General features: G+C 32.9%; 6 protein-coding genes across 6 annotated transcripts; 4 read left to right on the top strand and 2 right to left on the bottom strand.

The window, feature by feature from the left end:
- Window positions 1–11065: 11065 nt before the first annotated feature.
- LOC130814196 (acetylajmalan esterase-like) lies at window positions 11066–14925 on the top strand. Its single transcript, XM_057680265.1, has 5 exons — window positions 11066–11390; window positions 12240–12419; window positions 12936–13084; window positions 13478–13751; window positions 14499–14925. The coding sequence occupies exons 1-5, from the start codon at window positions 11141–11143 to the stop codon at window positions 14744–14746; spliced, it is 1101 nt and encodes a 366-aa protein (XP_057536248.1). The 5' UTR covers window positions 11066–11140; the 3' UTR covers window positions 14747–14925.
- Window positions 14926–30805: 15880 nt separating this feature from the next.
- LOC130813677 (uncharacterized) lies at window positions 30806–32189 on the top strand. The gene is made up of 4 exons (XM_057679518.1): window positions 30806–30810; window positions 30872–30959; window positions 31056–31299; window positions 31377–32189. Exons 1-4 carry the CDS (start codon window positions 30806–30808, stop codon window positions 32048–32050), a joined length of 1011 nt encoding a protein of 336 aa, XP_057535501.1. The 3' UTR covers window positions 32051–32189.
- Window positions 32049–34251, bottom strand: LOC130814197 (protein MAIN-LIKE 1-like). The gene is made up of 3 exons (XM_057680267.1): window positions 32891–34251; window positions 32384–32803; window positions 32049–32307 (listed from the first exon to the last, which is right to left on the bottom strand). The coding sequence occupies exons 1-3, from the start codon at window positions 33629–33631 to the stop codon at window positions 32149–32151; spliced, it is 1320 nt and encodes a 439-aa protein (XP_057536250.1). The 5' UTR covers window positions 33632–34251; the 3' UTR covers window positions 32049–32148.
- A 5860-nt stretch (window positions 34252–40111) lies between these two features.
- Window positions 40112–46168, top strand: LOC130814198 (acetylajmalan esterase-like). The gene is made up of 5 exons (XM_057680268.1): window positions 40112–40534; window positions 42449–42661; window positions 43396–43544; window positions 44043–44316; window positions 45747–46168. Exons 1-5 carry the CDS (start codon window positions 40234–40236, stop codon window positions 45971–45973), a joined length of 1164 nt encoding a protein of 387 aa, XP_057536251.1. The 5' UTR covers window positions 40112–40233; the 3' UTR covers window positions 45974–46168.
- Window positions 46169–51282: 5114 nt separating this feature from the next.
- On the bottom strand, window positions 51283–52536 carry LOC130813678 (uncharacterized). Its single transcript, XM_057679519.1, has 3 exons — window positions 51799–52536; window positions 51465–51707; window positions 51283–51366 (listed from the first exon to the last, which is right to left on the bottom strand). The coding sequence occupies exons 1-3, from the start codon at window positions 52534–52536 to the stop codon at window positions 51283–51285; spliced, it is 1065 nt and encodes a 354-aa protein (XP_057535502.1).
- Window positions 52537–55423: 2887 nt separating this feature from the next.
- On the top strand, window positions 55424–57883 carry LOC130814199 (U-box domain-containing protein 16-like). Its single transcript, XM_057680269.1, has one exon. The coding sequence runs from the start codon at window positions 55624–55626 to the stop codon at window positions 57658–57660; it is 2037 nt and encodes a 678-aa protein (XP_057536252.1). The 5' UTR covers window positions 55424–55623; the 3' UTR covers window positions 57661–57883.
- Window positions 57884–66463: the final 8580 nt, after the last annotated feature.

The raw sequence follows: 66463 nt of genomic DNA on the forward strand, positions 1-66463 counted from the left end.
GTGTACCTTTTTATCTTGTTCAAGGCACTTTTCATGCATTTTTATATTCCCAATTCTTAAAGTTCGCCACTATTTTCATTTTATCGCCACCCTCCATAATGAAATTACAAATTTGCCCATAAAATTTAAAAAATTACGAAATTGTCACTGCAGTTAAAACCTCTATAAAACACTTCAAATTCATTCAACAACTCTCCTATCACTTCCAAAAACTGTAAATCTTTACATAAAATTAATCGGTGCTAAAGCTTTGAAATCGAAGTCGTTAACAAGAACTCGACGTAATTTCTAAACAAATTCATTCGAAAATTAAAAAAAAAATTAAAAATGTTTATACCAGGTGCGACTGTACCTAGGTACAGTCGCACTTTTTGTGCGAATGGTATGAACAATTTATTTATTTATTTATTTTTTTGTTTTAAATTTCGAATAAATTTGTTTTGTGTAATTAATTTATTTTTTTAGTAATTTTTATTTAATAAATCTTGTAATATATTATACTATGATAATTTTTTTGTAAGTGGCATTTTCGAATTTAAATTAAAAAAAAGAAAAAAAAATTTAAACCAGTCGCACTTTTTGTGCGACTGGTTTGAATTTATTTATTTTTTTTTCTTTTTTTTTAAAATTTCGTATCAATTTGTTGTGTTTAATTAATTTAATTTATAAATTATTGTTATCTAATAAATGTTGTAATGTATTGTATTTTGATAATGATGTTGTAATTAGTGGTATTTAATTTGAATTTGAGAAAAAAAATAAAAATAAAATAAAATTCAATCGCAGAAAAAGTGTGACTGTACCTAGCTACAGTCGCACGTTTTGTGCGACTGGATTTTATTTTATTTTATTTTTTTTTATTTCGTATGATTTTTTTTATTTTAAATTATGACTAAAAATTTATTTATTTTTTTATTTTCGAATGAATTTATTTTGTTTAATCAATTTATTAAATTTTAGTTGTTAAAATATTTATGAATATAATAATTGTTGATTTGTTTGTAATTGTGAATTATTTTGGTTGTTAATAATTTATGTGATTGTAAGTGTTTATAATAAATTAACTTAAAGTTTTATTTAATTAATGTTGTTAGTGTAATTAAATAAATATTACCTAGGTACAGTCGCACTTTGGATTTAAATTTTTTTTTCTTAATGTCGAATCAATTTTTTTTTATTTTTTAATTTTGAATGAATTTATTTATTTTGTTTAATCAATTTATTAAATTTCAGTTGTTTAAATATTTATGAATATAATAATTGTTGATTTGTTTGTAATTGTGAATTATTTTGGTTGTTAATAATTTATATGAGTGTAAGTGTTAGTAGTAAATTAACTTAAATGTTTATTAAATTAATATTGATAGTGTAATTAAAATGAATATAATTTAATTTAATTTTTTTATTAATATTAATAAAATTATGAAAATTGTAGTAAATGGTTGAAAATCAAGGAAAAGGTAAAGAGTTTTTTTTAGAGGGTTATTGAGCGGGAATAGCTCTAGGCCGACTTCACTGAAAGGGGATCCTCATGAGAGAGGGGTTACGGGATCTGCAAGATGATCAAGGCAAGAACAGGCGGCCAGACATAGTCATGTCCAACGTTCAACAAACCTAGACCATGTGCGTAGTCGCTTTCAGCGCTAGAGTAGCCTGCACAGTCATACGGTTGGATCAGGTGACGATGATACTGATTACGACGATTCTGTTAGTCGGGAAGAGTCTGTAGGTCATGATGAGTCTACCGGTCTTCCTGTTGATTGGACGATCGTCAGAGGCCATGCTGGTCAGTTTAGGATTAGAGGGCATAGCGCGGCTGGCACTTTTGATCACGCAGGAGCCAGCCAGGCTGAGGATGCGGCTCCAGGGGGGAGGAGCCGCTCAAAGTCCGCGGACATGGACTGGTTGATCACATCACCCCAGCCCGGGGGCCCTGTTGACACCAGTTTAATACCGAGCTACGGTGGGCACATAGCAAAGATTATATTTGAGGGATCGGAGCGCACCCCTCCGATTTTGGAATGTTGTCCTAGGTTGAGGACGTTGAATGCAATCATCAGACTTCAGGACATGTCTGATGAACTGTAGGGGGTGTTACCTGCCACTCCTCTTGGTCGCCTGCCGTATATAATGTACCAGCACATTGACAGCGCTCTTATTACGACATTTGTGGAAAGGTGGCAGCCTGATACCAACACCTTCCACATGCCGTGAGGGAGATGACCATAATGTCTAAGTTATGCAAATCACCCCTTATATTACCGTAGCGGTAACATCTTAAGTACAAACTTACTCTAGTTAGTCCTTCCTTTTGTTTATATGAAGCACGTGTAAATTGAAAACCAATTGTTATTAGTGCTATCTCATCAGCCCAAGCATGTAAATCATCTACAGAATCAAATTTTCTATCGGTAACAAATCTATCGGAAAAATCTACATCATTCCCTAAGTTTTCAAAGTCCTGCAAATAATAGGGTGTTGTTATAATAACGTTATCGTAATATAATAATATATTAAAGTATATGAGTAATATGAGTAAATAAAATCATTTACTTTAATATGTAATAAATAATAGTAACTTCAAATTAAGAAGAAATAATTTTTTAAAAAAATAGTTAAACAGTTAAATAAATTAATCCCTCCAATTTAAATTTAATTTTTATAATAACATTATCATAATATAATAATACATAAAAATAAAAAAATATATTAAAACATTTATGAAATAAAAATAACTTAAAAATTAATTTAATTAAACAAAATAATAATTCAAAATTTAGAAAAAAAAATTATATTATACCAGTCACACAAAAAGTGCGACTCAACCTAGGTGCAGTCTCACTTTTTGTGCGACTGGTACTATTAATATTTTTTTAAATTTTAAACACAATATTACACTAATTATTAAAATAACATTATCATAATATAATAAATTAATATAAATTAATTTATCACAACATTTTTTAAATAACTACTTAAAAAATATATTAATTACACGAAATAAATTTAATAGTTCGAAATTCAAATAAATTTAATAATTACACCAATTTTTAAATAACTACTTTTTGTGCGACTGGTTCAAATATTATTTTTTTTAAATTTCGAATCGATTAATTACTTACCGAATCGTTATCATGCTCGTTTCGTATGCCATTGTCATTCGATGCAGAGTTCAAGCTTATTCAACTTAACGTAGTGTGTTTAGAGAGTTTTAGAGAGATAATACCGTATTTGAATTCGTATAAAGTACAAGAACGTCTCTGAAAATTCAATATATATAAAGTTCCGATAATATTGTTATTAAGTGATATTAGTGTTCTTAAGTGCGATTTACAATTATTAAACATGTTTTAAGTACAATGGTATTTTTGTAATTTTTAAAACTCTAAAGGCAAACTCGCAATTTCATTATGAAGAGGGGTGGCAATAAAATGAAAAAGATGGCAAAGAATAATAATACCCTTTATCTTCTTGTTATTACTCCATCATCATGGTACATCAAAGACCCTTTTCATTGCTTCCTTGAACCCCTATCATTAAAGCACTCACTTAGCTTGCACCCCATCATTACTCACAACATGATATTACTTAACTGGAGTCATTTAATACACACATCACCTTCATCAAGTGTTTGATTTAACTTGTACTAACAATAATTTCAATTAATTTGCCATATTTGTACCCAATCCTTATATTCCGCCACCCTTTTCATTTTATCACCACCCCCCTGAGTAAATTACCATTTTACCCTTACTTTATAAAAAATTTACAATATTGCCATTAAGGGTGAAATTCCTATATATACCACACTCCACCTAAAATTATTCTCACTACAACTAAATACAACTCACTAAAGCTAAATCTCGGAGCAAAAATTAAGTACAATCCCCAAATTATTAATCGAGGTAAGTTATTTTTAATTTAATTCGTTGCAAAAGAAAAAAAAAAAAAATTTCAAAACGAGGCGCCCAGATCTGGGCGCCTCGTTTTTAATTTTTTTTTTTTCGTGTATTTAGGATTAATTAATATAAATTTTGAATTATTATTGTAAATTTGTATGTTGTAATGTGTAATTTTTATATTTTTTAGTCAACTTTATATATTGTTTTGAATGCAAAAGAAAAAAAAAAAAAATTTCAAAACGAGGCGCCCAGATCTGGGCGCCTCGTTTTAAATTTTTTTTTTTTCGTGTATTTAGGATTAATTAATATAAATTTTGAATTATTATTGTAAATTTGTATGTTGTAATGTGTAATTTTTATATTTTTTAGTAAATTTTATATATTGTTTTGAATGCAAAAGAAAAAAAAAATTGAAAGGGAGGCGCCCAAATCCGTGCGGTTGGACCCCGGTTCAGCCGCCCGGATCTGGGCGCCTCCCTTTTTAATTTTTTTTTTTTTCGTTATATTTAGGAACAATTAATTTAAATTTTGAAATATGTTATTATTGTTGTTAATGTTATTATTATTATTAATTTTATTTTTATTATTATTGTGATTGTATTTTTTTTTTATTAAATATATGTTAATGTTATTATAATTAATTATGTTATTATTAATGTCATTGTTATTTTTTTTATTATTATAAATATGTTCATGTGTTGTTTTATAAATTATTAGTGTAAATTTGTATGTTAATTTTTTTGTTCTTAAATTATTATTTATCTTTGAATAAAACTGTAAAAATTGTAGAAAATGGCTGGTAATCAAGGAAAAGGAAAAGGTTTTTTTAGGCAATTGTTGAGAGGTAATAGTTCAAGGCCTACTTTACTTAGAGGGGACCCGCATGAGAGGGGGGTGACGGGTTCTGCTAGGAGGGCTAGGCATGAAGAGGCTGTCAGACACAATGAGGCCCAAAGGTCGAGTACGCTGAACCAAGTGCGTACTCCTATTGATGACGAGGCTGACAGCCTCCAGAGTAGTTGGGGGGTTTATAGTGATGATGATAATGATGCTGATGATGTTCAGTTCCAAGGTACTGAGTGTCGCCAAGTGGACTGGGCTGTTGTTCGCGGTCCCGACGGCAGATTTGCGCGGGGCGGCCCGAGTTCTTCTGCCGCATCTGAGCGCGCAGGACGTAGTTTTGTCGATAATCAGCCCTCACAGTCCACTAACACGGACTGGTTAGTGACATCACCCCAGCCCGGTGGGCCGACAGATACGCGACTGATCCCTAGCTATGGCGGGCACATAGCTAAACTTATTTATGACGGCTCCGAGCGTACGCCTCCGATTCTAGAATGTCGTATTAGGAAGAGACCGGTGGAGTCTATCATCGGACTGAAGGATATGTCCGATGCGCTAAACGATGTTCTACCTGCCACTTTTCTCGGCTGACTACCGGTCATTATGCACCAGCACATCGATTGTGCTTTGATATCTGCGTTCGTCGAGAGGTGGCAGCCGGATACGAACACCTTCCACATGCCCTTGGGAGAGATGACGATTATGTTGCACGACGTGCAACGCATATTGGGTATTTCTATTGAAGGTTCTCTGCCGGCTGAGCCTTCGGAGGCGGAGTGGGAGGTTGGTATCACCAATCTGTTCGGGGAGCCTCTGTCTGAGCTTCGGCGTAAAGGTTCATTCACCGGCGGATGCATAACCGTTGCTGAATTGATGCGGCTGTGTCATAGGTCGCAGGCCATGGATACCCAGAAGACAACGTACTACATGGCTGTCATCGGCTCTACCTTGTTGGCGGATAAGTCAAGAATTGGCATGCGACCTCACCCGATACTTGCCGTGAACGACGATCAACAGGACGTGGCCTGGGGTGCGGTGACCTTGGCGTTCTTGTACAGGCAGCTCGGAATGGCATCTAGGGCTGGTTGCAAGACCATTGCTGGATGCCTCACATTGCTCCAGACATGGATCTATGAGTACTTTCCCGCTTTCCGCCCTCATGCTCGCCGACAAGATGTGCCAAACATGACTAGGGCGGAGATGTGGAAACCGAAAAAACCATGTCGTGAGCTGGACAGGTTGAGGGACTGCCGCAAGGTTCTTGATTCAATGACGGAGACTCAGGTACTGTACATTACATTTTGTCATGCATGTTGTTTTCAATTTATAGTATTTTTTTGTGAACTTCGCTTGTATGCAGGTTGAATGGACTCCCTACAATTCTGCTGCTGGTGCGTTGCTGAATGATCACCTACGCACCACCGTAATCGGAGGTATCACGTGCTTTGATGTTGTGGAGGTGTATTTGCCGGAGCGGACATTGCGACAGATTGGGTTCGTGCAGGCTATTCCTCCCGCTCCTATTAGACCAGCCAAGGCTGTCCGACCGGCACACGGTACCTACTACGTGACCTTTCCTTCTGCTGCTGTATATTTGGAGGCATGGAGTAGGTTCCCCTATAGTGCTCGCCTTGTTGAGCAGGGACTTCGTCGGGCTTCTGTTCCTTTTGAGGCTGAACCTAATTACGTTGATTGGTTCAAAGTGTGCTCACACCCGTACATAGCCCCGGACGAAGGGCCTACTTCCGGTCCTGGTCCTTCTCAGAGTAGATCTGAATACGTGAGTTTTATTATCATTTTTTTCAGATTATTTTTTTAATGAATTAATAACGAACATTATCCTTTTGTGGTTTCAGTTCCTGAATGAATGGCCCAGTCGATTCGGTCCACTGGCAAGACTACCTGCTAAGGTTGCGGATATGAACCCCCGTCAACGACATGCGTTAGAAATATACCTTAATGATTGTAGAGATTTATTTGAAGAATGGCAACTTTTTAAAGGGGATGACCCTGCATAGTCTGTACTGAAACTATTTTACATTAATTATTGCATTTCTTTTCGTCAATGAATGTCATTCGTATACACAATAGTATAATTATGGATTATATACAATTTATAATGAATGTTGTGTATAAATTCTATGGAGTATCTAAATTTACAGCATCGTCAGCGGTGGTATTAGTTGGTTGTGAACGTGGCCCGCATAGATTATTCCAGAGCATAATCCTCGTACTGAAATGTGTGTCAAGATGTTTGGTGAAATTGTCAGCTGCTTCTTTCCAACTTGGATGGATCGGCGGTAGAGGGGACGAATCGTCGTTCATTAAAAGTTGAACAAAATGATTTCTATTAACCCAACATATATGTATTACTTTATTTACACTATTCACGCCCGATGCTTTCCTTAAACCTTGAACGTAATTAAGACATTATCATTAGATATAACCACAATAATGAATCAGCAAAGCCTTTTTACCTGGGAAGACGTCACGAATAGCTGCAGATAAACCTTCGTCTCGATCGGTTACAATGACGCTAGGAGTCTGAGCAGTGCCGAAAATATCTCTCAATCCCTGCAGCACCCACGAATACGACACAGCCGCCTCATCTCGCATCAAACAAAACGCAACCAAGAAATTGTGATTGGTTGGCGTCATTCCGATCACTTCACATAGTGGCCACTTTTGTTTGTTCGTTTTGTACGTTGTATCTATCAGCACAACATACGACCACGTACGTATCATTTGGATAGAGGTAGGATTTGCAATTAATAGTCTGCTCAATTGCCCTTCGTTATCCAAGTCTGTCCATACCACATAATTAAGTTCTGTGGCCATATGAAGACAGTGTTGAAGGGGAGTCCTACCCTCCATCTCTTCTCTCCTTATTGATTGTCTAATATTATATATCTGATTCATACTAGCATAAAAACCAGGAAAATTATCTCTAATAGAATTCATAATAAAGGCCGGTTGCATTCCGGTTGCACTAAGCTGTCGTATGTGCTCCCGAATGTCTACATTAATCCTATTTGCCCTTACATGACCATCTCTGTACACCAAGAACGGGTGGTTATGTTTTCCCTTTTCACCAGGACACACCCTTACCGTCCAAGGTCTTTCTGGTGGTTTACGACTACTTCCTACAATCATAAATTTACACCCGCAACTTCTACTTTTAGAACCAGGTCGGGCAGTATTATCTAGATTATGTACATCACCCCTAATATTACCATAACACTAACTCTAGAACGTCCTTCTTTCTTTTTATAAGAAGCACGTGTAAATTGAAAACCGATTGTTATTGCTATCGCATCGGCCCAACTACGTAACTCATCTAAGGAGATAAATTCCCTATCCGTAACAAAGCTACCGGAGTAGTCTACATTGTCTCCAAAGTTTTCAAACTCCTGCAAATTTGAAATATAAATAATATAAATTAAGTACATTAATGACTACAATAATAATAATAATAATAATAATAATAATAATGACAACAACAACAACAAATTAAAAACATTACGTAAATAAAAAAATCTTAAAAATTTAAATTTATCAACAATAAAAATTTATACGGAAAATAAAAAAAAATTAATACGGAAAATAAAAAATAGTACTAACAATAATAATAATAATAATTTAAAAATAATTAATACGGAAAAAAAAAAAAAATTCACAGGCGCACAGATCTGTGCGCCTGAACCATGGTTCAGGCGCCCAGATCTGTGCGCCTGAAACAAGGTTCAGCCGCCCAGATTTGTGCGCCTTTTTTTTTTTTTTTTTTAATTTTCCAACGACAACTTTACGTACCGCATCCGACTCATAGTCGCTTTCGTTAGCCATATTTAATCAATTACGGGTTACCACTTCTTTAACACTTTTTAGAGAGATAATACCAGTTTTTAGAGAGATAGTACCGTGTTTGAATTCGTATTTCATACGCATCTCAGAATTCCATATATATAGACAAATCTTACGCATTAAATTCTTATTAGTGTTATTAAGCGTGATTTACATTTATTAATTAATTTTTAAGTATAGTGGCAATTTTGTAATTTTTTTAAATACAGGGGCAAAAATGTAATTTTACAGGAGGGGTGGCGATAAAATGAAAAGGGGTGGCGAAAAATAACATCACCCTATTTGTATTAGAGACATAAGTGGTTCTCCCCTCATTGGCTCATTCATATACTTTTCTATAATATTATTGTCATATACAAAATAAAAAAAACTGTTGTGGACTTGGTGCACTTAAAATAGAGTGGACCAAATTTTAATACTCTTATTCCTATTCTCTTCACTCTCTTAACTCTATTACATACTATAAAATAACTAGAAAAAAAAAACTTTTTTAAAAAAAATAATTTAATTTAATTTAATTTTTTTAATTTTAAATTTTAATTTTAATTTTTTAATTTTAATTTTTTAATTTTTAAAATTTTTCAATTTTTTAATTTTAAAAATTTTAAAATTTTAAAATTTTTTAATTTAATTTTTAATTTTTTAATTTTTAATTTATAATTTTTTTAATTTTAAAAATATTTTAAGAGTGGAGTGTAAAAGTATAAAAGTTGGGTAGGATAGAGTAGAGTGGAGCGGAGTGCGGTAAAGTGTAAGAGTATAAAAGTGGAGTGGAGGAGAGTGTAAATGTTGGTCCACACTAATATTAGTATGGACTAAGTCCATAGTAGACTTTTTCACAAAATAATTATTAATTTTCTCTATTTTGGATAACTAACTTTTAATAAATCTAATAATCATTTAATAAATTAAACTAACTTTTCACAGTTTTTTTTGTATTTATTTCATGAGAATATATATGGGTCATGACCCATCTTGGTCACCCCTCCCCTGCGGCCCTGCCTAACCGATTATTAAGATTATTTTTATCAAATTTTCCTTTATAAAAAGAAATTATAGCTTCTAGATATAACTTATACTATAAGCATGCATTGACTTAATAACTTTTTTCGAAAGAGCTCGAAATGTTTAAAACAAAATATACATGATTTGAAATCTTGTCTTGGATACCATTTTCACCAGAAAAAGGCTTGAAAATCATCTACATATGATATTTTAATTTGCAATATACTAGGAAACCATATACATCTATATCTGTTAACAGTAATACGTATATAACCCTTAAAAATTAAAAAAAAATTTAAAAAATTTGAGGGTCCTTTAGCACCGTATTTATTGTAAATATATTTATTTTATTAATACACTTAACATATTTCTTTTTTTGATTTAATTTTTTCATATGCGGGAGAAATAGGGGTCTTGTGCGGTCGATCACCTCGCACATTCTCAAAGATCCTCTAAAAAAAATTACTTTATATGCTTCCTTTTGTTTTATTATACTTTCTTATTTTTGATGGTTTATATTGAATTATACATAATTAAAAAAATTTAAAAATTATATAAAAGTATATAATTAGACAATTTAAACAAGATTTCACTTAGATATACATTTTTTTACACAATATATAAAATAAACTGAAAAATAAATAGCTTCAATAACCATAATATAATAATAACTGGCTGGTACTATTTTAAAACGAACAAAGTATAGGTTTTGTTTTGTACTCATATAAACTTTGTAGTCAATGCCTTGAAAACCAAGTCAAATTATTGTTAAGAAGGTGAAGTGGATGACTTGCTCGTTGCCACATATGTAGTTAGTTAAACTTCATGAAAACCTGTAATGATAAATATACCAGAAAGTGAAATTCAAGCAGAAGCAATGTCCTTTACTTTTGACTGTATATCAACATGGAGTAATTATAATAATATTCCATTACCATAATTATCAATACTTCTTACAACCACGGTATTAAATCTTAGCAAATAAAAGCAAAACAGAAAAAAAAAAAAAAAAAAAAAAACAGAATTGGGATGAAATCTTTTCCAACAATAACTTAAAATAGCAGCAACCCAAAGCAATCCTCTCTCAGTCTCTCTGGTTGAAACCAATTGTACCATTTTGATTTTTATACTCTGTCTAATGCATTAATTTAATTACAAATATTTTTAATTGTGCATAACTAAAAATTATATAAAATTTATATTAATAAAATTTACATTAGACAAATTAAATAAAATAACATTTAATTATAATGTTTTAACATCTATATTAAGAATAAAATACAAATTTAAAGTGATTGATAAATAGTTTTAAAAAATAAAATAGAAGAATCACTCCGAATGTGAGGGAGTACTTCCTTTTCATCATAAAGATATGTTTTTTTCCAATTAAAATAAAATACTCATGTGAATTAAAAAGTGAAACATATTTTTGGGACGGAGTGGGTAGTTTTTTCTTGGCATTATATAAATACAGATTTCAGGCTAGAGAGCTCGAAAGTGAAATCACTGCACGTACAAGAAAATTAACCATGAGGCAACAAAGACAGTTATTTTTTATGTTGTTTTTGGTATGTTTTCTGTTCAAATGTGGCAGTGCATTTAAAATGTCGATGCAGTTTGAAGCAATCTACCAATTCGGAGACTCTCTCAACGACAATGGCAACTTTATTCGGCTTCCAACCGGGTGGCACTCCGCCTATGGAAGGCTGCCGTATGGTCAAGCCTTGAAAATGCCCACGGGTCGGGCTTCTGATGGCCTTGTCATTGGAGACTTCATCGGTATGCTTCATAAATTTTACTCTATTTACTTAGCTTGTATAATATCAACATGTGGAATCAAGTCCAGTCTTGTCTAGACCATGGTTTAAGTCATTAATTAATATTGAATTTGTTGTCCCTTATCATGTCAATGCCAAGTTTGTTTACGATTGAACATGAAAAATGAAGGTTTATATATGGGATTACGGCATTGGTAAAGTTCATAGAGGATTCTATATACTACTTATTTTAATAAGTAATAAATTAATAATAGTGGGTTATTGGATTATTCAACTTTCCACATTTGACACTAATTTAGTGGTTTAGTTTTTAAAAATTTAGTTATTTGCATCTCTAATCAAGAATTTTTATAGTTTTTTATTAATATGTCGAAATTATAATACAATAGTTTTACATTTTTCACTCTATTATACTTATTTTTTTTAATTTTCCTGAAGAATTTTAATGAGACGATTATTTATTTTCATGCCTAAAATGATTCTCATATCAGTGAAAAAATCTAAGTTCTAGAGTATTATTGAAGAAAACTTGGACTAAATAAAATTATTCTACAATTTAATTAAATAAAGCGCCAATCTCAAAAAAAACAAACAAAAGTAGTGCGGAATACGGCATTCTATATCAAATTCTTAAAATCTTACCACATTGAAATTTGTTCCATTAACTTGTGTTTCAATAGAATGTAATCATTTTTTAAGAAACTTATTTGGGTAATATAAAACATACACCTCATTATCTCAATACTATTAACTTAATACTGTAATTTAAAAAGTCGAATATATGTAATTGCATGTAATTGCCTCGATAATATTTGATGCATAATGAAGTTGTAATGGTGAATGCACGCAGCATCGTACTTCCAGCTACCACAACTGAACCCATATCTTGCCTATGGAAGCGATTTCAGCCATGGAGTCAATTTCGCGGTGGTTGGTGCTACTGCTACTGGTGGAGGACGTACCATTTCCTTGGCGGACCAACTTTCTTGGTTTAAATATTATCTTGCTTCATCTTTCACTTATCCGACGGGTACATCTTTTAAACATTCATAAAGTATATGTAACTATATATTGGGCCGGGCTTCACTTTTGGGTCAATTTGGTTTCTTAATTAAAATATAATTTGGAGTTTCAGTTATTAGCTTATTAAACTTTTATTAGAATTGATTTTTTAAGATGATTTAGAAGCCAACGTGACAGAATATCACAAGTTTAATTGTCATCCACCCTTCATCTCAATTAAACTACTTGCTGTCAGATATGAGAAAGTCTTATGGCCCAAAGAACTCCCGTGTGAGGGATCATTATAAAGTATATAACGTTATTGTTGAAATTTAACCATCAACTTAAGTTTTTAGTTTGTATTTCACATTTATAAACACTACGTTAATACTTTAATACTTGGATTAGTTTGTTTCAATGTTGTATAATTAATTAGTTAGGAAGTACTCACTTTTAAGATATATTTGAGTGCAAGATACTCTTTTTTGTACATATAATTATTGTCATAGAATTACATATACTAATGCATTCTTAATTAATACAGCAATTAAAGAGAAACTCGAAAAGTCATTGGTGATAATGGGAGAAATTGGAGGTAATGACTTCAATGGTCCTTTCTATGCCCACAAAACTATTTCTGAAGTGTCTCTGCTCGTTCCAAAAGTTGTCAAAACCGTCAAAGATGCAATTGAGGTTAGTTTCAAATATTAATTAGGACAAAATATTCTATTATTCTAATTAAATTAATGTTTAATTTATATCATCAACGGAGTAAAAATACACAATAATTAGATGTGCTTGGTTTATTATACATTTTATCAGAATTTTGAAACTTAATTAAAAAATAAGTAATTAAATTAAATTAAATATTCTAGACTTTATTTTTAAATGTCCTATACAGCTATATAGTTAAATATCTTATACACGTCTATTGTCTAGATACACAATTAACATGGTCCCTCTAAAAATGTTACCGCAGAGTTAAGAAGTTTTTTGTTTTGTTTTTTTATTTAAAAGATGAAAAAATTAATATTATTCAAAATATAATGATGTTTCTTTTTAATTTGTTTAATTATTATAATACAGTTTGTGATATCCATTGGGGCTACTAATATAGTGGTGCCGGGGAATTTTGCTATTGGTTGTGTGCCTCTGTATCTTGTTGAATTTGCTACAAATGATACCTCAAAGTATGATGAGTATCATTGCTTGAAAGACTATAATCAATTTGCAAGATTTTACAATCAAGAGTTGATAAAAGTCATCAAAGAATTGCAATATGAGCATCCAAATGTGGCCATTGTCTATGCTGACTATTATTCCGCATTGATATCCGTTGTTAGAAACGCTCAACAATTAGGTAATTAATCTTAAACTCTTTCATAAACGATATATGATCTCTCACATTCATCTCTTTTGATTCGTGTATTCAACCCCGTATTTATCGTTTGTGTTTTGGCTTTTTTATTGTTGTACATTTGTATATATGGACTAATTAAGTTTAGGAAATATTATCACAAATAACACAACATTTTGCTTATTACTTTATAATAATACCAATTTTTGATTAATCAAGTATAATATCAATTTTGGGGTGTTTTCCTAAAATATCACTAACATAATAAAAATCAAACAGTATGAGATTATATGACCAAAAATTAATAAATTAGCTAATAAATTAAGTTGGTGTTATTCTAGGAAAAACCCTATTTAAGTTGGTATTATTCATGTTTAATCAAATTAAAGTTGCTATTTTTTTGGACGGTAATTTTTCCTTAAGTGTATGCCAATAAACATCCATGATTTATTATATTTAGTTAGAATAAGTTTGATTCAACAAACATAATTTAACGTAAGTCATAATAATTAATTATGCATGCTCATCCTTAAAATAGAAATAATTTCAGTATGAATAGATTTAGTTTCGCAAAAATAAGTTTAATTCAATAAAACAAATTAATAGAGTATATATCATATACTCTATTAATGTAAAAGTTTAGGTGTCTGTAAAAGTTTGTGATTGTAAAAGTTTAGGTGTCTGTCACTTAACAATATTAGAGCAATGAAATGTTAATCACCAAAGTTAACGAAAAATAAAATTTGACAGGATTCGAGCAAGATGGTATCGAAAAGGCTTGTTGTGGAGATGGTAATAATCCATACAATTATGGTGAGAAAGGTTGTGGGAGTGTTGGAGCTACAGTTTGTGAAGATCCAAGTAAAAGACTGAATTGGGATGGAGTTCATATGACTCAACATGGATACAAATGTGTTGTTGATTCTTTAGTTAAACAGTTTGTTCCTGCACTTGAAAGACAAATTCGTAGACGACGACGTAACATAAATCATACATAATCTATAGAGTTTTTCACTTACGTACTAATACTATTATTATTTGGGTAAATTAATTAATTAAGGTTAAAAGGGGTCATTTTTTGTGTTAGTTAAATCTTGATGAGTTATTGATATATCAAATTATTGGCATTTACATTACTCATTAAAGTAATAATAATTAGCTACATATTCTTATACAATTATATATTGTTGAACATTTATTTTGATCTATCTTTGCTTAAATTTATCAACTTCAAAATTTATAGATTTATTGAGGGAAATATATAATCAATTTATGTACTTAGAATGTATAGTCGATCGATCAAATCAGTTAGAAAAGATTTATTGAGGGCAATTCATCATATTAACTAATCTATTAATAATTTATATTTACATTGTACAAAAGATTTCATTCATAGCTTCAAATGACATAAGCTACTTTACAAGTAAACGGTTATAAAAGAATTATTCTAAATTTTTATCACTTCAATAAATTTTATGTAAAATATTATAAAATAGGATATAATGAAGCGGAGCGATATGGGGTGGCAAAGGCCTCATACGGTCATACTAATAACCTACCTATTACTCATGGTGAGTTGAAAACCAGAAACTTTCATGCTCAAATCTGTCCATTACCTACTAAAATTATATATCTATATCTATCTAAATTAGAGTGAATATAATTTAAAACCCGTAAAATCATACATGCTTCTCATTCCTAAACATGTAGTATAATGGAATAATAACTTATCACCAATCAAATATTTTAGTATAGACGATGTTGATTCAATTAGGAACGGGAACAGCAACAAGAGGGGGGGTGAATTGTTGTTGTTGCAAGTTTAAGCGATTGTGCCTTGTTTTTGCGGAATTATTCAAAATAAATAAAGCTTAAACTAAGAGCAAAATAATAAGAGAGACACAAGATTTTACGTGGAAACCTTTTGGGCCTAAACAAAAGGAAAAACCACGACCACTTGGGATTTCTAACAACTTCACTATGTTTAAGGCAATTAGTTACAATTACAATAAACACCCTACTTCACTCGAAGCGAAACAACTAGGCCAACTCTTCACTCTCTAATTGCTTTACTCAAAGCAACAAACTTAGCTTTACAATAAGCTAATCCTCTCTAGCTTCACTAAAAGCTATCTAACTTCCCCCTTAGACTCACCCGAGTCTAATTACATAAACTCTCAAAAACCCTTACAAAAAGGATATAAATTCTCTAAAATAAATCAAAGAGTTGCATCAAGAAAATATTATAAATTAATTGGCAATTTTGAGAACAAAATATTTCTTGTAAAATCCAACAAAAACGTATGAAAAATACTTAAGCACAAAACGTTGGATTACTTCTCTCTTTTTTAAAAACCGGAATTAACTTGCAATTTATAGAAAATAATATTCCTAAGAAAATGGAATAATCCAATCCATTATCCCACTATCAAGAGATCATGGGAGTAATGTGGATTAAGCAAACACACGGTTATTTCCATAAGATTTGATTAAGTCAAATCGCACGTGTACACAAACAATAACCGCTGTTCCCTTAATAACCGCTGTTCCCTAAAGTAGCAGTTTCTTCAGTAGTAATTCCTGTTCCCCAAATTAATGGCTGGAACTTCATGCTATATTTAGAAAACGGTTAATCTTAGTGGGAATGATTGCTTGCTAATTTTTAGGAATAAAAACCGGTTAGAAAGATTTGCTAAGACCAATTCAAAGTTAGTTAATTCTATTTTTAACAAATCCAGGATTTACTAAAAATAGATCCTAAAATAAAGGATCTTAACAAATAAAACGTGAATTCATTTTCTTTAACAAAAACGATTTGCCAATTAACTTTAATAAATTATTACTGCAACAATTTAATTTAAAATACATTAACTAAAAATAATAATTAAAATATGATAACCAGAATTTTTAGTCAACGTAGTCAACCTTCAGCTCAGGAACAGTGTGCTGTCTCCAGACTTCAGTTTAGCTAGAACATCCAACTTGGGAACAGTAGATCTGCTGTCTCCATTTTACATCCCAAGCGATATACTTCTCCTAACATCAATTGAAACCTTTTGACATGTACGTTTCCATAAGCTAAGGCATAGGTACTATCAACGATCATTATCACGACCGGATATCGACCTGCACAATCTCTAAAAACATATTTGCTAAAGTGTAGTCATCATCAAAACTCAAGAGGTCCAACAAATTCCCCCTTTTTGATGATGACAAACTTTTCAAACAAACTTAAAAACAAAATAGAGTAAACCAATGTTGAAGAGTATGTTAGAGATCAAAACAACTCTTCTTAACTAAATATCATGAAACCAGTTACTCTAGAAATAATCAAAACAACAACTTTATATAATCAGAGCTTAAAAGAAATTAGCATAAACAAACAACTAACCAAAACCAGAAATATCAGTATTCAGTATCTTAATCCTTAATGCAATGAGAAACCTAGTTTCAGTGTTAATGAGCAACAACTAACAGCTATCAACACAAACATCCGAAACCAAACATCAGAAACAAACCAGCACCTTAATCCATAAGTCCAACATAATAGAGTTAACTAGATCTCAAACATGCTCAAGCATTATTTAAGTTTGTGCCAAATATTCCCCCTTTTGACATCATGCAAAAAGAAGATAAGCAATCAAACCACAGCACTAAACATATAGTTATAGTCAAAGAGAGAATAAGGATGCACAAATTAAAAAGCAATAACAATGAATGCAAGCATGATAAGCAATGACTAATCAAACCTAACAGTTAGTAGCATATGTAAAAAGGTTTAACAAAGTTAACAATGTTTAAGAGGTGTACCCCAGCTGGTACCAAAAGACAAAGAAATTGTTTGGTGACAGAGATAGTAGCAATGAAACATAAAAGATATTAAAGGAGAACTAGGAAGCAGGGGCATCTTCATCAATATATTCTGTTTCCACCTCCACTGTGTCCAATTTAGCACCAAGACGAGCCTCCATTTGAGTCATCTGGTCAGCTAATGAGGCTAGGGAAACACGAATCTCATCTTGAAATTTGAAGAAGCGATCCTGCAAATCATCAAGCTTGAGGAGAATGGAGTATAAGGGGGCAGTAGGAACGGTTGCCTGATCAAAGCTTTGTCTGTGAAATGATGGTGGTGGTGATCTTGGTGTTGGTGATGGTGGTGGTGGAGTGGTTGGCTTTGGTGAGGGAAAACTATTGGGTTCAGCCCTAGAGTCATCATCAAGAGCAACTTCAGGTCCCATCCCCTTGTCTTCTTCCTCCTTATCAGAAGGAACAACCTCCTGTTCCTTAACTCCAGCTCCTTCTTTCTCCTGTTCCTCCTTTTCAACTTCTTTTTCCTGTTCCTCCTTCTCCACTTCTTCCTCTACTTCCTGTTCCTCCTTTTCCTTCCCCTCTTCCTCCTGTTCCTCATCATCAGAATCAATTTCAATCTGTTTCACAGCATTTTCAAGGATCCCTTCCTCATTTAATTTAAGGCGCAAGTTATTCAAACATTTTGCACCTATCATGTTACTGGGACCCATAGGAAAACTGTATTCTCCAAGTGGAACACCAAATTTTGAGAAAATCCAGGACAATAAACCACCATAGCCTACCATACATCTTTTGGCTATACAATCATTTAAATGCGAAATCATCAAGGAAGGAAAGTTAATCTTTATATTGTTCACCATACAGTAAATCAAAGTGGCATCTCGAAGACTTACCTCACTACGTTTTGAATTTCGTGGTAAAATAAACCTTCGAGCAATGTTGTAAAGTAACTTGTGTAAGGGGGACAAAACATTGTGACTCACTTTACCTCTCTTTTGCCTAACACCTAAACATCTCCAAACATCCTTTTCATCAATCCCAGAAAACGCAATTTTTGACCCAACATAATAAACATCAAAACCAGTGGCTGGCACTCCTAGCCACTCTCCTAACGTCAAACTATCAAATTCAATTTCAATTTCTTTAATTGAACTGAAACAGACTCCATCATTAATAGAAAAGTTAGAGATGAACTCACGCATAATTTCTGGGTAAATGGGATTGCAGCAGTAATCGCACATGAGTGATTCCCAATGTTGAGTTTGTAGAATTTTGTGAAATTGAGGAAAGTTTGCAGTCTCATACCACTCTTTGTCAAGGCCAAAGCCAACTGACATTTCTTTGGAAAGTTCCTCAGCGTTTAAGTAGTGGGTTACCTTCATTTTCTTTACAGAACGTGTTGGAGGTTTCTTGGATCCTCTTGATCTCTTACTGCTTGCATGTATTTTCGGGGAGATGGGGGTTCCCTCCTGTTCTTTTGATGAAGACTCAGGCTTAGGAGTGTGAGAAGGTGGGTAGATGACTTGAAGAGGTACAGGTTGCTTCATTTTAGGGTTCTGGTTTTTGATTTTCATGGAAGTTTTGGAAGAGAAGAGAAAGTGTAATGGAGAAAATGACGGTTTGGGGTTGAGTGAAAGGGAAAGGGTAATGATTATGAAGTGAAGGATGGAACGTGAGGGAGTGGGTTTATTTGTGAGAGGTGACGGTTACTAAATGTTCCATTTTCCTTAGTTATGCATTTTGATACAGAGACACGAAATCGAGACAGATGAATTTGATGATCCAACTCCTACTTCCAAAAAAAAATTGCTGGAAAAAAAATTTATATATAATTTTATTTATTTTTTTTATTTTTTATATTTTTATTATATATTTATAATAAGAAAATGATAATATTATGCTACTACCGTTTGATCAAAATAATCATGCAATCATAAGAACATTCAAAGTATATTCCCTTAAAAAAAATGCGTACCTGATCCTATCAATAATTGATCTTTCAATCAAGTTTATTGTGGTTGATTGATCATTTTCAATTTTTATTTTGTCTCTAAGGATCATATATGACACTTCCTTTAATGCAGCTTGATCATGCCAAGTTCCAATCTCATTTTCTCATGCTGTTCCCTTGGAAGCGGTTTGGTCATGATATCTGCTATTTGCTCATTAGTGTTTACATGCTTAACAATAATATTTTTATTTTCAACATTATCCTTAAGAAAATGATGCCTAATATGGATGTGCTTTACTCGTGAGTGATGCACTGGATCTTTGGATATGCATATGGCATTGGTATTATCGCAATAAATAGGAACACATGCATACTTAATACCAAAGTCTCTTAGCTGCTGCTTTATCCATATCATTTGGGAACAGCAAGCTGCTGCTGCTACGTACTCAGCTTCAGCGGTTGATAATGCAACAGTGTTTTGTTTCTTGGAGCTCCACGAAACTAAACATGAGCCAAGAAATTGTACCATACCTGACGTGCTTTTTCTATTAACAAGATCTCCTGCATAATCTGCATCACTAAAGCCTTTCAAATCAAAAACATCACTTTTAGGATAAAATAATGATAAATCATCTGTTCCCTTTAGATATCTCAAAATACGTTTCACTGCAGTTAGATGTGATTCTTTAGGGTTAGATTGAAATCTTGCACATAAACCAACACTAAATGAAATATCGGGTCTACTAGCAGTTAGATATAATAAAGATCCAATCATGCCTCTATACATAGTTTGGTCAATATTTGTTCCATTTGTATCTTCATCTAATCTTACATTAGTAGCCATGGGTGTATGGTTGGTTTTAGCGTTATTCATGCCATATTTCTTAAGAAGTTCTTTTATATATTTTTGTTGATGAATAAAGATACCATTTTCAGTTTGTTTAATTTGCAAACCAAGAAAGAAATTTAATTCTCCCATCATGCTCATTTCAAATTCAGTGCTCATAAGGTTAGCAAATTCTTTACATAGCAATTCATTTGTGGCACCAAAAATAATATCATCAACATATATTTGAACAACTAATATATTGGAACCTTTGTTCTTAAAGAATAAGGTTTTATCAATTTTACCTCTAATAAAGTCATTTTGGATCAAAAACTTTGATAGTCTTTCATACCATTGCCTAGGAGCTTGTTTCAACCCATAAAGAGCTTTATCAAGCTTATAGACATGATCAAGACACGAGGTATTCTCAAAGCCAGGCGGTTGTTCAACAAAAACTTCTTCATCAAGAAAACCATTCAAGAAAGCACATTTCACATCCATTTGATATAATTTAAAGTTCATAAATGCAGCAAAAGAAATTAAAATTCTAATAGCTTCTAACCTTGCTACTGGAGCAAATGTCTCAGTATAATCAATACCTTCTTGTTGATTGTACCCTTTGACCACGAGCCTTGCTTTGTTTCTTACAATTATTCCATGCTCATCTAGTTTGTTCCGAAATACCCATTTCAAACCAATTACCTTCTTGTGTTTCGGTTTGGGTTCTAAATGCCATACTTTGTTCCTTTCAAATTCGTTCAATTCATCTTGCATGGCTACAACCCATTCGGAATCCTTTAGAGCTTCTTCGTGATTTTTGGGTTCAAGTGATGATAGGAACGCAAAATGTGCACAAAAATTTCTCATTTGAGATCGAGTTTGTGTTCCTTTATTCAAATCACTTACAATCAAATCAAGAGGATGGTATTTTTGATATCTCCAAGGTTTTGGCATAAAATCTCTTGTGGGAACAGTAGCATGTTCTGGTTCATCAGCTTGATTAACATTCTGTTCAGCTACTGGGTTGTTCTGCTCATCTGTGGGAACAGCTGGATTGGGAACAGTCTGCTGTTCCTGATGTTCTGGCAGTTCCTGAACTTGACCAGTACTTTCTGCTTCTGCTGGAACCGGCTGTTCACCAGCTGTTTCTTGATCATGCACTTTCAATTCTTCATCATCTTCTTCTAGATTTGCAAGACCTATCTTAAAATTATTTGTATCCTGTTCACTTGACAAAAAGTTAGTTTCATCGAAAATTATGTGAACGGATTCTTCCACACTCATTGTTCTTTTGTTATAGACTCTATATGCCTTACTTTGAGATGAGTAGCCAAGAAATACTGCTTCATCACTTCTTTCATCAAATTTACCTATATTCCGTTTTCCATTAACATGTACAAAACATTTGCATCCAAACACACGAAAATAGGCAATATTTGGTTTAACACCTTTAAACAGTTCATAGGGTGTCTTAGAAGTGATTGGTCTTATCAATACTCTATTTAAAATATAACATGCAGTATTAACAGCCTCGGCCCAAAAATTTCTAGGTAAACCACTAGCAATTAACATAGTTCTAGCCATTTCTTCTAAAGTTCTATTTTTCCTTTCTACAACACCATTTTGTTGTGGTGTTCTAGGGGCGGAAAAATTGTGACTTATTCCATGTTCATTGCAATAACTCATAAAGCTTGAATTTTCAAATTCTTTACCATGATCTGACCTTATGTGAACAATTTGATTATTGGTAGATTTTTGTATTTTGTTAGCGAAAGAAACAAACTCATTAAAGGCTTCATCTTTACTAACTAGAAATAAAGTCCATGTAAATCTACTATAATCATCAATAATAACAAACACATATCTCTTGCCACTACGGCTTTGTATTCTCATAGGTCCACACAAATCCATGTGTAATAATTCAAGCGTTTTTGAGGTGGTCACAACATTCTTTGGTTTAAAAGATGACCTTACTTGTTTTCCTTTGGCACAAGGATCATATATTTCATCTTTAAGGAATTTTATAGATGGTAGTCCTCTAACTAGGTCTTTAGATCTTAATGAATTAATCAATGAATAACTAGCATGACCTAGACGCTTATGCCAAAGAAGTGGGTCGTCTTCTATAACACTTAGACACGTTAGACTGTTTCTGGGAACAGTGTCCAGGTCCACTACATAAGTGTTCCCTTTTCTGTTTCCCTCAAGAATGATGTCTCCAGTGTCATTCCTAGAAATAATGCACTTTTCAGAAGTAAAGTTTACAGAGTTACCCTTATCACAAAATTGAGAAATGCTAAGTAAGTTGTGTTTCAAATTCTCGACTAAAAATACATTATCAATGGCGTGGGAACATGACCTTCCAACCTTTCCTTTGGCGATTATCTCACCCTTCATATTGTCACCGAAGGTTACTGTTCCCCCATCATAGGCTTCAAGTGAGAGAAATTTAGATTTGTCACCCGTCATATGCTTGGAACACCCACTGTCGAGATACCATGAGCTGTTCCCCCTCACTTGGACCTGTAAGATAATTAATTGTTAATTATAGGAACCCAGACTTTCTTGGGTTCCTTGTCGATCTTACATGAATCATATTTATCAATTTGAATGTTATAGATATAGTTTCTGTTAGAGACAGTATACTGTTCCCTTTTGGTGCACTGTTCCTTCAGATGGCCAGCTTTACCACAGAAGGTACAGTACCTGTCTCTAGGAAGATTAACGTAAGCTTTCTTACTTTTGTTATTCTTAAAATAATTTAGGCCTTGTGATTTCTTACTTTTAGCATCTAGAATCCATTTGGGAGTTATTTTGATTTTCCCTTTTTCTCTTGAATTTAATTCAAGATTATTATTGTTGTTACGGTTGGATTCCGAATTCAGTTTTAAATATTGAAAATCATTGCATAAATCTTTAGTAGATGCATCTATCAATTCCTCATTTAAGCCTAATAATTTGTATTGCGATAGCTCAATGTTAAGAATAACATTTTCCTTCTTAAGTCTCTCCATATTTTCCTTTAGGATTATATTTTGGTCCAACAAACCGAAAAATCTGTTTTGGACATCATGTCTAAAGGTGTTTATGTATGAGACATGGTCTTTGCTTACCTTAAGTTCCTTTTCTAACTTGAGACACTTATCATTGCAATTTTCAAGTTTAACTTGTGCCTCTTTTAACAACTCTTTTAATTTATTTTTACTTGGATTGAATGAATGGTCAGAAAATGAATTAGAAATATTTACCTGCTTCTCCTTGCCTTTATGTGTAGCCATGAGACATAGGTTAGCTGTCTCCTCTTCTTCGGGAACAATAGTTTCATTCTCACTTTCAGTTTCTCCCCATGCAGCAATCATGGCCTTACGAAAGTCAGTCTTGTTAAAATTTTCTTTGTTCAACGGTCTTCTTGAATCTCTTGTCTTTCCCTTGCCCTTTTCATTCTTCCATGTTGGGCAATCCTTGATGAAGTGTTCGGTACTTCCACATTTGTGGCATTCAAGATTTTTTGTTCTTCTCTCTCTGTTGTTTCTTTGATTTGCATACCTGCTGTTCCTGAAGAACTTCTTGAATTTTCGTACCAACAAAGCAGCCTCTTCTTCATCACATTCTGATTCGTCCTGTTCCCCCGCTGCCAGAGCCAGTCCCTTGTTCCTGGAACTGTCTGCTGTTCCCAAATGCAATTCATGCGTCATTAGGGAACCAGCCAGCTCCTCTAGATTAAACTTTGTAAAATCTTTTGACTCTTGTATAGCAGTAACCTTGGCCCTCCAGCGCTCATCTTGAGGAAGGCTCCTAAGAATCTTCCTTACTTGTTCATCAGTGGGAATTATTCTTCCAAGAGAGACAAGTTCGTTTGTTATGTTGGTGAACCTAGTGAACATCTCTTGGATACTTTCTCTTGGCTCCATAACAAATCTCTCGTATTTAGACATTAACAAATCAATTTTGGACCGTTTTACTTCACTTGTTCCCTCATGGGTAACAGCAAGCAGGTCCCAAATTTGCTTAGCGGATTTGCACCCCATAATTCTATTATGCTCGTTTGGTCCAAGACCACAATGAAGTAATTTTATAGCAAGAGCATTTAATTCCATTTTCTGAAAATCTTCCTTTTCATATTCGGTTATAGGTTTGGGAACAATTTCATTGTTGGAGTTAGTAGTGGTTACCTCAAAATCTCCGATTTCTATGACTCTCCAAACTTGATAATTTTCCGCTTTAATGAAGATCTCCATCCTATTTTTCCAATATGTATAGAATTTTCCATCGAACATTGGCGTTCTTTGAGTTGAATACCCTTCTTCCATTCGCTCGTTCATAATTGACATTTTTCGGGAACACCAGAATCTGCCCTCAGGGTTTCCTGATCTTCTGGGAACAGGGCTCTGATACCAATTGTTGATTCAATTAGGAACGGGAACAGCAACAAGAGGGGGGGTGAATTGTTGTTGTTGCAAGTTTAAGCGATTGTGCCCTGTTTTTGCGGAATTATTCAAAATAAATAAAGCTTAAACTAAGAGCAAAATAATAAGAGAGACACAAGATTTTACGTGGAAACCTTTTGGGCCTAAACAAAAGGAAAAACCACGACCACTTGGGATTTCTAACAACTTCACTATGTTTAAGGCAATTAGTTACAATTACAATAAACACCCTACTTCACTCGAAGCGAAACAACTAGGCCAACTCTTCACTCTCTAATTGCTTTACTCAAAGCAACAAACTTAGCTTTACAATAAGCTAATCCTCTCTAGCTTCACTAAAAGCTATCTAACTTCCCCCTTAGACTCACCCGAGTCTAATTACATAAACTCTCAAAAACCCTTACAAAAAGGATATAAATTCTCTAAAATAAATCAAAGAGTTGCATCAAGAAAATATTATAAATTAATTGGCAATTTTGAGAACAAAATATTTCTTGTAAAATCCAACAAAAACGTATGAAAAATACTTAAGCACAAAACGTTGGATTACTTCTCTCTTTTTTAAAAACCGGAATTAACTTGCAATTTATAGAAAATAATATTCCTAAGAAAATGGAATAATCCAATCCATTATCCCACTATCAAGAGATCATGGGAGTAATGTGGATTAAGCAAACACACGGTTATTTCCATAAGATTTGATTAAGTCAAATCGCACGTGTACACAAACAATAACCGCTGTTCCCTTAATAACCGCTGTTCCCTAAAGTAGCAGTTTCTTCAGTAGTAATTCCTGTTCCCCAAATTAATGGCTGGAACTTCATGCTATATTTAGAAAACGGTTAATCTTAGTGGGAATGATTGCTTGCTAATTTTTAGGAATAAAAACCGGTTAGAAAGATTTGCTAAGACCAATTCAAAGTTAGTTAATTCTATTTTTAACAAATCCAGGATTTACTAAAAATAGATCCTAAAATAAAGGATCTTAACAAATAAAACGTGAATTCATTTTCTTTAACAAAAACGATTTGCCAATTAACTTTAATAAATTATTACTGCAACAATTTAATTTAAAATACATTAACTAAAAATAATAATTAAAATATGATAACCAGAATTTTTAGTCAACGTAGTCAACCTTCAGCTCAGGAACAGTGTGCTGTCTCCAGACTTCAGTTTAGCTAGAACATCCAACTTGGGAACAGTAGATCTGCTGTCTCCATTTTACATCCCAAGCGATATACTTCTCCTAACATCAATTGAAACCTTTTGACATGTACGTTTCCATAAGCTAAGGCATAGGTACTATCAACGATCATTATCACGACCGGATATCGACCTGCACAATCTCTAAAAACATATTTGCTAAAGTGTAGTCATCATCAAAACTCAAGAGGTCCAACAGACGAAACTCTTGACTTGGACACAACAATAATCAATAATGAATTCGGTAAGCCGTTTTAGTAATAAGTGGTCGTTATTTTTCCTGTGCTTTTAAGAGGATCATTTTAGAAATTGTGTTCCCACAAATTTAGATTTATAGTACATTTAATTATGGACAGGTTTGCCTTTAATTTACTACCAAGGAGTAAGGACAAATAAGTAAAGTTTTTAAATTAAACTTTTCTAAAAGATATAAAATAAAAAGAAAATTGGAATAGCTCGGAAATGTTTAGCATGGAGTAAATTACGGATATGATAGATGGTGCAACATGACTCGCATAAATGAAGACACTTATTACCAAATCCATTATCATTACAAGTTTATTAAAACCATGATTATTATCTCCAAACATATATTAATGTCAATTATATAAATATAATTTTGTGAACATAAATGCAAAAACAAATTGATTAATATTAATTTTTCATAACTAAATTATTAATGTTATTCAAGATATTAATAAACAAAGTTAGTCAAACTAACTACCAACAAAGTCAAAGTAGAATGAAAGGAAAACAATTTTAAAAACTAAAGAAATATACAATTGCTTTAAAAGTAAATCAACCTAATAATCAATTGACATTGAAATGATTGAGAATGAAAATAAAACTTAGACACATTAAACTCCAAGATTGCAAATTCAAAACACCGATACTCTTTTCGTCTCATAAAATTTATTTTAATTTTTTTGTTTTTGTTTGTGTTTATATAGAGTAAGACATAATGTTTAAATGTATGTAAAAGAAATTAAATGTGAATAATTAAAATTAGAATGCAAGTACTTAAGATTTTAGTCGGTTCATGATGTAAGGAAGGAGGTACAAAGTGGGTGCCTTGACCAAGTGCAATAACAACTTCATTGACATGTTTTTCGTTTTTGTTTGATTTTATGGGACACATCTTATTATTTTGTTGAGATCTTTTAGTGATTAGTAAGAGACATATATAAAAAACCTAAATTAGTATTAAATTAAGGTGATTAAAAAAAAAAAAAAAACTTCAAAAATTTGGTTGACTCAAATGACAAGCTCTCTACTTTTTAGTTAATTGTTTAAATAAACAAAGCTCGAGAAGTGAAGACACATGAAAATGTGGTAGTTTCTTTACAAATGATATCGTTTAGTGGAAGAAAAACAATTCCATAAAGCTAATCATGTCTCCCTTTAAAGCTTTAGATGTACCTAAAAGCAGGGACTTTCTATAGTATTTGGAATGCTTTGAAAGACCAGCCAGCCCCTTAAATGATGTATGTTGTAAATCAAATCCAAAATATCCACTTTTTTAATGGAACTAACACTATACCCATTTGTATTTAGTACCTTATTTTTCCTTAATGTTTGACTAATTTACCAAACATGTGATAGTTTATTTTACCATTAATATACTCTTGTATTATATATGTCTCTACTCTCAAGAAACAATATAGTTTATGAAGAACTAATTTTCTCCTCATTTAATTTCAATTGACAATATACAAAACTAATTTCCAAGATTGAAAATTTTTAGTATTTTAAATTAAACGTATTTAGTCATTAAAACTGATTGACATGAATAAACTAATACAAAATTCATTTTCATTTTATATAATCCATATATCATATCGATTTTTTCTTTTAAGAGCTAATTTTAATTCACCAATACTTCATATGTTACTTATATGGAAAGAGCTAATTTTCTCTAATATAAATTTAAAAAGTTTATTTCTCTCTATTAAACATGAACAATTAGTATAACTCATCTCACCTACCATTTATACGTGGAGCTCCACTATAGCACTAACAACTAAGATCTGATAGAGTGTAATATATTTTAACGTCCAAAAAACATATATACCATAATTTATACGTGGAGCTTCGCATTTGTTGTGATATAATATATTTTAGAATTTCAACCATTAGTTTAAGCATTTAGTTGAAGTGAAATGTTATATACTTAATTCATCAATTTTAGTTTAGTTAATTAGTTACAAATTTAATAATTATTTAGATTTAATTAATCAATTTCATTTGAATGATTTGTTATGTGAAAGTAGTTTAGTTTAGTAGGTACTTAACTTAAACAATACTCAATGGCAATGCCCATTCTATTTTACTCTTTAAAAGTAAATCACAGACCAAAAAAGTAGTGGAGTAGCATGTGTACTCATTCTTACTATAAGTCAAACCACCAAATAACACCTGCCTTCCCATAATCCTGAAATCAAAAGTTCAATCATATTTTCCAATTCCAACCATACCCATTTTTATTGGGAATTATTATTTGTCGCCACCTTTTTCATTTTATCGCCACCCCCCCTTCTAACAAAATTACCATATTACCCCTAGATTAAAAAAAATTACAAAAATGCCACTTAAGTTAAAAAATGTTTAAGAAATGTAAATGGCACTTAATAACATTGTTATCGCTTAATGACATTATTATCGGAATTATATATATATTGAATTTTCAGAGGCTTTATGGTAGTATATTCGAATTCAAACACGATACCTTCTCTCTAAAAACTCTCTAGAAACAATAAGTAAAGTTAAACAAGCTAGAACTCTAGATCGAACATCAATGGCATACCAAGACGTGCATGATAACGATCCGGTAAGTAATTAATCGGTTCGATTTTTGCAAAAAAAAAAAAAAAAAAATAGGAACGTAGTCGCACAAACCAGTCGCACAAAACGTGCGACTGGGAGTCGCACGTTTTGTGCGACTGGTTCGTGCGACTGCTTCAATTTTTTTTTTTTTTTTTTTTTTTTTTTTTTTGTATTTGAATAAAAATAAATAAATAGAAGTCGCACAAAACATTTTGTGCGACTTCTATTTATTTTTTTTTTTAACTTCGAATTATAAAATTTATTTTGTTTAATTAAATTAATTTATTTTAATCTATTGTTGTGCTATAATAATGGTATTTTATTATAATTATTTTGTAGAAATAATTATTTTTTAAGTTATTATTATTTTGATATATTATGATAATGTTATTATAATTATTATTTGCAGGACTTTGAAAATTTAGGAGATAATATAGATTATTCTGATAGATTTGTTACCGATAGAGAATTTGATTCTGTAGATGATTTACATACTTGGGCTAATGAGATAGCACTAACAATTGGATTTCAATTTACACGTGCTTCATATAAAAAAAAAGAAGGGCGTTCTAGAGTGAGTCTGTACTTAAGATGTCACCGTTACGATAAAAGAAGTGTTGATTTGCATAACTTAGACAATGCTCCCCGACCAGGTTCCAAAAGTAGGGGTTGTGGGTGTAAATTTATGATTTTAGGAACTAGTCGTAACCCAAAGTAAAGACCTTGGACGGTTAGAGTGTTTCCTGGTGAAAAAGGAATACATAACCATCCGTTCTTCATGTACGTAGATGGTCAAATAAGAGTAAATAGGATGACTGTGGATATCAGGCAGCACATACGAGATCTAAGTGCAACTGGCATGCAACCAGCATTTATAATGTCTTCAATTAGAAGAAATTTTCCTCGTTTTTATGCTAGTATGAATCAAATTTACAATGAGAGACAGTCAATGAGGAGAGAAGAGATGGATGGTAGGACTCCTCTTCAACACTGTCTGTATATGGCCACGGAGCATAATTATGTAGTTTGGAGGGACTTGGATAGTGAGGATCAGTTGACTAGATTATTGATTGCGAATCCAACTTCTATCCAGATGCTACGTTCGTGGCCCCATGTTGTGTTGATAGACACAACGTACAAAACGAATAAGCAAAAGTGGCCCCTTTGCGAAATCATTGGAATGACGCCAACGAATCATAATTTCTTGGTTGCATTATGTTTGATGCGAGATGAGGCGGCTGTGTCTTATTCTTGGGTGTTGGAGAGGTTGAGGGATATTTACGGGACAGTGCAGACGCCGGATGTAATCGTAACGGATCGGGATGAGGGTTTGTCTGCAGCTATTCATGCTGTCTTTCCAGGTAAACATGTTTTAATTATCAATTATCGTCGATCTATGTATTATATATTTCTGAATTAATTTTAAATTTATGTTTAATGCAGATGTACGACATCTATTATGCGTATGGCATATTGGCAATGACGTGGAGAACATGGTCGATAAATTGTGTGGCGGCAAGAAAAATCAACAGGGCCAGTTATTCAGGCAAACAAAATGGAACCCCTTGGTTAACAGTATGACGATCGCCGATTTTGAAAACAGATGGGAAGGGATTGTGTCCACTTGGTCGACTAGGAACCGGAGAGTCGTGCAATATTTGGCAGGAACATGGATTCCTCACAAAGAGAAATATGTGCGTGCGTGGACGAATGATTGTTTGCACTTGGGTAACCAGACTACCAGTCGAGTTGAAAGTCAACACTCTTCCTTCAAGTACTACTTGGGTAGCGGTAATAGCTCATTCGATACGCTGTTTAAAAGGGCGGACGCACAAATTATGAATCAACAATCAAAAATAAGACAAGCTCTTGAGGAATCTAAGAATTCCATTTCAAGAACGTCGCGACTAAATTTTCTACGACCGTTGTATCGTCATGTTTCTATATTTGCCTTGGAACTATTGATGATGGAGCACAACCGGATGCTAACCCTGGGCAGTTGTCTTTTAGAAAAATGCGGTTGTGTCATTCAAAAAACCCACGGATTACCATGCGCGTGTTACTGTTACTTGTCTATCAGGTCTAATGGTGCTCTGTACTTGGACGATATACATCCGTTTTGGAAAACGTTAAAGTATTTAGATGCAGAAGAAGACGCGAACGAAGAAGTACGGCACGCAAACGCCGATGATAAAGAGTACTTTCAATCGTTGGTGGATGAAGTTTTAAAATCCGACCCCTCAGTACTACGACGCGTCTCTCAGGTACTTGAACATGAGTTGCACCCCGATGGTGACGACATACCTGAGCCCGAAGCAAGTCCACCGAGGAAAGGAAGACCAATGACAAGCAGAACCTTGAGGAGAAACAAAAGTGCGTTTGAGTACAGTAGATCGTCCTCAAGGGGTCGCGGATCAAGATCATCATCACGCGGGAGATCCAGTGGTAGATCAAGCAGCCGGTCGCATCAATCGTCAGTTGGAATTAACTTCAGTTTCAACTTATCAGGTACTCTTATTTCTTTTCATTTAATCTTATATGTTTTATATCAATATTGGCGTAATGATATATTGTTACTTATTCAGATGGTGCAGCAGGTCGTGATTTTTCACTTTTTCCGTGGCCAGATCACATTCCATTTATTCTTCCGCCATATCTGTTTGATTGGATTGATGTTATAGGTGACGGTAATTGTGGATTTAGAGCTATTGCCGCCACAGAGTTAGGGGGTGAGGAAGCATGGCCTCTGTTACGACGTGCAATGAGTTTGGAAATGGAAACGCATAGAGAACAATATGCACGCTTATATTTATCAGCAGATTCGGTGGAGGAAGCTATATTCAGAGTTGGTGCCCACAATAAAGGACCTGCTCCGTACGATCACTGGTTGGAAGCGACAACACTGTATTCTGCAGCAACATTTTTAAACATAGCAATTGCGTATTATGGCTCTGCGGATGGTCATCCAATGTACAATTGTTTAGTGCTTCCTTTAAGAAGAACAGGGGGAATGCATGGCGTAAATAAACTTATACATATTCTTTGGGTAAACGGGAATCATTATGTTCAGCTTTTAATGAACGATGATTCATCTCCAGTGCCGCCAGTCCAACAAAATTGGAGAGCAGCTAACAATTCATGTGCAGATTTAGAAAGACAATATCGTAATAGGATATCACTTTGGAGTAGAATGTGCAACATACAACGACAACAGCATAATAACACCGCCGGAGACGCGGTGAATTTAGATTCTCCATAGTGTTTATATATAATTCAATTGTTCAAACGATTAAAAAGTTGTTCATACATAAAGATTAAATACAACAATTGTTCATGCATTACAAAACAGGTAAATGTCTATAAGGGGCTGCGCCCTCTACACTCTTGCCATTCGGAAAACAACTCTCTAAGATCCTCTAAATACATATCAGCAGCATCTCTTTCCCGAGGCGTCATTTGAGCAATAGCTGGCATCCTGAGCAATGGTGCAAGTCGAGTTGGAAATTCAGCAGCAAACTGTAAAACCAGACAATTGCAAAGTCAATACATGTTATGAAACATAAAAATAAAATATATAATTAGGAATACTAACATATTCGACTCTGTTATCAGCAGCACCAAACGCAGCAGCAGGTCCTTCACCTGGGATAAGAAAACAGTGGGAAGACACTCTAAACCAGTCCACGTAATCCGGGGCAGCCTCTGATGGAACCGATGCGCGACGCTGTGCCTGCTCCACTACGCGGGCACAGTAAGGGAACCTACTCCACATCTCCGTAAACATACAGGAAGAAGCGAATGTAACTGAGTAGGAGCCCTGTGCTGGTCGCAGAGCTTGGGTAGGTCTCAGCGGAGCCGGGGGAATCTCCTGTGCAAAACCGAGCTGCCTCACTGTCCTCTCAGGCAAATAGACCTCCACGATATCGAAACAGGTGATACCACCGATATACGAGGTACGTGGGTGCTCGTTCAATAAAGACCTATCATAAGTCAAGTACGGAGTCCACTCCACCTGCTCACAATGAATATAATACATAATCAACATAACATCTCTGCCCTTGACAAGTTAAACAATTAAGTTTGAAGTCATGTACAAAACCTGTGCCTCTGTCATGGCATCCAGTATGCTCCTACAGTCTATCAGTCTGCTCAGCTCGCGGATTGGCTTCGGCGGGGACCACATCTCTGCCCTTGTCTTGTTCGGCATGTCAGCTTGACGCGGATGGGGGCGGAAGGCTGGGAAGTACTCGTAAATCCATGTCTGCAACAGTGTCAGGCAACCAGCAATAGTCTTGCACCCAGTCCTTGTCGCCATACCCAGTTGGCGATACATGTGAGCAAGCGTCACTGCACCCCAAGCAATATCAGCCTCATCAGCGGTAACAGTAACAACAGGGTGAGGACGCATCCCGACTCTAGTCTTATCCACGAGCAACGTGGAACCTACTATAGCCATGTAGTAGGCGGTACGTTGAGTATCCATAGACTGAGAACGGTGGCATAGCTGCAACAGTGCACCAACATTAATGCTGCCGCTTGTGAAGTGCCCCTTCGCACGCAGCTCCGACAATGGCATACCAAAAAGGCCGGCCAGGCCAAGCTGCCATTCATTATCAGACGGTTGCACGGGAAGTGAACCGTCAATGCCAATTCCCAAGATGCGTTGCACGTCGTGCAACATTATGGTCATCTCCCCCCACGGCATGTGGAAGGTGTTCGTGTCAGGCTGCCACCTTTCCACAAATGCCGTAATGAGAGCACTGTCGATGTGCTGGTGCATTATATACGGCAGCCGACCAAGGGGAGTACCAGGTAACACTCTGTACAATTCATCAGACATGTCCTGAAGTCTAATGATTGAATCCAACGTTTTCTTCCGAGCACGACATTCCAAAATCGGAGGGGTGCGCTCCGATCCCTCAAATATAGCCTTTGCTACGTGCCCACCGTAGCTGGGTATTAAAGTAGTATCAACAGGGCCCCCGGGCTGGGCTGATGTGATTAACCAGTCCGTGTCCGCGGACTGCGATCGCCTCCTCCCCCGTGGAGCCGCATCCTCAGCCTGGCTTACTCCTGCCTGATCAGAAGTGCCACTCGAGCCCTGCCCTCTACTCTTGAACTTAACAGCATGGCCTCTTACGATCGTCCAATCAACAGGATGACATGCAGACTCATCCTGACCAAGAGACTCTTCCCGACTAAGAGACTCGTCGTAATCAGTATCATCGTCACCTGAGCCGACCGTATGACTATGTAGGCTACTTTGGCGCTCAAAGCGACTACGCACTTGCTCTAGGGTACTTGAACGTTGGGCCTGACTATGTATGGCCGCTTGTTCTTGCCTTGCTCGCCTTGCAGATCCCGTAACCCCCCTCTCATGGGGATCACCTCTCAGTAAAGTAGGCCTAGATCTATTGCCGCTTAATAAACCTCTAAAAAACCCTTTTCCTTTACCTTGATTTCCAGCCATTTGCTAGAATTTTCATAATTTAAATTAAGACAACATTTTAAATTACTTAAAATCAAATAAATTAAAAACAAGCAACACGTAAAATATTTCACATTTACAAATAATTAAACAATTATTATATTCATAAATATTTAAACAACTCAAATTTAATAAATTAATTACACTAAACAAATTCATTACAATAAAAAAAAAAAAAAAAATTAAAACCGGTCGCACGAACCGGTCGCACAAAATGTGCGACCGGTTCGTGCGACTGGTTTTAATTTTTTTTTTTTTTTTTTTTCTTTTTCGAATACGTAAATCAATAACTACTTCTTACAACAACATTATCATAATACATATTATTACAACATTTACTAAATAACATTAACTAACAACAAACTCTTTCAAAATTTAAAAAAAAATAAAAAATAAAAAAAAAATTTTGGTTTCGGCCCAGTCGCACAAAACGTGCGACTGTACAGTCGCACGTTTTGTGCGACTGGGCCGAATCGAAAATTTTTTTTTTTTTTTTTTTTTGCTTCGATTGATTTAAAAAAAACTTACCTCGAATTTTTGTTGACGATTTCGATTCCAAAGTTTTAGCTCCGCTTAATTTTATGTGAAGAATTTGATTTTATGGAAGTGATGAAAGTGTTATTGAGTGGATTTGAAGTGTTTTTATATAAATTATAAGCTTAGTGGCATTTTCGTAATTTTTTAAGTTTCAGGGGTAAAATCGTAATTTCATTCAAGGGGGGGTGGCGATAAAATGAAATTGGTGGCGACAAATAAGAAATGGGTTTTTATTTCCCAATCCTTAAATATCGCCACCCTTTTTATTTTATCGCCACATCCCTAATAAAATTACGAATTTGCCCCTAAATTTAAAATTTTCTACATATATATTCCAATTTCACTAAACAACTCCTTTATCACACTCAAAAAACAAAATTACAACATAAAATTTTTGGAGCAAAAACTAAGAAATTCAATCCGCAAACAATTAATCGAGGTAATTTTTATTCGAATCGTATTATTTTAAATTATTTTTTTTAAAAAAATATGCAGTCGCAGGAAAACCGCGAGCCAACCGCGGTTCAGTCGCAGGAAAATCGCGGCTGGAGCGCGGTTTTCCTGCGACTGCAATTTTTTTCCCTTTTTTTATGAATAATTATTATTAATTTTATTTATATTATTATTGTTATTATTATTATTATTATTGTTATTATTATTATTATTATTATTATTGTGATTGTTATTATTATTATTATTATTAAATTTTTATTTTTATTTCAATTATTATATTTAATTTATTTTTTAAAATATTATTATTATTATTATTATTATTATTATTATTATTATTATTATTATTATTATTAACTTTTTTATATTCTTTTAAATATTATTTTTTATTATTTTTGTTGGTGATGTTGTTGTTGTTGTTATTGCTATTGTTAGTAAATTTTTCTTTAATTATATTTTTAAATATTGTTTTTGTTATTAGTGTTATGATTATTATTATTGTTTGTGTTATTATTGTTATGATTATTATTAATGTTATTATTTTTGTTAATATTGTTATTATTTTTATGATTATTTTCAATTTGGAAAATTAATTACAATAATAATAATAATAATAATAAATATATTTGTTCATAATGATTAGTTAAATATTGTTGTTCCTAATTAATTATTGTCTTTTGTTCATATGGTTAATTTAGCGTAACGTTTGATTATGTTTATTTATTAATAATAGTTCATTAAATTATCAAAAATTGTAGTAAATGGCTGGTAATTAAGGAAAAGGAAAGGGTTTTTTTTAGACACTTGTTGAGCGATAATAGTTCTAGGCCTACCTTGCTCAGAGGGGACCCTCATGAGAGGGGGGTAACGGGTTCTGAGTGTACGCCTCCGGTTCTAGAATGTCGTAGTAGGAAGAGGCCGTTGGAGGCGATCATCGGACTGCAGGATATGACCGATGCGCTGTACAATGTTCTACCTGCTACTCCCCTCGGCCGTCTACCGTACATTATGCACCAGCACATCGACTGTGCTTTGATATCGGCCTTCGTGGAGAGGTGGCAGCCGGATACGAATACCTTCCACATGCCATGGGGGAGATGACGATTATGTTGCACGACGTGCAACGCATATTGGGCATTGGTATTGAAGGTTCTCTACCGGCTGAGCCTTCTGAGGGGGAGTTGCAGGTCGGTATTACCAATTTGTTTGGGGAGCCCATGCCCGAGCTACGGCAGAAAGGGATATTCACCAGCGGTTGCGTCAACATTGCTGAAGTGATGCAGTTGTGTCATAGGTCCCAGGCCATGGGTACCCAGTCGACAGCCTACTACATGGCTATACATGGCTATTGTCAGCTCTACCCTGTTGGCGGATAAGACCAGAACCGGCATGCGACCTCACCCGATACTTGCCGTGAACGTCGATCAGGATGAGATCGCCTGGGGATGCGATGACCCTGGCCTACATGTATCGGCAGCTGGGAGTGGCATCTAGGGCTAGTTGCAAGACCATTGCGGGTTGCCTGACATTGTTTCAGACATGGATCTACGAGTACTTTCCCACCTTCCGCCCTCATCCTCGCCGAGCCGATGTGCCTAATAAGACTAGGGCGGAGATGTGGTCCACGCCCAAGCCAGGTCGTGAGATCAACAGGCTGAGGGACTGTCGTAGTATACTGGACTCCATGACGGAAATTCAAGTATTGTACATCACATCACACTTTCTTATGCATGTTTTTTTAATTTTAGATTATTTTTATATGTTAACTTGGCTTGTATGCAGGTGGAATGGACTCCGTACATGACTGCTCCAAGGGCATTGCTGAATGAGCACCCATGCACCACCTTCATCGGGGGTATCACTTGCTTTGATATCGTCGAGCTGTATTTGCCGGAGAGGACAGTGCGACAAGTTGGCTTTGTGCAGGCTATTCCCCTCCTCCTCTGAGACCAGCCAAGGCTGTACGACTGGCACACGGTACCTACTCCGTGACCTTTGCTTCTCCGCCTGTGTACTTGGAGGCATGGAGTAGGTTCCCCTATAGTACCCGCCTTGGTGATCAGGCACTTCGTCGGGCATTTGTTCCTTCAGAGTTTTGCTTGTGGTTGGTCTTCCCTTTCTAGGTGGACTTGCGTAAGGCTCAGGTATATCGGCTCCATCAGGGTGTAGTTCATACTCAAGCACCTGATACAAGCGTCGTACAACTGCGGGATTAGATTTTAGGACTTCATCAACCAGAGATTGAAAGTACTCTTTGTCATCGGCGTTCGCGTATCGTACTCCTTCATTGGTGTCATCTCCTACCTCTGTGTACGTCAAAGTACTCCAGAATGGATGAATGCCATCCAAATACAAAGCACCTTGTGAACCGAAGGACATATATAAGTAATAGGCACACGACAATCCGTAGGTGTATTGAAGTACACAATCGCATTTGTTAAGTACATAATCACCCAAATCTAATATACGGTTATGCTCAAGCCGCGGCTGCTCCAAGGCATAGATAGATACGTGGCGATATAAAGATCTAAAGAAATGTTGTCGCAACGACCTTGCTATAGAATTCATGGATTCCTGTAGCGCTTGTCGGATCCTGGCTTGCTGGTTCGTAATCTGTGCGTGTTCCCTTTTGAACAGGGTATCAAATGAGCTATTACCGCTACCAAGATAATACTTGAAAGACGAGTGTTGGCTTTCAATTCTGCTGGTAGTCTGGTTACCCATGTGTAAACATTCATTCGTCCACGCACGCACAAATTTCTCTCTAAGTGGAATCCATGTTCCAGCCAAATACCTAACGACCTTTTTGTTTCTAACTGGCCACGTAGTCACGATCGATTGTCATCTCTGTTCAAATTTGTCGATTGTAGAACTTTCAACCAAGGGGTTCCATCTACTTTTCCTGAATACCTGCCCTTGTTGATTTCTTTTCCCGCCACACAACTTTTCCACCATGTTCTCAATGTCGTTTGCATTATGCCAAATGCATAACAAATGTCGCACATCTACATTAAACACAACATTGAACGTAATTAAGACATACTCAATAGATAGAACGATAATAATTAATCAACAAAACCTTTTTACCTGGGAAGACGTTATGAATAGCTGCAGTTAAACCTTCGTCTCGATCGGTTACAATGACGCTAGGAGTCTGAGCTGTGCCAAAAATATATCTCAATCCCTGCAACACCCACAAATACGACACAACCGCGTCTCTTCGCATCAAACAGATAGCAACCAAGAAGTTGTGATTGGTTGGCAATTTGGCATCATTCCGATCACTTCACACAGTGGCCACTTTTGTTTGTTTGTTTTGTACGTTGTATCTATCAATACAACATACGGCCACGTACGTATCATTTGGATAGAGGTAGGATTTGCAACTAATAATCTGCTTAATTCCTCTTCGCTATCCAAGTCTGTCCAAACCATGTAATTAAATTCTGTGGCCATATACAGACAGTGTTGAAGGGGAGTCCTACCCTCCATCTCTTCTCTCCTTATTGATTGCCTAACATTATATTTCTGATTCATATTAGTAAAAAACCAGGAAAATTATCTCTAATAGAAGTCATAATAAAGGCCGATTGCATGCTGGTTGCACTAAGATGTCGTATGTGCTCCCGAATATCTACATTGATCCTATTTGCCCTTACATGACCATCTCTGTACACTAAGAACGGGTGGTTATGTTTTCCTTTATCACCAGGAAACACCTTTACAGTCCAAGGTCTTTCTCCTAGTTTACGACTACTTGCTACAATCAAAAGTTTACACCCACAACTTCTACTTTTAAAACCCGGTCGGGCAGCATTATCAAGATTATGTAAATCACCCCTAATATTAGCATAGCGATGACATCTTAAATACACACTAACTCTAGAATGTCCTTCTTTTTGTTTATAAGAAGCACGTGTAAATTGAAAATCAATTGTTATTGCTATCGCATCGGCCCAATTATGTAATTCATCTAAGGAAACAAATTCCCTATCCGTAACAAATCTACCAGAGTAATCTACATTGTCTCCTAAATTTTCAAAGTCCTGCAAATTTGAAATATGAAACAAACCATACATTAGGTCATTAAAAAATTATGCATAGAAACATTAATAATAAAAACATTCAGTAATAAATATAAATTATAAATTACTATAATAATTAATATTAAATAATAAGTATTACAAATTTATATTAATTAAAAATTATAATTTACTTAAATAATTGATATTAAAATAATAACAACACAAAAAATATAATAAAATAATTGTAATAATAATAAAACAAATTAATCTTAAATAATAAGAAAATAATAATAATAACATATAATTATAAATTATTTAAATAAATAGTAACAAAATAATAGTAATGTTAATAATATAAATTACTTACATTAATAATAATAATAATAATAATAATAATAATAATAATAATAATAATAATAATAATAATAACAACAATAATAACAAAAATTAATAATAATAATAATAATAATAATAATACTAAAAATAATAATAATAATAATAATAATAATTATAATAAAGTACGTACCGGATCCGATCTATAGTCGCTTTCGTTAGCCATAGTTAATCGATTCCAACTAACAGCTTGTTTAAAATCGAAGAACGTTTTTAGAGAGTTTTTAAAGAGATAGTACCGTGTTTGAATTCGTATATTCTACAAGGACGCCTCTGAAAATTCAATATATATAGAGTCACGATAATAATGTTATTAAGTGATAATAGTGTTACTAGGTGCAATTTACATTTGTTAAACAAGTTTTAAGTCTAGGGGCAAATTCGTAATTTCATTAAATAGTGACAATAAAATGAAAAGAGTGGCGATGAATAATAATACCCTTTTATTTTTTTTTTCTCCTATAAAAACCCAACCCATAATTTCTTTTCCCTCCATAACTTTACTTCATTTGCACAAGTTAATCATTATTCCACTAATTCCAGAAAAAAATGATGAACTTCCTTCTGCATTTTCTGATACTATGTATTTTCATTTCTTCACAATTTGCTACCATTATCATTGCACATCCTCAAGGATTAGAAACTTCCCTTTTAAACAAAAGAACATCAAAAACAACAATGCAATTTGAAGCAATGTACCAATTCGGTGACTCGCTTTCCGACACCGGAAACTTAGTCCGGGAACCTACCGGAGCAAAATCCGCTTTCGCCAGACTTCCTTACGGCCAAACATACTTCCATCGGCCCACCGGTCGGTGCTCCGATGGACTTCTAATGGTGGATTATTTTGGTATGTTTTCATTAATTAACACTTCTGATTGTTATGAATTGGCATATATTCCCATTTTATTAGAAAAAATGGTTAGAATTGTTGAATATTAAGTTATAATTCTGGAACTAAATTCCGTTGGACATTAGGATGATATAAAATAAGGGTATGTTGATGAGCATTTTTCCGTTTAGTGTTATCCGGTGATGTTCTGTTTTTCCTCTGTTTTTTTAGGTTCCATTATAAACATGAATAGTATTTATTATTGTACCTTTGGTATGACAAAAGTTGGCCAGTCATATTTGATGAAGAGGGATTGATTCCTTTGCATCTTTAAAACCTGCAATACTCCTACTAAGTAATTCTGTCTTGAAAACATAAAAACGTGATTAGTGGGTTGCTTTTACTTAGCAAAGTTGTTCGCATAAAACTCTCTCTATCCAAAAAATTGCAACGGTCCACATTTACATATCTTAAATATATAGATAAGATTAATGGTAGAGAATGAGAGAATAGAGGGTATATTTAGAATATTGTTAGACTATTTACAAATTGAATTATAGTAAATTTTAATGAATAAATTAAATTGAAAAGTGCTGCAATCTCTTAATGATTTAAATATTAGAGTATATAATATATTATAGGGCTTAACTATGTCAAAGAATCAACTCAACCAAAAGCTTAATATGTTATACACTCTAACACGACTTTTTGTATGAGAGCCTTTTGGACTTAAAGTGTGGATCCAGCATATACCCTATTTATACATGCCGCTAAGTATTTCACTTCAAATGAGGGGTGGTTGAGATTCGAACCCGCATCCTGTTGTCACACTGGCTTCAAGTGACCAACTCAACTAAAAATTTAAGTTGATGATTAAGAGCACAATATATGTTATATACTCTAACATTTAAGTTATTAACAGAGGAGTATAGAAGTATGTAAGAATTAGATAGAAGAGAAATATTTTAGCAACTTAATACCATGTGCTTTCTTGAGGTTAAAAACCAATGTTTCTTGCAAAGGTGCTTTATTCGTGCACTTAGTCATATTTTAGGTATGATATATTTTAAGTAATTAAGATAGAATGCTGAATGTTATATATAATAAGTTAAGTCATATTCAAATTTGAATTAGTTGTGTGAACTAATCGAACCCAGTTAAAATGACTTAAGTTGTTTTTTCCAATGAAATGGAGATAGTATTGTACTATATTTGTTATTTTTAACAAGAGAGTAATGGTATAAACTCTTTTAATTACAAGATATAGGCTGAGAAAAAGGGAAAAACTAGATGAAATTTAAATTCACAATTTTTATTAAAAATACTAATTTTTATTTTTTAATTGAGACTATAATATCAATTCCCATTTTTGAAAATATAAGTTAGGAAAAAAAAAACCCTAGATCACGCAATAAACCTTCCCTAAGGAACAAAACAAAGCACTAAGTCATAATTTCCAACCATCAAAAGTTGTGAAGATTTAGCACTTTCTCCATTCCTAAATCAAACAATTTTTATCATTCTTTAGTCAATGAGTTAGATAAGCGTGGGACAGAATTTGGACTTCTTCTATAACAAATTCATTCTATGTTATTCCCACTAAACTCATGTGGGGTGTATCTAGGACTTTTTTGTGAAATTTTTAATGGCATAAAACCTAACTTTTTATTTTAGGACAAGACTAAGGGAATTAAAAAGAATTAGAAAAAATTCAAAGTTAAAAATTTATCTTAAAAAATAATAATTATTTTAATTGAGTTAAGATTTGATTCTCAGTCTAAAATTAAACTTAATTAATTAATTATAATGATAATAATAAAATTACATGAAAATATGAAAATGTAAAAAATATATAAAAGTAATAGGGTTGTAAATTGCTCTTTATAATTACGCTTAATTATTTGCTAACATTTTTGTTGTTTTGCATGGTAGCAATGTACTTCAACCTACCATTTCTAAACCCATATCTTGCAAGAGGAAGTGACTTCTCCAAAGGTGCCAACTTCGCGGTGGCCGGCGCGACTGCTCTTGATGCCTCTGCTTTGGGTGCACGAAATGTAACACTTCCTCTTACAAACACCTCCTTGGGTAGACAACTTCAATGGTTTAAGTCTCTACTCCACTCTACTTTCTCTAATACAAAAGGTACATTCTACTTTGGATTATATCAATATAATAATATTGCTTTATTTTAAATACTAAATAAATCTTTCTTGGGAATTATTTTTAAAAAAATTTCTTGGGAAATTAATGCCGCGTTTGATAGGTTATTAGCTAGGTTTCCAAATCTTTGGAAAACTTATGTTTTTATGAAAGTATTACATAAGATAATATATTAACATTTATTCACTTCATAAAATATAAAATGGTTTTTTTACAATTAACACTTATTCTGAATCCTATTTGTAATAACTTTGCATAAATCAAAATATTTCCTAAATGTGGTGATCGATAAGTTAAGTTTCAAAAAAAAAAAAAATCAAACAAATAATATTATCTTCAAGAGAAATGTGTTAGAATAGACACAAAATTTGTGTCTTATAGAGGCCATCATGTCTGTATCAGAGTGAGAAATGACGTGCTATGTATAGTAAAAGGTGCGCAATCAATATTATGTAACACGACATGAGCACACAAACTGTCATGGTCATATCATACTTGTATTAGAGCGATCCATGTCGTGTCAAGTTGCGAGCTATGTTGTGCCCATGAAAGAATATTTCATGCATGCAAAATTGGTTCTTAAGAAATTTTATTGATGAAAATGATCAAAGAATTCTCTTAGTCTTACTCTTATAACCTTAATATATATTTGTTCACTAACATATGTTCAACAATGTCCTTAATACCCTTTGCTTGTATTGCTTGCATGGTTGCAGAAATCAAAAGAAAACTACAAAAGGCTCTGGTTCTGATGGGAGAAATCGGAGGAAATGACTACAATTTTGCTTTCTTTCAAGGCAAAACCTTGGAAGAAGTTTATCAACTTGTACCTCAGGTTGTCAAAACCATCAAAGATGCAGTCCAGGTTAAATCTAAATCCATATTTGCCTAAATATTTATCCTTTTTCAATCAAGCCAAATATTTATTTAGATTATAATGGACTATATATTGTAATTAATAAGTAATAACTTATAATCATTAATATCATAAATTTTTAGTTGAATTGGTCCTTAATATGGTATTAGAGTCGACAGTGATTCTTGGGTATAATGTGGCATACATGTAAGGGGATGTTGGAAGATCTCAATTCCCTCATTACTCAAATTGTGGGTTGTGGACTTGCATATACTGCTTTGTAATTAATCCTCCAAATATCATATGATTTTGAAAAAAAGCGAATCTCATCAAGTGTGTATGCAAGTAAACGCTCATTACTCATGGCTTTGTAGGCTCAAGCCCACAAGGTGATTATGCGATGAACTGTCATGACCTAACAGTTACATACGTCTGACCTCTTAAACCCTGTCTAGATGAGAGTTACTTAATGACATTGACATAGAACTCTTCCTCGTTAAATCTCAGGAAGTGATCAATCTCGGAGCAACTAACATTGTGGTTCCAGGAAATTTCCCCATTGGTTGTGTACCTCTATATCTCGTCAAATTCGAAACTTACGATGAATCAAAGTATGATGAATATCAATGTCTAAAAGACTACAATGAGTTTTCAAAGTACCACAACCAACTTTTGGTAGAAGCAATTCAAGAGTTGCAACAAGAGAATCCAAATGTTGCCATTGTTTATGGAGACTACTACTATGCCTTGACATGGGTCATTAGCCATGCTCCTGTGTTAGGTAAGACATATATTTCATCACAATAATTTCTCTAACAACATTGTCATATTGATCCCAACATGTTATGTCGCAACTTGTAGTGTCTTAAGGTTTTTGTTGTCACTAGTTAACAATGCTATTAATTGCTTGTGGGTCCCAACTTGGATTCTAACATTTTTTTGGTGTGGGTTTTCATTATGTGGCTTGTATCATGTTCCTCATCCTAGGTCATCATCACCCATTTTATTGATATAATTTTATCAACTAAAATCATTAATACAAAATTCAATATTAAATTAATTTAAAAGCGACCTGATAACTCGAATAAATACCTTGATTTATATGTGTAACTAAGTTCTTTTTTCTACATCTCAATTCCAAATTAAATGGTGCATTGGTGCCTAATTTCTTGCTTGTCGGTGCCAGTTAAATAGTTGGTAGGATAAGCTATCCTGATCCATGTGAATAACAAGGATCCGAGATGCGACCCGTGACTCCATAAAAGTGGTCCAATATTGTTTGGAAGGTCCTAAATAATTAGGACCATTCTTCATGTCAAGTCTTTTCTCATTCTAACGACCATGACAACCTGTGACAATATGGGCTAACTCCAATGATCAACGAATTTTTGAAATACTTAAGCAAAAAAAAAATTAATTAAATAAACTAAGCTGTAAACTTATTCCAAAAGTAAGCGTGAAATTTTCAAACCTGTGGTTTGGGTCTGTTCGCAGTTACTAACTGCGAATAGGTCAAAAAAGACAAAAATAGCTGTTCCCACTTAGTAACTAAGAACAACTGTTTTGTCCTGTTGCTGTTCGCAGTTATTAACTGCGAACAGGTCAAAACAGGTCAAATAGTTGTTCGCAGTTAGTGAGTGCGAACAACTATTTTGTCTTTTTTGACCTATTCGCAGTTAGTAACTGCGCACAGCCCCAAACCTCAAGTTTGGAAATTTCACGCTTACTTTTGAAATAAGTTTAAAACTTAGTTTCTTTAATTAATTTTTTTTATTTTTTGCTTAAGTATTTCAAATTTTCAACGATCAACTATGTTATCCAATATTTGAACTTATTTTGTTTTTTTAGATTATTTTGTTTTGTATAACTTCAAAAAAAAAATTATTTTTATAGATGGATCAGTTGACTTGTTTAATCAGCTAGTGATATTGACTTTTTTTATTAACTATTAAGGCAACTATTAAAGAAATGTTTGATAAACATACGTTGTTGACTATTGCTTAATTTATAGTAAAGAAAAAGTATATCAAAAATATAAAAGTCGACAAAAAAAACTACTTTTGTTTTAAAAGATTGTGTTACAACTAGCCTAAAAGACATTTATGGAACATGTAATTTTTATCACCAACCAATAAGTCAAAAATCAAAAGTAAAAAAAAAAAAAAAATCTTTCTATTGATTTACTAACTTTTTTTATAAATAACTTTACAGGCTTTGAACGAGGTGGATCAACTAAGGCTTGTTGTGCAATTGGCAACAATCCATACAATTATGATCTAAAAAAGAGTTGTGGAAGTCCGGGAGTCCCAATATGTGAAGATCCCAGTAAAACGGTAAATTGGGATGGAATTCATATGACTCAAGAGGGAAACAAAAACGTTGCTAGATGGTTATTAACAAATTTCGTTCCTCCTCTTCAAAGACATTTTCATCCTTAAATTTGTAATTATATTAATTACAATGTAACATTTGATGCTACTAATTACATTACTCTCTCTGTCTCTTATAAATTTGTCGCATTAGGCAAATCAAAGTATAGAAATTATATTCCTAGAAAAATGTCAATTGAGACCCTCCTTTTAAGCTCGTAAGACATTATGTCTAATTAAAGCGAAAATCAAAACTTATTTTAATTAAAGGAAATAGTACTTTCTTTAAATAAAACTTTAAATTTAATTTTCATCATACTCAATAATAATATCCATTTAGAGCCGTCAAATTCCCATGTTGAAATGTTTCAATGTTGTGTAATTGTTGATGGGCCTAAAATTGACCCATTATTGAGATATACCCATGCTGAAAGCCTGTTATCTTTGTACCATTATGGATGGGCCAATGTCAGATATGGTATTATGGAAATTTGAGTTTATAGTTTACACAAAAAATTTCATTTATAGACCAATCTTGAATTTGGATGTTTCTTTTTTAATTTGCTATTTCTATTTTTAATTATGGAACTACACTATCTCTTCTAAAATAAAGACAGTCTTTATTAAGACCATTTCATTGTGAGAAGACTTAATGTGACTGGCCCAAATCTAATTCATTTATATAAATAATTTGGCCTGCTTATATGGACTCATCTCACGGTCTTATATAAGACTTGGTGCTAAAAAAATGCTTTGTATGACTGATTCACTACAAAGATTAATGATGATTCTCTTAAGAGGCCGATTAGTATTTTAAGCATAAGGTTGTGCTGAACTTCCTCCATTTAGACCTGAGCAATTGTGAGATTAGTATCTTGGTGCTAAAAATATGCTTTGTATGTTTTACAGTGAGATTCGTTCATACAAGAAGCCTAATTTAAAAGTAAGTATTTAAGTATAAAAGTGGATATTTAATAATTTTAGTTGAACTATTTAGTTCAATTTAAAACTATTTCACATTAAAATCATATTAATTGACAATTTGTGTTTAGACCGTACAGTCAGTAAATTGAACATAAAACAATATCAAAACAAGGGTAGCTTGTAATTGTTAAAATCTGAATTTGCTTTGTAAGTGACTTTACTACATGTTTCTCGATTGGTTAAACAATTAAAAAATTTATTTTGTAATATCTTTTAAGTAAAAACTAAATAGATGCTTTTGGTAGTTTTTTTTATTGACTTTTATCTATTTAGTTTTTTTTCGTTAATAAATTTAAAACTTATAGCCAATAGATAATATTTAACCAAATATCTTTCTTAACAATTGAGCTTCACAATTGGTTTACTAGCAAAAATAAAAACACAATGCTACCGATAGAGGTGTTCAAAATAGACCGATAACTAGAGATTTACCCGACCCTGTAATTGAATTCGATTTGACCCGACTTCAAAAAAGCTTTATAATTATGTAAAAAAATATGAATGCAAAACCTAATTTCAAACCGATCTGAATTACTTAACTTAATATTAACGCAATGACACGAATAAACCCCTCTAGCTGCGGACGGATCTAATACGACAACAAATTAACCAGCCAACAACATATCACGAAACACAATTTATAATTGAAGGCTGAGTCATCAAAACTTAAATATGTAGTTATGTTACCAATTCAACAAAGAAAATATTATGTCATCCATAGATTAGTTCAAATGCAACCTCAACTGCTGATAATAATGCACTATTTTTTAAATATATTATAAATTATGAGCTGTTTTGATATAAATACATACTATATATTAATAATTCTTCGAGTGATGATATGGTTGAGATTTTTGACTAAATTTTATTATTTAATTTAATTTACGTTGTCATATGATTAAATGAGTTTTTGGTGACTCCGATCCTTTAATACTATCTTCATTCTTATAGATTTTAATATTTTTTAGAATAATGTCGTGTTAATAATTATTTTTTATTATATTATTAAATTAGTATATTAATATTAGTAGCGAATTCATAAATTTAATAGATTAGCAATTTAGTGAGTTTTATCTCAAAATTGAAGATAATTTTTGGAGTGTAACTTAGTTACAATTTGTATTTAGTAAGGGAAGGATAATGCCTATTGTAAAGTATGATTGTCCACATGTATAGGTATAAGGTAGTCCAGTCTAATTCCTTAAAAGATGAATGTAATTGAATATTATTAAAGGTGGTTGAAGAGCTTCGAATAAACTTACTTTAAATTTCGAATACAATCTGTATTTATTGAAGGTGGTTAAAGAGCTACATTAAGCTACATATGTTAACTAATTGAGCCTCTTTGATCTTAGCAAACTTTAAATTTTGAATATTTAGTAAAAATTAGGTTACTTAGAAGAATTAGTTTACCTAGTAAAAATTAATTTTAATTTCATTAGTAAAAATACTTTTAAAGGTAAAAATAGTTTAAAACCGTAAAAATAAATTCGTTATATTAATAATATATATCTTTAAATTTTGATCAATTAAAAAAATAAGTATAGTAAAAAAAATCAATTGTATCAAACAAAAATAATTTACACTGGCAAACTATTATTTATTTTAATATAAATAAGTGACTTTCAATAGAATCCAACGGAGTCTTATTAATCAGTAAATAGTAAAAACTTTGATATGTTTTTGGTTTTTAAAAATATGTATATGGATAAGAGTAATCACAATGAAGTTAACTATTATAATAACATAAAAGTAATCATTAAACAAAACAAATGAAAATTTTGACATTAATTCCTAAAGGAGGTGAACAGAGACGTATCGTCTTCATCATGGCTTATACGATGATGAAAAAATTCGAGGATTTGTTGACTAGGTATTCGATGATCATAATTTCTTAAACCAAACCGACTCATTATAAAATTATTTTTGTTGGAATGATTAATTTATATTTAGTGTTTTAAGATTTTCATAATTACACAAATAAACTAATTATATTAACCCGTTCTATGGTGAAATGGTCTCATATAAAATTGATATTCGTGATAATATCCTAATTAAGAATGTAAAAAGTCTAATTGGCATTTAAAAAACGTCAATGTGTCAATTGAAATCTTTAAATAAGAAATATAAAAAAGTTGAAAATTTTCGATTGAATTTCATACCAACTACTGTTAGTCGAAAATTACAACTAAGTTGCTACTAAAGTTCATGGTTGTAAAATATTTACGTATATAAAATTAGTCGGTATTCAATCGTCATTTTATTTGGTAATTCAAAATGGTTTTGGAGGAAATTTGCGTGCCCATCATTATTCGCCTATATATTAAATCGTATCAACTTCAACATCACATATACCATTCTACAAATAAAAATCAAAATTTCTCCTTTTATTTCAAGAAAAACACAGTAAAAATAATACAAATAATGCAGATATGTTATTATCAATTCATTTATTTGTTTTAAATTTATACATTGATAATGTATTGTTTGATAAATATATTTTGTATTATTTATGTAAGATTATTTTTGTCTCCATACATGAGTAATATAGTCTTAACTAATATATACTTCTAAATTACTTATGAAAAAGATTGACATTTTTGTGGATTCCATATCAAATCATAACAAATCCATAATACTCAACATTTTTCAAATTTACCAACTCCTTACATTTTTTGACCCATATGAACTTCCATGGCAATAATTTGACTTGGCCATTATTTTCACAAAATAGTTCAACAATCAAATAATGCAACTACACACTTCGAGCTAGGCCTATTCAACAAGGCGAGGATGCTTTTTTGAGTTAGATTAATAAATAGGTGTAGTTCTTTGAACTTGATTTAACTGATTTGTTTAATTTTGATGAATTTAAAAATTAATATATTTGATTTTTCATTAATTAAATGACACAGTAAATACTAAAAATGTATTTTACTCCCTCCGAACCAATTTAGTTGTCTTATTTCCTTATTTGGTAAAGTCTTTTTAGTTGTCTCATTTCTATTTTTGTCAATTTTTTTACCTAAATACCCTTAGTTCACACACGTAATTACGAATCTACCCCCGTAAACCCTACTAACCCAAAATAATTAACAATATAACCCAACATCAATAATCTTAATCATTCCCTCCTTTTTTTAATACTCCTATATACTCTACTGAAACCCTATCTCTCCCTCTCTCTCATCTTCATCCTCAACGTCTGATGTTTTCTTCATCTTCTTCAATGATCTTCATCTTCATCCCCATTCTTACTGTTTACGGTTTATTATCTTCATCTTTGTTTTTTTTTTCCACCATCTTCGTCTTCGTTTGAAACCCTAATAATTTTAGGGGTTTTTTAAATCTGGGTTTGTTCTTTACTTTTCTGGATTTTTCGAACATGGCGTCACCAAGGTCTTGTCTTTCCTGGTTGTCCTCGTCCCAAGAAAGTGATCCTACGATTGGATCTCCTAACTCATGGTTCGATTTCTACAATCGCCTACCTCTATCTTCTACGACTTCTATTGAAACGGATCCTAACTGGGGAAGAAGTATAACTTCTGAAGATGAAGAAATACAGGGTATGTTTGATTTATAACTGGATCTTCAAGATCTATATATTGAGAACTTGTTCCCTTCCTCAGATGAAGAATCATTGGATGATGATGAATTGCTGTCTGATTTTGATGTTCGAGGTCCATTTTCTCGTATGGATACATCTTTCCTCTATGACTAATGATGATTTTGTTTATGTGGTTTGTATGGTATGCATGTCTATGTTCGTGTTCTGTTTTTGTTGCCCTATGATTTTTTTTGAGGGTAAATAGTTGATTATAGCTACAAAATCCATAAATCCATTCATTTTTCCACCAATCTAGGGTTTTCAGTTCATAAGCCACCAAACATTATGTTTAGGAGGCTATGTTCTTACCAGATGTAGGAGGCAATTTGTATGGGATTTAGGTTATTTGTGATGAGTTCAATTTGTTCTCTGAGATGAATTTGTTTTCATTTTGTTTTAGAAGCCATCAATAAATTGTTATATGACATTTCCTTCTAAATGTTTACGGCTAAACAACTTCATGATTTAATTTTTACATTGTGTTTAGACCTAAACATTTACCTAACAATGTAACCCAAAAGTGAGTACAAAAGGTAACCCAAAAGTATACTTATGTGTGTCCTATTTACATGTTACTGGTGTTCATGCTGCTGCTGCTTCTGTTAATGTACATGGATTTGGTGTTGGTGCTGCTATTTCTGTTGTTGGTGCTATTGCTTCATTTGTTGTTGGAATATCTGGTGCTGCTTCTATTGTTGCTTTTGTGGTTGCTGATGTTAAATGATGTTGATGGAAAAATGCTTCGTCTTTGATCCCCAAGTAAAATAAAATGACCTCAAATGTAGTTTCATCCACCTTTGTGTCCAGATAACTTATTGCTTCGTAAATTATTTTCTTTTGTACCCCCAAACAATGTGGGAGTCTCCCTTCCCTTTCAAGTTTTGATTTGCTCATGTGTGAAATGTCATAATCTATACCACCTAGTTTCTTAATAACCTCAATTTTACATGCTTGTAGTGTGATCCATACATTCTTCAGTGCATTTGGTTTCAGATTGTCAAATGCTGCAGTCACTGCGTTTACTAATTGTGCATAGTTGTATGCTGATTTTTGATGTTGTAACGATTGTATTGACCTAAAGAACCCTAATTCAAGCACATTCATATCTGGTGAGTTAGGAGGTTGTTGCACTAAGTGGAAGCTAAAACCATCAAATGTTGCCACCTCTCTAAACACTTCATCATCATCTAAAATGTGTGGTTTAGCATTGTCCTGTTGAATGAAAATCGTTTTGCTTAAATGTGTGGCCTTTACTTCTAATTTCTGGTAGTATCTTGTGCACAATCATGTCTCTTGTGTGAACTTTAGTGATTGATTGTATTGGTTTGGTCTCTGGCTCTCCACTCTTCCTGTTTTTTGAACTCCTTTGTGCTGCCACTTCATGTGTAAAAGGAAATATGCCTATCTTTCCATCAAAAATCATCTCACCTTCACTAGAAAAGATTGGTCTTGCAACGGCACACATAAACATGATGTTGGGGACAAATCTTTTAAATTGGATTTCTCTATGTGGCTCTATTTCATCTTGAATCAGATAAAATGTTTGTTGTGTCCTTGTAATGTAAAACAACTTTTCATCTATGTGCACTACATTTGACATTTTATTAAATGTGAAGTTGCTTGTTTGCTCATCTAAAATGCAACTAGTAAGGTAAAAAATTAACCTGTCAAGTTTATTTTTGTTTGTAAGTAACATTTTGATTGCGTTAGTGTGCTTTCGAAAGTACTTTTTTGTTTTCCATCTGCAGATTGTGGTTTGGCTAACTCCCATGGCCCTTGACAGTGCTCTTAAAGTTGTCTTCTTCACTTTTTCAATTGACTTGAATTTGTTTTCATTAAAGGGGATGGGTGGCCTTCCTTTGCTGCCTTTCTTCTTGTTGTTGACATTAATTGGAACTTGATTATTATTTATTTGATCCCGAATCTGTCTCCATATCCTTCCGATTGTCTTCCTATGCACATCGTACTTCTTGGCAATTTCATTGATGAACCCGTGTGCTGGCTTCCCTTTACGGTTTAGTGACATTAAAAGCTCATGCATTATTTGAGTCCTACTAAAATTATCTAGCTCTTTTTTTATAACCATTCTATGTACTTCTATGTGGGTTGGTGGAAATTAATTCGAGGTGCTGATTTCTTTATTTAATGTTGTCTTATATAGGCGCAATTTTTTTTTTGGTTTGGCCACATTCCACCAAAGCTAACTGTCAACTCTCTGGATTGATGGCTTCTTTTCATCAGTTTATTTTTCTTCCAGTTTCATTGATGGCTTCTTTTCTTCATTTTATTTTTCTTCCAGTAGTTTTGATTGCTTCTTTTCATCAGTTTATTTTTCTTCTAGTTTCATTGATGACTTCTTTTCAAAATCAAAACCTTTAGATTTTTTTATAGCTATTTAATTAATTTTGAACACTAAATGCATACCGTGTTTGTTTTTTTATAAATCTAAAGTCAACGAAAGATTTAATATCCGCATGCGCATGTGGCGAGAGGGTTGCTCGTTTTCAATTGCCGTTCAAAAAACGTTGAAGAAATCAAGGAAGAATTGAAGACTTGTTTATTTTATGATTTTGATGGTTTTTGTAATTTATTTGATGTAATATTTTGTAATTTAAATTAAGTAGTTTAATGTATTAATGTCAATTATAACAATTTCGGAAATGTATTAATGTCAATTAATTCCCAAACAATGTGAAACCCAATTTTCCCTCCAAAATTCAATTCTATCTATTTTATTAAGTAAAAGGAGGAAATCGTTAACAATTAATCAAATCACTTAAAAATACCCAACTACCACCTTTTTAATGGACGCCACACCACCCTTAATAACCGTGCCTAAACGAATGGGACATCTAAATTAGTTCAGAGGGAGTATTTAATTATAGAGGATCTAGAATATAAGATTCTTAAAAACAAGAGAAAATTATTTAAAACTACCTTTTCTATACACTAGTTTGCAAAAAACTACCTTATATAAATTTTTTTGCAAAAAACTATCTTATATAATACATTTATTTGCGAAAGACTACCTTTTAACGTTTTCTTAGGGTTTGACCGTTGAAAGTAACGGTTGACCATCACGTGCAAGTCACGTGATGTTTTAACCCTTTTAAACCCTTCTTCTTCTGCTTTCTTCAATCCCTAATTCATGAGCTGCTGATTTTTTCTTCGAAAACCCAAATTCATTGTTCTTCTTTCTCGTTTCTCCCTTCTTTCTTTCTCCTTGATTTCGAATCAGTAAGTCAGTAAAGGAAGCCAATTTTTTTGCAATTAATTTGGAATGTCTTCTTCTTCTTGTAGCGAAAATTCAAAATCTGAAAATTGTGGCTGTGGAGTTCCCTTTGCAAGGAGGGTTTCTTGGACCAAGGAAAATCCCGGAAGAAGGTTCAAGACTTGCGTATTTTATGATCCTGAAACAAATTGGAGGGGATGCAAAAAGTTTATATGGGTTGATCAACCTGAAATGACTGTTTGGCAAAGAGAAGTCACTAACAAACTTGTGGAGGAGAAGCGACAATTGGCAACCGAAATCAAGGTTTTGACATCAAGGATTTGTTGCTTGGAACATGAAAAGGAACAAGCATTTTCAGAAATTAAAATGATTAAGAAGAGATGGTTGAATGAGAGGGAGCATGGAAATCAGATTAAAAGCTTTGTATTAGGGTTTTTGTTTTGTTTTCTGTTGGTGTTTCTTGTATTAATCAAGGGTACTAATTGAAGTTTAGGACCTAGTTAAGAGTAATTGTAACATGGATTTGGATATTGTAACATGATCATGTTGAATGAATGAATTAAGTTTTTATTTTTTCCACTACATTTCTTTGCAGGTATTGTGTTCTGCTTGTTGTGTATGATCTGTTTGGTGTGTATGATGTTGTGTATGAGTTGGTATGTTTGCTGTTTTTGGTATGTTTGCTGTGTATCATGATGGATTTGTTGCTTGGAACTTGTGTCTCTTGTTTTGGTATGTTTACTGTGTTTGAAGCACCCAAACATAAAATGTGTTTGCTGTGTTTGCAGTAAACACATTTTCAGCACTGATTCAAGACAATGCAACTTGCACCAATGCTTGCTGCATTGATGAACTGATTTCAATATAACTTCATGGATTCATCCACCATGTACAGCTGAAGTGCTAGAGCCAAAATCACCATGCCTCCAGTTTAGTACATGATGAACACTCAATGTTAGAAGGAATTCAATTTAAAAAACCGCAGCCAAAACGAAGCAGATTTGAAGAAGGAATTCAATTTTAAAGATAAAAAAAACAATGAAGAAAAGAACCGTAATTGAGTAGTACTACATACCTCTAAATATTAGAAGCTTCACCAACAAGATGTCGCAAGGAACAGAGCAGCGAATTCAAGAACTTAGAGAGATGATTTTTTCGATTGAAGAAGGAAGGAGAAGCGTTTAGTTTCAATTTTGGAATGAAATCGCAGAAATGAAGAAGAAGGAAAGGCTTAAAACATCACGTGACTTGCACGTGATGGTCAACCGTTACTTTCAACGGTCAAACCCTAAGAAAACGTTAAAGGGTAGTCTTTCGCAAAGAAATGTATTATATAAGGTAGTTTTTTGCAAAAAAATTTATATAAGGTAGTTTTTTGCAAACTAGTGTATAGAAAAGTTAGTTTTAAATAATTTTCTCTAAAAACAAAGCACATGCAAATATACAGCCGACTTATTAAAAGCGTATTCTATTAACTATTCTTCACTATAATTAATCAACTCTTCAAAAATCTTTACCATTTACTATTAAATAGCCGAATAAAATTCTTTTAATAATTTTGAAGTATATCCATAAAATATTTGCTACACCAAATTTGTTTGACCAAATAAATATTTTAGACCAGCACATAACAGAAGAGCTTGTTCAAGTAAAACTATACCAAACTTATATATTGAATATGTCAAAAAAAATTAAACAAAACCACCTCTTTCTTCATACATTTGTATTTTATCAATTATTATGATTATGATTACCAAACAATATAAATATAATATTTAAATCTCATCTTGTTTACAGCTTTTAATACTTCGTTTTTTTTTTTATTTCTCCAAAACAAAACTTTCAACAATAGTATGCTTAAATTCTGACCAAACTTATTACCTTCCACATTCATCAATGGCGGTTTCTCCAACCATCGTCTTTCCTCAACGACGTCGTCGACCATCTCCAGCTTCATTTCTCTCTCCGCAACTTTCCTCCATTGATCTCCTTCGCTCTCTGTATTCTCTTTCCACCGAGATATCTTCGATAGATCCGCCTCGCATTCTATTTAAGAAGAATTCATCTTCTTTCGTCCGGAAATGCTGCCTTTTATCGATGATTTTCGAAGATATATTTTTTCAAGTGAATACTTTAAAGTTTCTGTCTCCTTCTTTGATGCTTTGCTTTGAAGAAATGTTTATTGTACTTCAACGAATTAAAGCTTTGATTGAAGATTGCTCCAATGGCGGAAGTAAGTTATGGCTTTTAATGCAAATTGAATCGATTTCAATCACTTTTCAGGAGTTGACTATGGATTTGTGGACTTTGCTCGAAATCCTTCCCGCAAAGGAGCTTAAATTGAGCGAAGATGTTGATGAATTGCGTAATTTGATGATCAAACAGTGTTGTAAAGATAAATTGTTAGTTGAACCGAATGATAATGGGTTGAGATTTGAGCTTTTATCTATGCTTGATTTGATTAAGAATGAAATTGTTCCGAATCACTCAAAACTCGCTGAGTTGTTTTCGAAACTCGGAATAAGGGACTCAGCGAGTTGCCGGGATGAGATTGAGTGGTTAGAGGATGAAATTCATTGTCAGAACGACGAGAAGTCAAAATCCGATATTGTATCGCTAATTGGACTCGTAAAATATACGAAATGCGTTCTTTTCAGCGCTTCTTCTTCGAGTAGTTCAAATTCAATCTCGGACGAAAATTTTCAGTTCCGCCGAAATTCTTCGTCGGAGATGAATATTCCGTCGGATTTTCGTTGTCCGATAACGCTGGATTTAATGTCGGATCCTGTCGTTGTGGCCACCGGACAGACGTACGATCGAACCTCAATCGTTCTTTGGATCGAATCAGGTCACAACACATGTCCTAAGACGGGTCAAACCCTAGCCCACACAAACTTAATTGCAAACAGGGCGTTGAAGAGCTTGATTGCTATGTGGTGCAGGGAACATAGATTTCCTTATGCGGCGGGTGAAAGTAGTGAGGGATTAAATGGCGTTTCAAATAAGGGGGCGCTAGAAGCAACAAAAATGACAGTGTCGTTTTTATTGGGAAAGTTAGGTTTGTGTTTGTATCCGGTTGAGATGGTAAACCGGGTTGTGTATGAGCTTCGTGTCTTTGCTAAGACGGACTCGAATAGTCGAGCTTGTATGGGGGACGCTGGGGCAATTCCTTTGTTAGTGCGTTATCTAGGTTCAGAGCATCGGGAACTACAAGTTAATGCAGTGACAACTATACTTAATTTGTCGATACTTGAGGCAAACAAGGCTAAGATTATGGAGATGGATGGGGCTTTAAATGGGATTATTGAAGTGTTACGTTCGGGTGCTACTTGGGAGGCTAAGGCGAATGCAGCTGCTACTATATATAGTTTGTGTGGGTCGAGTGTTTATAGGAAAAGGATTGGAAAGAAGATTCGTGTTATTAAAGGATTACTTGAGCTTACAAGAGAAGGGCCCACAAGCTCTAAACGGGATGCCATGGTGGCAATATTGGCCTTAGCTGGTGATAGAGAGACTGCAGGGAGACTAATCGAAGGTGGAGTGGTGGACATGGTAAAGGAGGTTATGGACGAGTTACCCGAAGAAGCAATGACTATTTTAGAAACTGTGGTTAAGAAAGGTGGTTATGTTGCAATTGCTGCGACTAGCCACTTAATCGGAAGACTAGTAGCCGCACTGAGAAATGGCACGGATAGAACAAAGGAGAGCGCAATTGCCACTCTTGTAATTATTTGTCGTAAAGGAGGACAGGACATAGTGACCGAGCTAGCAAGAATAACGACCATCAAGATGGTTATATGGGAGTTGATGGGCAATGGCACTGCGAGGGCTAAGAGAAAAGTTGCCTCGCTTATGCGAATACTCCGAAGACAGGCAACTGTTTTGGAAGGAGATGTCTTAGATGAGTTCTCCATGACCGTAGCATTGCAATAGTATATGTCAATTGTCAATACTCAATATACTCGCATAATTGTAAAAAAAATCCAAATGTAGGATGTGAAATCCTATGCTTTTTTCATGTTTCGTTCCCTTTGATTTCAATGTACATGGTTTCCTCATCATATTGTATACAAATCTTGTCAATAGCCACTTTTGGTGTGTTTATAAACGTTAGATAGACTTTGTTTGTTAATGAATATATTGATTTCGACAAAAACATCTTTGTAAATATGATTTATAGGGATTTACAACCGTACAAGTAATTTAACATTTCAAATTATGTATTGTGCCTATAAATATGAATTTATTTTGTATTTATTCGCGATGTTTATAATCATTTTATGGTCTTATATACCTTAGCATTTAGCACTACGCTGCCTGGGTCCATCATTTGTTGCCATTCATCATTCCTCACATCATCATAACATACATCAATATATACGTCCCTCTATCTTAGCTTGAAGAGGTTTCCCCTGGGCTCAGTCGCGTCCCTCTAGCTTTGTCTTCCCTCAAAACTACGTTGATTCTCTCTATGTGATAGCACTTATTAGGACAGTGCAAATGCACGTACAAGTAATCGCTACATTACGATTATTAATACTATTTATCGTATTTATATCGGCGAATGCATATGAAAAAATATAGTCATGTGGGATCTTATTTGAATCGTCTAATTTGATACTTTCATAGTATTAACTTTTTATAATTTTTAGATGTATAGTTCAATATACAAATGATCAAAATAACATATTAAATTGCGTAAAAGATCAAATATAGCAAATATAATAGATGGGTAGAAGTATAATTCTTATTGCAATTTAATTAGGCAATATGTCACCATAGGTAACCAGTTGTCTTACATTAATTATTAGATTTCTTGAGATTTCCTTTAAGTTGATCATATTTTGGTGTACTAGCTAATGGAGTAATGTCACTTTTCCCCAACTTTTTAAAAAAAAAAAAAAATTATTTATAATAGTCTTAACTATGACTCATTAACTTAAAATAATTCCTATTATTAACTAACTTAAAATATTTTATACTGTTAGAATAATTGTCTCATAATAACAAAAAAGTTTACTATAATAAAAAAGTTACTACAAAACTCTTCTCAAAATGCACCCTAGTTTAAGTAAAAAAAACATACTTTAGCTAATTATAAGAAGGATATATGCTAGAATGATTTTTCTAACTATTGATTAGTGCATAGATTTAGATAATAAATTTGGTAATTATTTTGAATTTAATAGAAGATATCTTTTAAAATAGAAAAATCGAAACTATAATAATAGTATATTCTAAGATATACAATAGTAGAGTTTATTTTTAAGATGATGGACAATAGGTAAGATTATTTTTTAATAATTTTTTCAATTTATATTATATATCAATTTTTATATTTATATTTATTGACCTCCGACATAGGAGTAAGGGTACTTCAAAGGTATTTCAATCCTCATATTCAAACTTTATATGACATTGAAAGCACAAGCCTCAAAGAGGTTTAACAAAGAAAAACAAATGAAAATTATAATGCAAAATGAGAACACAAGTGTTTATGAGGTATCTTGAATACCTCCCCCTCAAATGTAGTTTATTATAATGAAATTAACAATTACAAGTATAATAAACTCCCTTGTCTTAAGAACAATCTCTCAAGACCACAAATACTAAAGCAAAGTAAGAACACTCTCAAGTTTCTAACAATGCAATAGCCCTCTCAACAATATGTGTGTTTGTGGTGTATGTTACTATGAGTGATGAATCCTATTTATAGGCAAAATATTCATCACTCTTAGTATTCCCTCATAAATCACCATAAACTCACATTTAACAACTCAATTAACATTCTAATTAACTATGACAATAAACATTGCAATAAATAATAGAGTAATGCACCACATAATTGCATAGTCACTTCATATTCTGACCAAAACAGAATCCAAAGTAGTCTGTTGATCTTCCTGTTGCTTTGATCAAACAACTCTCATCAATCGTTCCAAACCTTAAACCATTCATATTCGACACATCTTTATCGACCCCCTCTAAAGTACAAGACAAAGCATGTTCGATTAAATGTTTAAAGTTAACGTCGTTATTAAGATTATTGGCACTTGCTTTAACAGACATTTTATAAAAGTATAGAATAAAAACAATTGAAAATTCAATGAAAATATATAAAAATAAATTAACAGGGCTTATATAAATCAATAACTAACTCAATAAATATTTCTAACAATTTTTGTCATTTTTACGAACTGACTTCTAAATTGGAGTAAAAGGCAATAATTAATCATATAAGAGCAAAAAAAAAAAAACTAATTTTAACTGTTTTGATTCTTTAAAATTAATTAATAAGTACTCTGAATTTTGAGTTTGCAATTGCTATTGAAAATGTCATGTTGTGAAAAAAATGTTATTTTCAATAAGAAATTCAAAGAGACAGTTGGAGTATTAATTATTGGGAAAATTACCTAGAATAATCAAACGTTTTCGTGATTTTCCTATAATAATTCAATCTATTGATTAACCATAAATAATTCCAAGTTTGGATGGTATTTTCTAAGAGTAAACTCAGTAATCGAATGACTTGTTATAGCAAGTTTTTTTTTTTAAAAAAAAAGATAAATTAAAATAAAATGTCGAAAAGAATTTTTAAAAAAATTAAATTTTTTTTAGTTATTCATGATTTTTATGTAAATTTTTAAAATTTTTCTCTAATTTTACATTAGTTTTTAGTTTTTTTTTTTTTTGTGAATTACCTACTATAGCAGATCATCGGGTTATCCAAGCTTACTCTAAGACAAATATCCTAAAAATTAGGATTATTCATGGTTAAATAGACAGAATTATTATAAGAAAATCATGAAAAAATTAAATTATTTTAGATAATTTTTTTTAATTATTTATTAACTTCTATAATCATCACAATAAAGATTTACACATTTTTAAGTAGGGTTATAATCTTGAATATTGCACACAATGACACAAGACTTTAAATAGTTGGAAAAATCATACCAAAAAAGTTTGCGGTAAAAAGGGGATAAGTGAAACTGACATCCCTAAGTACTTTACTAAATACTTTATCAACATCCATTATCAGCATACTCATCATTGACAAAAAAGCTTTATCCAAAAAATGAAGTCTTCAAATAGGCCGCCAAAGCGTACTCGAATGATTTAAGCATGCCGTCAAGATACAAGAATGTTGCACAGAAGCCATAGCGCCATTATTGTCATTATTTGTATTTCACCAAAACAAAATGTTGATAGCTAATAGCTATAGTTAATTAGTTATAGTCATACGCATTGATACACTAACAAAATAATTATATAAAATTATTTAAAATTTAAAGCTTTTTAGATGTAAAATTTTTATAATTTAGAAGTTAAAAACTTCAAACAATATTAAGATTTCAAATTAAGATAACGTAAGTTGTTGAAAATACTTCATATATGAGATAAGATTTCGTATGGTTTTGGAAAATAATGAGTTCAACTGTGCAAGTCAATGCTCTTAACCCGTGTGTTTGTGGGCCCGGGCCCACCTGTGTTCCGTGTCCACACGACTGGGCCACGGTAAGATTATGTGACGAGTTACAGCCCAATATGTTATCAGAGCCGAAGGTGGTTCTTGGTATGATGTGGCTCACACGTAACGGGGAGTGTTGGAAATACTTCATATGTGAAACAAGATCCCACATCGATAAAATAATGGGTGGTGAACTTGCATATATATTGTGTGGGCTAATTTTCCTACTACCATATGGTTTTGGGAAACAATGAGCCTCACCTAGTGCATGTACAAGTCAACGCTCTTGACCCATGGGTTCATAGGCTCGAGCCCACAGGTGTCCCATGTCCACACGAGTGGGCCACAATGAGATTATGTGATGAATTGTCATGGCCTAATATAAATAACATAGAGGACAAAGATTCTATTAATTAATAGCTTTAAAGCATACGATAAAAATTAAAATTTATAACTAACATGAACATTTCAACCATAAAATTTTATTAGTACTACTTTAATCATAGAACTTTACTTTGAGATAATATCTATTTAGTCTTTATATCATACGCAATAATTTAAGGCGTGTTTGCAATTGGCTATTGGGGGGTGATTTTTTATCAGTTGGAAATGTTAGTTGTTTTTATTGGCTTTTAAGTTAGCTGAAAAAGTCAGTTATTTGTGAAGATGTTTTGTAAATTTAAAATATTGGCGATTTATTAGAGAAAAAAGTGGGCCAACAAACCAAAAGTCAACCAAAAAACCTAGTTGGAGCAGCTTTTTCATTTTGGCTTATAAGCCAACTTTTCAATTAATTTAAAAAGACATTTAGCAAACACATTTCTTTAGCTTTTTGACCAACTAATAAGCCAAAAGTCAACAAAAAAATAAGTCAAAACCATAAACCAAACACCCCTAAATTATTTAGGAAACCGAGTTAAAAATACAATGGCCTATGAGTTTTGTCTAGGGATGAACCGAAGTGTTTAAAAAAAATTTTAAAATTAAGTATTTTATTAAAAAAAAGTCCTAAACTAAATTCCGGAAAAAGTATTTTTCACGGGTTCAAAGAAATCGTTGTCGGACAACGATTTTGGGCCTATTTGACTGGAGGCTAGGTGGAGCTGAATATCAGTGTCTAGTCCAAATTTCACTTATACTATGTTTAAAAATAATAATTTCATTTGAAAATTTAATTTTGAAGAAAATATAATATTTGACAAATTAATTAAATTTAATTTTGAATTTAAGCTAATTTCACAATTTTTTTTAAAATAACTTTCCAAATTTTATTATTCTTAAATTTTTCCTTTATGATTTCATAATTAAAATCTGAAATTTAAAATGTATTATTTATTTTCAACACAACTTTAAGTAAAATCGTTGACTTTGGTGGCAATTTCAGCTCCCAAAAACTCATCCTTGCCTTGACCATCCAAACAACTTCAAAATCGCAACCAGGGACATCGTTTTTTATTTTAGTGAAATCGTTGTTCTTGGAACAATTTTCAGCTTTTTTGAAACCCGATTTCCAACCCAATAGGACTCAAAATCGTTGTCATTAATAGTGATTTTCATTGATGCTTAGTTTGAAAAATATTTTTTTTTTCAGAGCTTAATTTGAGAATTTTTTATAACGATAAACTTACTTATTTCAAATTTTCAGTGTTTGAACCGGAGAGTGAGTTGCTCGAGACTCGAGTCTCTCTAGATCCTTGACGTAGCTTCAGCCCAACCCACTACCTAAGCCCATTCCATGTTATATTTTGCACCGACACGTATTGATTATTGAAGTATCCAAATCCGAGTCACCCAAGCAAACCAAAGTATGACAAAGCACCACCCAAAAAACCCAAGTCAAAACACGGTTTAAAACATCACAAAGCATATCACTATTAATATTAAAAGTATTCCCACTTACAAAGAACTTTCACAAAAGCCCATGCATATAATACTATTTCCTTTAATTCATTCCCCACCTCAACCACCCCTTTATAGATTTCCTTATATATAATCCTCTATTTGCCCATAATCATTATTATTCATCAATATTCTTTGTAAAAAAATTATAATCTTTTCAAAAAAATTTCATAACAAATTAAAGATGGTATCAAAAGGGTTATTTTTCTTAGTTATGTCAATGGTACTATTGTTTGTTACTTGTAATGCAAGGCACTTAAAAGGGTTTATTCAAAATAGTGAAGAAGACAATGTTTTGGTTGCCACCGCCTCCGTTTCCGCCTGCGAACTTCCGGAAGTTTCCGGCATCGGAAAACGAGCACCGTTGTTGGATGGTGGTGAAGGTACTAATGATAATGCTAGAGATGGTGGTCTTGAAGTGAAGGGAAATTACAAGAAGGAAAAGTACATGAAGTTAAGGGCATTGGTGCTAGCTTCCCTTCCTAAGGGCACTAAAAGGTCTCATTCTAGCCCTAGTAAGAGGCACAATGACTTCAATGCTTAGATAAGGAGTATCAAGAAGATACTAAACTAACCAATATTCTTTTATTCTTTTATTCTTTTATTTAATTAATTAGTGGTTAATTATTAGGATTTATCATATATTCTTTCATATGTTTATATACTTTAATAGTAGCTATTTATTACTTTGTAATTGTACATTATTATTTTTGGAATTTTTACTTGGAATGTTTTAGAAATAGTTAAATTATGAAAAAGATTAAAATACAGTGATGATGTACTATTGATATTAACAGGTTGATTCCAATACCTACATTTTTTTGAAATATTGGATATTATAATTTATAAATAAACTTTATAATTGATATTTTTTTTTTCTGATAGCTAATTAAATTTGTTTTCTTTTAATTTGAGATTATATAACAATTCTTTACATTTTATGTTAATATTATATTTTCCTACATGTAAGAGCATGTGGAAAAATTAAGCATTTTATATTGGATGGTGAGAATTAAAATGGATTATAGTTCAACACAAATATATAAAGAAAAGCCTCTAATCAGTATGTATGTTAACCTATAATTTATAACATTATGACGTTATATATATTCAACCCAGCTATTTGATCATTGAATTATAGAGATGTGGTTAAGTCCAATAAATTATGATTTGCAAATTATTGTTTTCTTCTTATTAAGAATGTACTCCACATCGTTTACTTTATGTGATGGTCAACAGAATACAGCAAATAGTTTTAATCCATACTTAAAGTGACTAATTTTAATTAAGGTTGGAAAGAAAGCGACTTTTCTAAAGAAGTTTGAACCAACCACTCTTGGATTAGACCACCAAACCCATATCCTATTTGATGTCTAAAGTAGAGGCATTAATCCTGAAATTTAGCAAGTATTAATTAAGCTTCAATATTAGGATCCTAATAATATATATATATATATATATATATATATATATATATATATATGATCAGGAGAGTTTTTTTTATATAGCTTAGTAAATTTAAAGATACATATAATAATTACGTATAGTTCAACATGAAGACAATGATGAATTCCTAGCATGATCAATATTATAAAGTAATATTTTATTAAAATTTTCACCTCATTTAGCACATTATAAATATTTTGTTTTGCTATGCTTAAAAACTAACCACAAAATTAGTGTAGTAATTTTGTGTACTTGTTTCTATTTTATGGGAAAAAGAAGTATATATATTGATGAGAGCAATAATTAATATAAAGTCGCTTTTTTTTTTTGTTACTTTCTTTGTTTTTTCAATCACTGCAATTGAATAGTATACACTTTTTATAAATGAATTTGATTTAAAATTTTTTTGAATAATGTATAAATTAGAAAAATATGATCAATTGATATCTTGTTTGATTCGTCTTAATGCGAATCTTTTTTTACATATCAACTTTTTATAAATTTATCATGCATATTTAAATATATTTAACGTAAAATTAATACATTAGATAGTGTGAAAATCAAAAGTATAGTCATTCGAAAGTATAAAACTGCAACCAAAAACTTGTTCCTTCAGTCACATATTAGAATCCTCTTCATTACTTTTCTCAATTACCTATTCTAAGATTTTGACACCAATTCTAAAATAAAAAATAAAATCTCAAAATTCCCTTTATTTTCCTCTGTCAAGCAATTTTAACCTTTAGATTGAGTAATGGACCCTCCATTACATTTTAAGTAGTGGAGAGGATCCTAACTTTTCGGTCATCATCATCATCATACCCAGTATATCCCGCTTATAGAAAACTATGATCAGGGTTTGGGGAGGGAAAAAAGACGACAGCTCATACTCATAAAAGAGAGTGCGGTCAAAGAGTCCCTCGGCTCGAGAAAAGTCTTCAAAGATAAAAAAAAAACCTGCAACTTACAAATAGAATAAATAGAATACGTACAAATAACTAAAAAATAAAGATAAAAGTAAAGGAGGTAAATAGCAATAATCAAAGGCAACGAACAATAACAAACGATGGATCAAAGAAACGAGTTTAGTAATCTAAGATGTGGATAAAGCGCCTCCAACTGCCTCTAACTCTTCGGTCACACGTTACAAAATTGAGTTTTGAAAAGCTATAAAATAGAATCATAGAAGTCAAAGAAAAATTTGAAATTCAACTCTGAAATGGGCCGTCAAACTTGACCATGAATTCAACATGCCATTATTATTCCACAAATTGTATGTAATTGTGAAGTACTCCTAGGTTGATAACTATTCATTGCCGGTGTTGGGCCTCTTAGGTTCAGTCCAAATCCAGGTTGGGAAATATAAGGGGCGGGCTCGTGCCTTTTTGTGAAGCCCCACGTTTTTTTCTTGCCAAACCGTGAAGACCCACTTATAACACTTGACTCTAATTATTTTGATATAGTTGATACTAATCGGTAGAAATGCTCAATTTGAATTTGTTTATATCCGGTTTAATAAAAAAAAAAAAGTGACTTCAATATAAGAAAAAAAAATTTTGGAGTCGGCTCAACTTCATTCGACTTTGTTCAAAGAGTTATTTTTAATTTATTTTAGACATATTTGTATATTATTAGTGTAAACATATAATAATGTGCCTATTTTAACTGTTATTTATACATTTTTCATTGGTGGTGAAGTTTATTGACTCTATCATGAAAGGACTTTCCTCAAATGTCTAACATCGTAAAAATTTGAATTGCAAAATACATAGTTTACTTTTTGTGATTTAGTTGAATTTGGGCTAATTGTAGCATATTCAAGTTATTGACTTAAATCATTTCAAATAATAAGTTATTGAGTTAAATTGGTCAAATTACATTTATTTGCTAAAGAATTTAGGCAAATCATAGTACATTTTA

This window comes from Amaranthus tricolor, chromosome 5 (assembly GCF_026212465.1).
Source record: "Amaranthus tricolor cultivar Red isolate AtriRed21 chromosome 5, ASM2621246v1, whole genome shotgun sequence".
Lineage (NCBI taxonomy): Eukaryota > Viridiplantae > Streptophyta > Magnoliopsida > Caryophyllales > Amaranthaceae > Amaranthus > Amaranthus tricolor.

What these genes read in the sequence shown, in the direction of transcription:
- LOC130814196 (XM_057680265.1), top strand. Translation starts at nt 11,141, where the DNA reads ATGAGGCAACAAAGACAGTTATTTTTTATGTTGTTTTTGGTATGTTTT. An exon ending in ATCTTTCACTTATCCGACGG is followed by an intron (nt 12,420 to 12,935) that starts GTACATCTTTTA and finishes TAATTAATACAG; the next exon opens with CAATTAAAGAGAAACTCGAA. An exon ending in TAGAAACGCTCAACAATTAG is followed by an intron (nt 13,752 to 14,498) that starts GTAATTAATCTT and finishes AAAATTTGACAG; the next exon opens with GATTCGAGCAAGATGGTATC.
- LOC130813677 (XM_057679518.1), top strand. An exon ending in AAGAAGACGCGAACGAAGAA is followed by an intron (nt 30,960 to 31,055) that starts GTACGGCACGCA and finishes CGCGTCTCTCAG; the next exon opens with GTACTTGAACATGAGTTGCA. An exon ending in CTTCAGTTTCAACTTATCAG is followed by an intron (nt 31,300 to 31,376) that starts GTACTCTTATTT and finishes TTACTTATTCAG; the next exon opens with ATGGTGCAGCAGGTCGTGAT.
- LOC130814197 (XM_057680267.1), bottom strand. Translation starts at nt 33,631, where the DNA reads ATGTCTGATGAATTGTACAGAGTGTTACCTGGTACTCCCCTTGGTCGG. An exon ending in ATGCCATGACAGAGGCACAG is followed by an intron (nt 32,804 to 32,890) that starts GTTTTGTACATG and finishes CATTGTGAGCAG; the next exon opens with GTGGAGTGGACTCCGTACTT. An exon ending in CTGATAACAGAGTCGAATAT is followed by an intron (nt 32,308 to 32,383) that starts GTTAGTATTCCT and finishes CTGGTTTTACAG; the next exon opens with TTTGCTGCTGAATTTCCAAC.
- LOC130814198 (XM_057680268.1), top strand. Translation starts at nt 40,234, where the DNA reads ATGATGAACTTCCTTCTGCATTTTCTGATACTATGTATTTTCATTTCT. An exon ending in TCTAATGGTGGATTATTTTG is followed by an intron (nt 40,535 to 42,448) that starts GTATGTTTTCAT and finishes TTTGCATGGTAG; the next exon opens with CAATGTACTTCAACCTACCA. An exon ending in TACTTTCTCTAATACAAAAG is followed by an intron (nt 42,662 to 43,395) that starts GTACATTCTACT and finishes GCATGGTTGCAG; the next exon opens with AAATCAAAAGAAAACTACAA.
- LOC130813678 (XM_057679519.1), bottom strand. Translation starts at nt 52,536, where the DNA reads ATGCATGAGCTTTTAATGTCACTAAACCGTAAAGGGAAGCCAGCACAC. An exon ending in CAATACAATCAATCACTAAA is followed by an intron (nt 51,708 to 51,798) that starts GTTCACACAAGA and finishes TTCATTCAACAG; the next exon opens with GACAATGCTAAACCACACAT. An exon ending in AACCAAATGCACTGAAGAAT is followed by an intron (nt 51,367 to 51,464) that starts GTATGGATCACA and finishes AAAACTTGAAAG; the next exon opens with GGAAGGGAGACTCCCACATT.
- LOC130814199 (XM_057680269.1), top strand. Translation starts at nt 55,624, where the DNA reads ATGGCGGTTTCTCCAACCATCGTCTTTCCTCAACGACGTCGTCGACCA.